Source organism: Juglans microcarpa x Juglans regia, chromosome 3D (genome assembly GCF_004785595.1).
Source record: "Juglans microcarpa x Juglans regia isolate MS1-56 chromosome 3D, Jm3101_v1.0, whole genome shotgun sequence".
Taxonomy (NCBI): Eukaryota; Viridiplantae; Streptophyta; class Magnoliopsida; order Fagales; family Juglandaceae; genus Juglans; species Juglans microcarpa x Juglans regia.
Window position 1 is genome coordinate 14,052,505 of NC_054598.1, and position 72,089 is coordinate 14,124,593.

The following is a 72,089-nucleotide window of genomic DNA, read 5'->3' on the forward strand; positions in this document are numbered from 1 at the left end:
TTATACGAAAAGAACTTTTTCAAAATAATAAACACAATGATGCAGCAATATCTCATCAATGCTCCAGGCCATCCATTTCTTCAGGGATATATACATTTGTTACACACTAATGTCACATGTCATCATAAATTAGACTACAAAATTACACTGACAACTATACACTCTCCCTCTTCAATATCCTTTGTAATTTGTGTTGTATATTGAATCAATTTTACTTCTTGATTGCGTTTGGATGTTAAACTGAATTGAGTTGAGATAATAAAATATTATTAGAATATTATTTTTTAATATTATTATTATTTTAAAATTTGAAAAAGTTGAATTATTTATTATATTTTGTTTTTAAATTTGAAAAAATTGTAATGATGAGTTGAGATGAGTTTAGAAACCAAACGAAGAATCTCGTGTTATGTCAAATTCTCAAATTATGAAAAAATTTGTCATTTTCGAGATAGATTTTTAATTCATTTTTACAAAACTTTTCATCTCATTTCATTTAATCATTACACCTTTCTCAAATTTTTACATAAAATAAAATAAATAATTCATTTTTTTAAAATTTTAAAACAAAAATATTATTAAAAAAATATATTATAAGAATATTTTATTCAATTTTTAACTTTTATTTTAACTCATTTTATCAGAAAACAAAAGAGTTCTCATTTTTAATATATAAATACTCTTAACTCATCTTATCTTATTTGATTATTATAAATTTTTCAAATTTTTTTAAAAAATATAATAAATAATCTAATTTTTTTTAATTTTAAAATAATAATAATATTTTATTTAACTTATCAAAAATTATTTTATCTTAATTTAATTCAACTCGAGCATTAGAATGCCTAAACCGTTGGCGTCCCAGAAAACTCGAGAAATAAAAACAGTAACATAAATATATACTCCCAAAAGAGTAATAACAGTGTCAACGTAAATGATGTCATGGTTGAGGTCAAGTTTCTGTTTGGCCCAACCACTGATTGCGATTTCAGTACTCTACCCTTTTTGGCATTGATTATGCCTAAAAATCACTCAAATCCCAAACCCCAACCATTTACTTGTTTATTTATTTTTATTTATTTGAACCAAAGAGCCTCTTCAATTCCGTCCGACACACTCTTCCGTACGCCTTTATGCGTACTACGCACCCCTCCCAACATGAGCTCTCAGCCTCTGATCCACCACGCTCACTCCGGACTGCCCACGTGGCAACCGCATCAGCAGTTCTCGTGCGTGTTACGCACCCCCTGCGTACTTTACCCGAAAGCAAATTTCGTTTTCAAAATTTTTTAAAAGTTTAATATAAAAATAATAAAACACCTACTGATTTGTAATTTCCCCTCCAATTTATCGTCTTGCTCTCTCTCTCTCTCTCTCTCTCTCTCTCTATCTTCCGAGCTTCCAGCTTGGAGTGGAGTGTCTCTCTCTCTCGTAGCCTGGGGTGTCCCAGCTTCGAAAGCCACGCATGATGATCTATGAGATAGTTCGTGGAGAATGAGAGACAATTCAGAAAAAGTTGGGCTTCCAAGTTCCTGAACTTTTGTGTTATTTTTTTCTTTTGGAGTGAGGAGGGGGGGTTCGGTAGTATTTCTAGGGTTTTAACGAAGAATAACCGAATACTTTGGAGAATGCCGACCAACAGATCGAAATCTGAGAAGCATGATGCTGCCAAGCTGCTTCGGCGGGACCCCTACGAGGTTCTCAGCGTCTCGCGGAACTCCACGGATCAAGAAATCAAAAGCGCCTACAGAAGGATGGCTCTTAAGTATGTTACAACTGTATATTTCAAATTATTTTCATCTACATATAGGCATTATTTCTAAGTTTTTGCTTTTTTTTTTTTTTGGGGGGGGGGGGGGGGGTAAGTTTGAATCATGTGTTATTATTGCTCGACTTTGTCTTCCTTGAAGTTGAATAAGTTAGTGTTGGAGATTTTGCGGTTCAGAGTTTTTGAGTCTTTTAATTCTTTAGAATTTTGGTGTGGACAAATGAAAGGTTTCTGATTGCCGTACATTTTAGATGGTATTTAATCGAAAACTGGAGTTTTTATTGCCTAATGTCGTATTTGAATGTCATACATATCTTAATTATATGTGTATAATGTAAGCATTTTGCTCGATTTAGCTCATCTTTACTGTAGATGGGAAGAAGCCGCAGAACATTGTGCTTTCAGAACACAGTGATTTCCGAATTTATTGCTAATCCTGGATATGGCAGTTTTGCTAATCCGAACGTTACATCCCGCATCCTTGGAGAGCATTCTAAGTTAGCTCCTGGTAAAAGTAGCATAAGGAGAAGCATGAAGATCCTGGCAAATGGAGATGGCAGGTGATCTGCGGCAGCAGAGCATGGTGGCCATGTGTACTGGATGCGATGTGTGTTATCCTTGCTCTGGCCAAAAGCTGGAGCTGGTTATTGGGGTGGTGGAGCCGGAAAAGATGGTACCTCCAATGGGGCATGTGGGTGGTGGATAAGTGTAAATATGAGTTTCTAAGTCTATGGAAAAAGAAGTCAAGAAAAAATCCTGTCTGACCAATAAATTAGAAAAACAAGGCTAGAGAACCAACTGGTGGTCAGCAACGAGAGAGTGATGTAAAAAAGGCTAAAAATGGGCCACTCACTCGTGTAGCGGCTACACACCTATGGGATGGAATGTTACAGTGCTTGGTGGGGGTTGAAGGTGATGTGGTGCTTCCATTGGTGGTTGATATGCAGTGAGAAGATGTACCAAGTGCCCTAGATCTAGCCTCTAATATCTCGAGAGATAAAAGAGAAAAGTGAACTAAAGAGTGGAGAAACAAGCAAAAGGAGGTGGGGGAAGAGGAAAGGGTTGGTCTAGTTTTATCAGAGGGAGGGGAGTTTCTCCCTTTCTCTGGTGATCTATGAAGAAGAAGGGAATTTCGATGGGGGTTTCATGTGTGAGAGAGAGATCGGGGAGAGAAAACAGTTCATCCTTTAAACTGAAGATGTCTCAGCAATTCACGATGGTGGCAATTGTTTAAACAGGACGTGGAAGATAAGAGTTAGCAAACCCCATTGTAAACATCTAATTGAATATTGTGTGGTGCAAAACCTAAAACAAAGCCTGTTGTTTCCCAAAAAAGAGGTGAATGCCTAGTTAAAGCAATGATCCTACTCCAAACTGTGTGAATCAATAGTTACTGATAGAAAAAAAAACTGTGTGAATCAATAGTCACTAAAAGTGATGCTACTCCAGATTGTGTGAATCAAAAGTCAATAGAAGTGCTGGCGTACATGTGAACCTATATGTTACGGGGATTTGGACTTATGTCATGTGATGGCAGGTGTTAGATCTATCAAACCTCCAAATGATCTCATTGTAGAGCATCTGTATTTCTGTATTTCCATCAACGCTAAATATGATAGCAAAAAGCAAATTAAGGAAAATATCCCAGTACATGACAACTGTGTTCCCCCTTAAAACCCTGATTTCTATCCAGCAGTGGTTTATCCGCGTATTTTATTTCTATATTTTGACAAGTTAGAGAAATCTGACCAGAAACACATTCCCATCTAGGAATATTTGCTTTATGTGCCAGATGTAGAGCACTTAAGAGATGTTGGAGTGTCACTGATTCATTGTAACATCAGATCGATAGCTCCCTGAGGTTTGCCTTTTGAAGTTAATGGGTTTTCAGTCAAAGTTTTATTGTCTGTGGATTATGGTAATTTTTAACTGGTTGTATTTAGTTATAGTTCATGTTTTCTACATTTTGTGTTGCCAATATTTCTGCAATATTCTTCCACTGCTCCAAACAAATGTGGTTCAGATTGTCAAATAGGCTAATTGTGCTATAATGCAAATGATCCTAAAGCATTGCACATGATATCTTCAGGTACCATCCTGATAAGAATGCAAATGATCCTGAAGCAGCTGATATGTTTAAGGAGGTCACCTTTTCCTATAATATCTTGTCTGATCCAGACAAACGACGCCAGTATGACACAGCTGGCTTTGAGGTGAGATATTGATGCCATTTTTTGACATTGCTAACTCTCCGTAAGTCAAGAAGTCAACTGTGTCCCTACTGGGTTACTTACAATTCATTAAGATTGCAATAATTTGTTTTATGATTAGCTCACTATTGAAAGCTGGTGTGGAACATGATATGTTGTTTTTTGCCTAGGCTGTTGATTCAGGAAGTCAAGACTTGGAGTTAGATCTTTCAAGTTTGGGAGCTGTGAACACCATGTTTGCTGCACTTTTTAGGTATCTGACTAACTATTTCCTTTTCTTGTTTTTAATGGTGAAAATCTTCTCTTTGAATTTCATGAGCTCTATGCACTAGTATTATTTTCACTATTTTCTACATAACAGTAAACTTGGTGTGCCGATCAAGACCACTGTATCAGCAACAGTCTTGGAGGAGGCACTTAATGGTGTGATCACCCTTCGCCCACTTCCATTGGGGCAACCTATATCTAAGAAGGTGAACTATTCTTACTCCAATTGTCTCTCTCTTTCAATACCTTGCCCGTACCAGTTGTAGTATTGCTGATTTGACTTTTTTGCTTTTTAATATTTTTTTAATAACAGGTTGAGAAGCAGTCTGCTCACTTCTATTCTGTTACAATAACAGAAGAGGAAGCTCGAGCTGGATTTGTATGTCGAGTGCAGTCGTCAGACAAAAGCAAGTTCAAGGTTAATAAACCCTCTAACTCACATGCAATAAAAACTGCATGCTCTTTCAATTTTATTATTTTTTTTATAAGTAAGAAGATGTTTTATTGATATAGAGATAGACATAGCCTAAGTACACAGGAAGTATACATGTAATTACACCTATTTAGGAACTAGAAGTGGTTACAAGGAAATCATAGAAGTTGAGACCATTCAAGTCTATAGCAATGGCCCACATAAGTAAAGTCTTCCAGAAAAAACTCTTAAACTCTTCCAAGGAGCGCTCATGATCCTTGCAATTTCTATCATTTCTTTCACTTCAGATGCACCAAAGTAGAAAAATGGGAGCCATCTTCCACACAAATGCGATCTATGGTATCTCCGTGATCCCTCTCCAACTATTTAGTAGATGACACATTGTTATTTTGTGAGACAAATCAAGGTCATATTCAATCTTTAAAGGCTATCTTGCTTTATTTTGAAGCGGTCTTCAGTTTAAAAATAAATCTCTCTAAAACGGAGCTGGTTGCTGTGGGTAACGTGTGCATTGTTAGGGGGTTGGCCAACATATTGGGCTGTATGGTCTCTTTGCTGCCTATGAAGTATCTTGGCCTTTTATTGTGAGCAACATTCAAAGCCAAGACTATTTGGGATGATGTGTTAAAGAAAATAGAGCGTAGGCTGGCTAGGTGGAAAAATGTTGTATTTGTCTAAAGGGGGTTGAATTACATTAATAAAGAGTACCCTCTCAAACATTTCCCACATATTTCTTGCCATTATTTCCTCTTCTAGCTAGTGTTGCCTTTTAGATTGAGAAGCTCCAACGACATTTTCTGTGGAGTGAACTTGGTGATTAGTTTAAGGTCCTGTTTGGATAGTGAAAACGTTTTATCTCATTTTATCATTACAATTTTTTCAAATTCCCATACAAAATATAATAAACAATTCAACGTTTTCAATTTCTAAAACAATAATAATATTAGAAAATAATATTTTAATAATATTTTATTCAATTTTCAATTTTCATTTTAACTCACTATTTAAACGGCATCGAATGTCTCGTTTGTTTTCAGAGATGAGATGAGATTTTTTGAGATGTGTGAATAGTATTGAGATATGTTGAGTATAGATAAGATGAGATAAAATAAAATTGTGTTTGTTTATAGAGATGAGATGAGATTAGTTTGACTTTTTTGTGAAGCATTTATGGTAGTGCGACCCACTTGGGTCTTGGTTTTTTTTTTTTTTTTTTTTGCTTTTTCTTAGGCTTTGTTGCGTTGCCTTTTTTTTTTTTTTTTTTTTGTTTTCCGTTTACCACTTGCGTTTTGTTTTTTTTTTTGTTTTTTGTTTTCTAACATTTTTTTTGTTTTCCATTTACCACTTGCCTTTTGCTTCTTTTTTTTTCCCCCCTAACATTTCGGCCTTTTTTGTTTACCACTTGCTTCTATTTTTTTTTCACACATTTCGGCGTTACTGCCATTGGGACCCACTATTTGCTGCCGAAAGAAAGAAAAGATAGGCCCACTGACAACTTTTTCTATGTATAGTACAGTTGATGAATAGTGATAAAATAATGAGAGATGAAATGAGATGAGATAAAAAGTGGGTGTTTGTTTTCAGAGAGTGTCTGACCGTACAAAACTTAGAGAAGTTTTCAAAATTTTGTGTTTCATCTCTCAAAACAAACGAGGCCTAAGTTTCACTTAGTTGGATGAGACAAGGTGTGCTCTCCAATGTGGGGTGGCGAGTTGGGGGTTTGTAATTTGATGGCCTTTAATAAGGCTCTTATTGGGAAATGGTTGTGGAGATATAATTATGAGAGGGAAGCATTATGGAAGGTGGTGATTGATACTAAGTATATGAGAGTAAGGAGGGGTTGGTGTTCTAATGAAGTTAGGGGGCATATGGAGTAAGTTTTTTGAAGCATATTCGGCAAGGGTTGTGGTCTTTCTCTAGCGACATTAGGCTATGTATGGGGATGGCAATAGAATCAATTTTGGCATGATGTTTGGGTTGGAGATATGGTTCTTAAGGATGCCTATCCCTCTATTTGCAGAATGGCATGGGAACAAGATGCTTTGGTGGCTGACTTGCAGGAAATTACTAATGGTTCGTAGCAATGGAATGTTAGCTTCATTAGAAAGGCACATGATTGGGAAGTAGGTGTCCTTGTTAGGGGTGTAAAGAGTTCGGTCCGGATTGGAAAAACCGACTGGACTGAAGTTGAGACCAGTCGGTCTCAGTCCCACAAATTGTGGACCGAAAAAATTCGGTCTAGTCCTAAGGTCTACAAATTTTGGACCAAACTGGACCGAACTCCTATATATATTTTAAAAATATTTTTAATAATTTAATATATTATTTTTATATAGTAATTATATAAGTTAATGATGTATTTTTCTTCAAATTTATTATCATTGACCATATAAAATATAAAATAATATATGCTATCAATTAATAATAAATCATAAATCATGTGATAATTTATATCATTATATGTAAATAGTTAATATATCATACATTCATACATACTCTACTATTTATACTTAATTAAAATAATCAGGTAATTTTTTTTTTAAATAACTAAGTTGCAAGCTAGTATGAATAATCTATTTACAATGAAATTATTTGATATTCATTAACCATCATAAATATAATTATAGTAAAATATTTTTTTAATGAATTATTTACATAATCCATATTAATAATTCACTTAATTTTAGTTTAGTAATTTAAATAATTTATTATTATTAATTTATTTGAAGAAAAAAAAAGATAAAAAAAATAACAAAATAATGGGGCCAGACCGAATGGACCGATAGCTACCGGTTTGATTCGAGGAAAATGATGGACCACCCCCTGGACCGGACCAGATCGATTTACACCCCTCGTCCTTGTTGAGTTTTTTAACTTGCTATACACTGGACCTGTTGATACAGTGGTGGATAAGTTGGTGTGGTGACCTAGCAAAGGAAATTTTTTTGTATGCTCTTTCTATGAGGTTCTCACTACTTAAACTAGTAATTATTTTCCTTGGAAGAGCATTTGACAGAGTGAAGCACCTCCTAAGGCTATTTTGTTTTTCTATAGACAACATCCTTAGTGAAGATTATGACCGCGAAATAATGGTAGAGCCATGGTTGGTATTCCCCACTAAATAACTTGAGAAAAACCACCCTCAACTGAAACCGACAACATTCTGCTCAAGGCTTCCATGACAATAACAAATAAGAGGGGTGATAATGGATCACCTTGTCGCAACCCCTGCAAACTGTTAAAGAAACCTACGGGATCACACCATTCACCAAGACCAAGAAGTGAACCGTTGACACATTGCCTCATCCACACCCTCCATCTCTCCCCAAAATCACATCTCCTCAACAAATAAAAAATTAAAGTGATCATAAGCCTTCTCCATGTTAGTTTGCAGAAAATACTTGGGACTTCTGACTTAATCCTGCTGTCCAAACATTTGTTAGCGATAAGGAATGAATCCAATATTTGTCTACCCCTAACAAATGCATTTTGAGACAGAGATGATTCTATCCATGACTGTGCTCTTCCTATTAGCAAGAAATTTTGAAATTATCTTGTACATATTGCCCACAAGACTAGGGGTGGGCAGTGGGGGCCCCGCCCCACATGGAAGGTGCCTAGCAGGGTTAGGGGTCGGGCTGATCCTAGCAGGGCCCGCACCCCGCTCCACACCCCTCCCCCTATTTAATATAAAAAAAAATTATATTTTTAATATTTATATAAATATATTGTATATAAATATATATAATTTGTTAAAACTTGAAGTATTTAAGTTAATGGATTGCCTTGGCCTTCTAGGCCAACTTTTATATAGGAGGCCAAGGCAATATAATGGTTATACTTAAGCAATGTGAGACTTACTGTTAATGGATTGCCTTGCCTTAATCGTATGGTACGGGTAGCACCCCTACACAAGACTAATAGAATAGAACTCTTGTACCTCTATTGCACCAACCTTTTTAGGGACAAGTGCAATAAATGTAGCATTTAAACTCTTCTGAAATTTCTCAAAAGTGAAATATTCATGAAATAACCGCATGTCATCCTCTTTCACCACATCCCAACAAGTCTGAAAAAAATGGCATAGTAAAACCATTAGGGCCCGAAGCTTTGCCTCGATTCATTTTCCTAACTACTTGTTGTACCTCTTTCTCTTCAAAGGGTCTCTCAAGCCAAATCATACTTGTCTGATCAATTGCCTCAAAAGATAGACCATCTAATCTAGGCCTCCAATCAAAAGGTTCTGAAAGCAGTTCTTCAAAATGTCTAGCAATATGATCCTTGATCATTGATTGGTCTGAAGAAACATAGCTATCTATGGTCATGGTCTCGATGTCATTATTCCTCTTATATGAGTTGGCAACCTGGTGAAATTTTTTTGTACATTTATCCCCCTCCCTAAGCCACAATGCCCTTGACTTTTGCCTCCAAGAAATCTCCTCCATTCGGATCACCCTTTTTAAATCTGAAATGACTTGATTTTCCAAAAGTAGGTTTGAATGACTTAATTGCAATTGCTTTGGTAAATGCCATAATAGATGTCGTGAGATTGGCTTTTGCGGGTGTTCTCTACTTCTACACCCTCTAATCTTTGTAACTCTTGTAGTAAGGTCTTCTTTTGTAGTTCTACATTGCCAAATACTTGTTCGTTCCACGATTTCAAATCCTTCTTCAAAGCTTTCAATTTACCGACCAATATGACGCTCGGAGGGCCCTATAACTGGTATGAGCTCCACTATCGTCTAATCAATTACACAAACCCATAAGTTTTTATCCACATGTTCTCGAATTTAAAGTGCCTTTGTCCCCCTTGGATGCCTCCACAATCCAACAGTATAGGAAAGTGATCTAAACATATCCGTGGTAGTCTTTTCTGTCATACATCTGGAAAATATAGGTCTCAAGATGAGGATATAAGAAATTTGTCCAATCTAGACCAGACATGATTATTAGACCATGTAGATGTACCCCCAGCAAGAGGGATGTCCATAAGATCCATCTTGAATATGAAGCATGGTTTTATCGTCCCTTCCCCGATATCTCACTCAGGAATCTTGTCACATTGAAATCCTTGCCAATATACCATGGGACATCCCACCAAGTACACAATCCTGCGAGCTCTTCCCATAATAACTGCCTCTTGCTATCCAAATTAGGACCAGGACCATAAACCCTAGCAAAGGCCCACAAAAAACCGTCTTTAGAATTTGTAAACAAACACCCTATCGAGTATTTCCCTACAAACTCGTCGAGATTCTCCTCCACCCTTTTACCCCACGTTACCTAGACTCCACTCGACGCCCCATTCAAAGCTAGATATGATCAGCATACTTACTAACAGCCCCATATACTTCGGATAATACTTCTTGTGATAAGTCTCAATTTAGTCTTCATCAAACAAATGATATCCACTTTCCATTGTCTTAACAATTTTTTTATTCGGAGGCATTTATCTATCTTATTCAACTCCCTAACATTCCAAATAAGAAGTTTGGGCTTCATTTATCAACAACTACAACCCTCCCTTTGTTCCTTCCTTGGCTTCACTCTCCTCTTTTCCTTCATAATTAATAGACCAAGATAGTCTCCTCAACTCTCTGTTTCGTTTTGACCCCATACCATGGTGGTAGTGTCCTGCCTCAATTGCTGTTAGTAGTGCCTTGAATTGATCTTCAAAACCCTCATAGGAGATCCCTACACAACTATGAATTTCTCAACTTTTTGCATGACACAATTTGAGGATAAACAAGAAGGAACAATACAAATAGGGATAGGATCATCCTTATCTTTCTTAATGCCATATTATCAAAATGGCGAGGAATCATCCCTGAGGCGAGTGTAGAAGCATGTTGGAATCTCCCTTCATCATTCTGTTGTAGCTCCTCGCCCATGTTGGACCCAAATAGAACCAATGGTCCTTTCCCTTCTACCTCCCCCCTCTCATTCACGTTATCACCCATTGATGCCTCACTTTCCGAAACGACATAACAGGTTGTAGTGATTACTATGTTTTTTTTTTCAACGCTAGAATAGACATCTGTACTATGTTGTGGTCGATAGACATCTGTACTATGTTGTGGTCGATTTCTTGCACAAAACTCTCTCCAAACCCTTTCTGTGATATCCCCCATTGTTTTTGACCTCCTAGTGACATTGCGACCCTCACATCCACCAAACACTGAGGCGTAATCTCTGTGTCCAGCGTCGAGGACGTCAATCTCACAGCCGTGGCGATGAGAGGCAGCCCAGAGTTCATCGGCGCATTGATCTGTGACATCCCATAGGGCATCGAGCCCCAAATATTCCGGATAATACTTGTGATAAGCTTCAATTTAGTCTTCATCAAACCAATGATGTCCACCTTTCGTTTTCTTAAAAAAGTTTTTATGCGGAGGCATTTATTTATCTCGTTCAACCCCTTAACATTCCAAATAAGAAGTTTGGGCTTCACATATCAACAACTACAACCCTCCCTTTGTTCCTTCCTCGGTTTGCACTCCCTTCATTTCCTTCATAATTAATAGACCAAGATAGCATCCTCGACTCCTTGTTTCGTTTTGACCCCATACCATGGTGATAATGTCTTGCCTCAATTGTTGTTAGGAGTGCCTTGAATTGTTCTTCAAAACCCTCGCAGGAGATCCCTACACAACTCTCTTTTTGCATGACCCAATCTGAGGATAAACAAGGAGGAATAGTACAAATAAGGATAGGATCATCCCCAGCTTCCTTACCTTCCATATTATCAAAATGGCAAGGAATCTTCCTTCAGGTGAGTGTGGAAGAATGCTGGAGTCTGTCCTCATTTTGTTGTAGCTCCTTGCCCATGTTTTTTTTTTTTTGATAGGTAAACAAGTATTATTAATTCAATAATGGGCAACAAAGTGCCAGTTACAAAGGTCATTATGCCCTATCTACGTAGGCTCATTAGAAACTAAGAAATCATGAAAGTTCATGCCATTGAAGTCTACAGCAATAGCCCAAGTACAAAGAGTCCTAAAAAAGAAAATTTTAAGCTCCGTTATAGATCTCTCTGTCTTCAAATGTCCGCTCATTGCGTTTCTTCCACAAGCACCACATGATACAAATCGGAATCATTTTCCAAACCGTTTTGATCTGTTGCACACATCGAATAGGGGTCCAGCTTGCCAACATTTCCATCACAGATTCTGGCATCACCCACGCTAGATCCATTCTATTGAGCACCTCATACCAGAGAGACCTAGCAACCTCATAATGTAAAAGTAGATGATTTACCGATTCACCCCCACTTTTACACATACAGCACCAGTCTGTAATGATTATCCTCCTCTTTCTCAGATTATCTGTAGTGAGAATCTTACCTAAGGATGCTGTCCACACAAAAAAGGAAGCTTTGGGTGGAGTCTTGTTCTTCCAAAGTCTTCTCCAAGGAAATTGTATCTCAGGTTCTTGTGTGAGAACCTTATAAAAGGATCTAACTGTGAATACCCCTCCCTGCAGGAGTCCACCACAAACCATCTTCCTGCTGGACATTCGGATGACAAGAATACAACAGACTATACAAATCTACAAAACTCTCTACCTCCCAGTCTTGTGCTGCCCGGATGAAATTGATATTCCATTGTGTACTCCCACCCGCACTTCCCATATCCTCCGCCACTGTAGCATCTTTTATCACTTGCAATCAGGAAAAGTAAAGGAAACAAATCTTGAAGGGCACTGTTACCACACCAAGCATCCTTCCAAAATCTGATCCTGGACCCTGTACCCAGCTGAAACCGAGTATGATGATGGAATGCCTCCCACCCTCTTCTTATATGTTTCCATAGCCTCACTCCATAGGTGCCTCTAACTTCTCCAATACACCAATCCTCCCCTAAACCACCATACTTCTTCTCAATCACTACTTTCCATAAGGCTTCCGGTTCTTTAGTATAACGCCACAACCATTTTTCAAGTAACGCCTGATTAAACAATCTCAAGTTTCTGATACCCAAACCGCCACTGGAGATAGGACGGCAAACCTTCTCCCACCTGGCTAAATGAAATTTAAAGTCCTCTCCTAAACCACCCCACAGAAAATCTCTTTGAAGCTTCTGAAGTCTACCGGCCACACTTGCCGGTATAGGGAATAAAGACAAGAAATAGGTGGGTAGGTTAGAAAGTGTACTCTTGATCAACGTCATCCGGCCCCTTTTCGACAAGTACATTCTCTTCCAACCTGCCAATCTCCTTTCTATTTTTTCAATCACCGTATCCCATATCGTGCAAGTCCTTGAATTTATACCCTACGGTAGTCCCAGGTACATCATCGGAAGAGACGCTATCTTACAACCCAATATCCCTGCCAACTCTCGGACATTCTGGACTCCTCCAATCGGCACCAACTCGGATTTATCATAGTTCACTTTTAAGTTAGACACAGCTTCAAAATAAAGAAGCAACGCCTTCACAGCACGCAACTGATCGGGATTGTCCTCACACATAATAAGCGTATCATCTGCAAACAACAAATGAGAAATAGTAGTAATACCCCTACTCGAGGATCCAACCTGAAAACCATTTACAAAACCATTAGCCACCAAAGCCGAGATCATCCTGCTTAGTGCCTCCATCACAATGACAAAAAGTAGGGGAGATAACGGATCCCCTTGTCTCAGGCCACGAGAACTCGCAAAAAAACCTTCTGGGCTGCCATTGATCAATATAAAGAATCTTGTCGTGGAAATATACTAGCTGATCCATGACCTCCATCTCTCCCCAAAACCACACTTATCCAGTAAAAACAGAAGAAAATCCCAATTAACATGATCATACGCCTTTTCCATATCTAACTTGCACAGAATCCCTGAACTCCCAGCCTTCAATCTACTGTCTAGACATTCATTAGCAATAAGAACCGCATCAAGAATCTGTCTACCATTTACAAAAGTATTTTGAGGCTTAGTAACAATCTTCCCCAACACCACACTCAACCGATTAGCTAGTACTTTAGAAATAATCTTGTAGACTCCATTCACCAGACTAATAGGCCAATAATCCGTAATCTCACACGCCCCCACCTTTTTAGGTATTAAAGCAAGGAGAGTGCTGTTAAGACTTTTCTCAAATTTCCCAACCGAGTACAACTCCTGAAACACCTTCATAAGATCATCTTTTATCACCTCCCAACAATCTTGGAAAAACCCCATAGAGAAACCATCAGGTCCGGGGGCATTATCTTTTACCATATTCCTTACTACATCATACACCTCGTTCTCCTCAAAAGCCCTCTCCATCCTAGCTACATCTCCCGTCTCAATGGTGTCAAAAACCAACCCATCAAGAGTAGGCCTCCACCCCACCTGCTCAGTAAGGAGCTTCTCAAAGAAATCAGTAACATGATCTTTAATAACTTCCTCTTCCCTACACTCCACCCCTTCAATTTTCAGTACCTTTATGTTATTGTTTCTTCTATGCGAGTTTGCAATGCAATGGAAAAACTTCGTACTCCGATCCCCTTCCTTTAACTATAATGCTCTTGACTTTTGACACCAAGACATATCTTCTTGTAAAATAATTCTCTCAAGATCTGAGACCAACACAGTTCTTTGTGATTGATCCTCCTCAGAAAGTGGCCTCCCATCTTGAAGTCTATCTAACTCCTGAATCTCCAACCACTTGATATTTTTGTTCTCTCTTATGTCTCCAAACGACTGTTTATTCCACTCCTTCAGGTATCTTTTTAAGGCATTCATCTTGTTCGCAAAAATGAAACTAGGTGTACCATTGAACTGATAAGAAATCCACCATTGTTTAACCCTCTCCACAAAACCTTCTGATTTCAACCACATATTCTCGAACTTAAAGTATCGTCTCCCACTATGAATGCCTCCGCAATCTAGCAAAATAGGCCAGTGATCCGAATTTAAGCGTACCAAACGCTTTTGCCATACCTCAGGAAAATGGCTTTCCCACTCAGGTGAAATTAAAAAGCGATCCAAGCGAGATCAAGTCTGGTTATTTGACCATGTGGCAGGGCCCCCTGCAAGAGGAAGGTCTATCAAATTCAAGTCAAACATACACTCAGAGAACTCCAAACTTGCAGGCTTCATTCTTCTTCTTCTGAAGCTTTCACTTAGAAATCTCACAACATTGAAATCACTCCCAATACACCATGGAAGATCCCACCAACTATGTACTCCTGCTAGGTCATCCCACAATAATCCTCTGTCAGCGTCTAGATTAGGACCATAGACACCTGCAAAAGCCCATAAGAAATTATCGAACACACTTTTAAAGGAGCACGCTATCATATATTTCCCTATAAATTCTTCCAATTTCTCCACCACCCTCCTATCTCACATCACCACAATTTCTCCCGATGCCCCTATAGAGGCCAAGTAAACCCAATCCACATGAACACCACTCCATAAACTTCACACAATCTTTCTATCTATCATTTTCAACTTCGTCTCCTGTAAACACACAATGTCCGCTTTCCACTCACAAAGCAAGTGTTGAACCCGGTGGCGCTTATCTACCTCGTTAAGCCTACGCACATTTCAACACACAATCTTAGGCTTCATTTGGGAACAGCCAATCCCTTCCCTTTTACCCTACTCCTATTGGAACTTCCCTCCGACTTCATCGACCACGCCAATTTTTTCAGCTCCCGATTCTTCTTCGAATCCCCTTTCCTTTTTTGTTGATGTCCAACTTCCATAGTAGTTAACAGTGCTATGAACTGCTCTTCATACCTTTCACAATTAATCCCCATGTAATGTTGGATCTCTTTCACCTTATTTATGACCCAATCTAAGGCTTGGGTTGGATAGTACTAGTTTAATGGAATAGGAACCCCCCTCCTATCAATCTGAAAATTCTGGAACACTTCGCCCGCCGAAATCCCTTACAAGCCCACCTGATCACGCACCTGAGGGAGAAAAAATTCATCCTCCACCGAATGCAAAAGCTGGTCACACGACTCAGGGAGAAACAACTCATCCTCCACCGAATGCATAAAGTCAACCGAACCATCCTCCTCCTCAGCCACCTCTAAATCCTCATACAACTTGATAGACAAGTTCGCCGTAGCAAGACCTGCGTCTCCTCCAACCATCGGCGACGTCTGAGCTTCCTTTGGGGGAGAGAAACGCGATCCGAACTCCACTAGTGCCTTTTGCGCACAGCACACCGGCGGCCCATCATCGGTGACCCCATCCCCTTCGTCGGCGCCGTCTGTGCAACCTTCACCTGATCCTTCGTCGACGGCACACTTTCCAGCACAAAGCCGAGACTTTGTAACTCGGCAGGACACGCAGGTTTGGGGCTCACGATGTCTCGTGGACCTTCCATGGACTGGGGTAGGCTCGCCCCGAACCCAGGCCCATCACAATGGGCCTTGGGCTTAGACGGCCCAGCCCCATCACAAGGGCCTGAGCTTGACGAAGACTTCAAACTGGCCTTAGACCGAAAATGCTCACCCGTCTGACGCCAAAAACCCCGACCCTTACCAACTTTAATTCTCAGCTGGGTCTCATTGTGGGCTTTTCTAAGCCCATCACCCATAACCTTTCGTTTGCCTTTTAAATTCCTCTTTTCATCTCTTACCTTAAACAGACTGCCAACCTCAAGTACTTCAGCCATGTCCTTCTGCAGCATCCGTAACTGCCCTTGTACCTCCAGCAGCGTCCTACGTACCTCCCATACGTCCTGACATGCCACAGAACTTCTGCCAAGTGAATGGCTCAACACACCATATTGCTTCGACGGAGCTTCACGACACCCAACTCCCCTGACAGTGCCCCTCCAGCCACCGTCACCCTTCCTCACCACGTTCGGCATCGTCGAAGAGAGTGCCTCCTTATACGACCGTGTTTGGTGCCTCATCTCCCCCTTGACAACATTCGACCCATCACAAGCAGCACCTCCCTCATCTTCCTCCACCCCCAACCATTCTCACCTTCTGGAATGCACAAGACATTTCTTCTCCCCCCCTGGTTATACTCAGCAACCTCAAGATATCTTCATCTACGATTTGAGCAACGTTGGGCGATAATACTACAATATCCATCTCTAGTTGCTGAATACACCTCCTTTCATCCTCCTTTCATACTCTCCTCTAGCACCTTCCCAAGCCACTGCACTGAAGATGGACCAAACAGAACCACATGTTCTGACTTCCTATTTCTTTCGATGACTCGCAGCATTCCACCCCCAGACTTTGACAAAATAAAACATTTGGATTCAATCACCACCTCTATAGGATAACCCATACTTAAGTCACCATAATAACTCAAAACCCAGTTATCATCTTAGATGTGAAATATTTTTGGAAGCTATTATGTACGGAGAGAAAAAAGGAGAGAGAGAAACCACAATAAACACCTCTCCTCCTTGCCCATGTTGGACCCAGAAAGAACCAATGTTCATTCCCCTTCTACCTCCCACCTCTCATTCACGTTATCACTCATTGATGCCTCACTTTTTGAAACAACGGAACAGGTTGTTGCCATTACTAGGTTTTTTTCCAACGCCAAAATAGACATCTATACTATGTTGTGGTCGATCTCCTTCACAGAACTCTTCGGCTACCCTTTCTGTGATATCCCCCTTGTTTCTGACCTCCCAACGACATTGCGACCCTCACATCCACCAAACACTGAGGTGTAATCTCTGTGTCCAGCGTCGGGGACGTCAATCTTGCAACTGCGGTGATGGGAGGCAGCCCAGATTTCACCGGCACATTGATCTGTGACATCCCATAGGGCATCAGCACTTCCAGTAAATCGCCTTGTGTGCTGTCTATCTTTCTTTCTCAATTAGTCTTGGCGCTAGGTTTCGGTCGGGAACTACCCCTGACTTGCTGGAATAGGAGTCAGAAACACCTCTGGCCGCTGTGCCGACGTCATCGTGGGCCTGGAAGTGGACAAAGATCCCATTTTGAACTGTGAAGTCCTTTGGGCGTAAGCCCAGTCCATTTTAGGTGCCATCCCATTTTGGGTGAGCGAGATGGGCTTGTCCGGCCCAGGCCCAAGCCCAAGCCAAGTTTGGCTTTACCTGTATCAACCCTAGGGGGATTCAGCCTTGACCTAGGCCCATCTTTCTTTTTAGCACCTTGGCCCAAGCCCAGGCTTAGGCCTAGGCCCAAGCCCAGATTAGAGTTCAAGCCTCTGTCCACTTTACTTATAAAATCTTCTACAACCTTCTTTAGTAGATGAATTTCCCCTTTCACACTTGGGATTTCCTCCTTTAGTCCAAACAGTACCCTCTGCTCCTCACTTTCCATTGTGCAAACATCGGACATGCCTCCACCACCTCTTTCAGGTATAGCACAACGACAATACCTCTCTACAGTTGTACACCTCCCCTCCTACCTATTTCTTTTTGTCCTTTTCTCCTTGTTGTAACGTTGACTCATACCACTTTGTACTATCGCCTTTCTTCCTTCACCACCGCCCATTGCAACCTTTGCGTACGTTCTGGTCTACTTGCTCGTCTTCTTCCACTTCCTATCTCCTTAAGTCACCACAGGGACCTTATTTGCCGGTAGTATGGACAAAGAATGCTTTATCTCCTTAGACATGCTTTTTCAACCCCTACCTTCCATCCCTTCCGGTATCACTATCATGCCTCGACGTCCTCTGTCACCATAATCAGTGGTTTCCATGTAACATCCAAAAGCATTGGCTTGCCGATGCGCAACCAGTGTTGTAGTCCCAATGCGATATGTCTTGAAAAAAATCTTTTCTTCCATGTAGTAGTGAGCACTCTTCCATTGTGTTTGCTAACCAACGAGCACTAGTATGGCTGAAAACCATCTCCTTGATGGCCTTCTTGCTTCTCTGGGTGGTATGAAAGTATCTTCCCCCCTCCAAGGATAATTTGAACACCTTTGTTTCTATTATTAAGTGTTTTGAATACCCCATCCTTATCAAGTAACCATTGAGAACTCAGAAAATGGCTAATAGAATATTAATTCTGACGTAGATCACTGGAATATTACACCCATCTTACATGTGTATGGAGAGAAAAACTTTAGGAGAGAGAAACATCTTCACCATCTTCTTCCATCGAAAGCCTAATATACTCTCTATGTGCAAAGCGATCCCACTCAATCAAAGTCTATAAGAATGTAGTTGACAGCCAAAAGGTGAAACCAGATCTTTGTCTCACTGCTTAATGGCCACCAACACACTGCTGCTATTAGACCAGAAATCATTCATAGAGATTTGGAATAATCTCTATTTCCAGTCTTATGAAGGTTGGCTTGTTTATTATTGGTTTGTGTGTTTTCAAGTCTTACGAAGGTTGGCTTGTTTTTAACATTTTTGGAATAACTTTTAAGCGATTGAGGTAACTTCTTCATGGTTAAAATTACAGAGGAAACAAAAGACAGTAATAGTTTTCCTTGTTTACTTTCAAAACATGAGGCTTCCATGGTTGAAGCACCTTGAATTCCAGTTATTATTATATTTAATAAATTCATGTCAAAGTTTTATTATCAATCAATTTAACTTGCATATTAAGTAATGTTCCTTGGTTTACCTGTTATGGTACTTCGGAGGCATAATCCTATAGGTGTTTTTCTCGGACCCGTTTGGTTTCATAGATGGTCTCAATCCATCTCAAAATCCAAACACTAGGGATGACAATTCTTGTTCGTGTTGTGTCAAATCATGGACATTCGACTATACGAATCAATCCGAACCCAATCTGTTTAACTAAACGAGTCAAACATTCAAATCTTAATCCAACCTATTTAAATAATGGGTTGTGTCGGTTTACCCGTTTTGACCCGTTTAATAATTAATAGATTGATAGGACACGACTCATTTCAACCCCTTTCATGTAAATGGGTTGAATTAACACGCATAACTCATTTGACCTGATTAATATAATTTCACATAAAAATTAAAATATATTTGTATTAGTAGCCACAATATTTAAAATAAAATAAGACTACTTACTAACAAAAAGTATTAATATTTTTCAAATTTTAACTTAGAATAAAACCAATATTACAAACTCTACAATAACAAAAATGTGCATTGGTCCAAAATTACCATCCCAATAATAAAAACATAAGCATATTGAAAAATATCAATATTACAATCCAACAATAATAAAATTGTAATTTTGAAATAAAATTTAAAAGGGTTATTGCGGTTTGATTTTGGGTTAAGCGGGTTGACCCGCTTATTAATCGTGTCTGAACGGGTTAATCTATTTTGACCTGAATCCATTAATACCGAATCTAAATCTACTAATTTTGTGTCTTGTTCGTGTTGGGTTCACGGGTTGTATCATATATTGTCACCCATACCAAACACCATTTAAACACAAACATTTTTCAATTTTCAATTTTCAATTTTTTCATCTAATTATACATAATCATTATAACTTTCCCAAACTTAAAAAAAAAAAAAAAAAAAAAAAAAAAAATTCAACTTTTTCAAAATCTCAAAACAAAAATAATATTTTAATTTTATAATATTTTTATTCAACTTTTTTTCTTTCATTTCTCAAAACTCTATAAAACATCTGAACTCAAACCATTTTACTACTATCCACAAACTATCTCACTACTATTTACAGATTTCTCATCTCATCTCATCTCATCTCATCTATATAATCAAACGAAGCCTTCCTCTTTGATTGCCATTTAGGTCCTCTCTCTCTCACACACACATTTTTGCTTTCCTAAAGAGTAGAGTGGTGAGCTACACCACAAATACAAACACTTTTCAATTTTAAATTTTTAACTTTTTGATCTAATCATTACTTAATCATTACAACTTTCCCAAACTTCTAAATAAAACACAAAAAATAACTCAACTTTTTCAAATCCCAAAATAAAAATTATATTATAACAATTTTTTAATTTTATAATATTTTAACTCAAACCATTTTACTACTATTCATAAACCATTTCACTATTATTCACAGATCATCGCATCTCATCTCACTATTCAAACGAGGCCTTAATCTTCATTCTTGCTTGCCGATAGACCACTTTTGGTCACAGCCTTGGAATTAGACCGTCGATTCCTATTTTCTTTGCTGAAGCTTGAACCCTTTCCTTTCCACTCCCTAGGCCTTTCAAAATGATCCGAAAGGATAATAATTCAGCCCAGGGACAATTTTGCAGTTCTGTGTCTTCTACGTTTTTTACTGGTCAGTTCCACAAATAAGCGTGCGGACAGTCTGGCTTGTCATTATTACTAAATATTATGTTTTAAAATATGTAGTCTTTGTTTTAACTTATAAAAAAAATATGGTGCTTGATTTCATTGTCTAACTGCAAAGTTCACCTGTTTCAACTTGAGACTGTAACAAGGGCATGCATTTTTCCATTTCTAATGCAATTGAGTCCGTGCTGCTGTGATACTTGTGTCATGGTTTTTGGAAAATGTACAATGATCTGGGAGCTTCTTCTTTACCATGCCAGCTGGGAAAAGGAAAAATAAAAAATAAATCAGAGACCCTTTCTTAATCACTTTCTATGGTGTTAGTGTATACTATTTCTACTCAGTTTCACATGGGTTCTGACATTTAAACTCTGAAGTTTAATCTATATCCTGTATTTGTGAACTTTGACTCTGTCATTGACTTTGAAGAATTATAGTTTATTTTGTTGGTCTAAAATCTATATTATGCTAGATGTACAATGTACTCGGCATTTGGGTGAACAATATATGCTGAGGAATTACCTAAATAATAGTATTTTTTGTTTGTGAATCATCATCATTATTGTCACTAATATATTAGCTTTTTACAGTTATTGTACTTCGATCAGGAAGAGAATGGTGGATTAAGCCTAGCGCTGCAGGTATCAAGCATTTCTTATTCTCTCATTTCATTTGGGTTAAGGATCATTGAGCAGTTTTGTCCAATGTTAACTGATAACTGCTGGTATTCCTGGTCACATTTACTTATGAAAAGAGCATCATTGAGCAGTTATAAATCTCTGTTTTAGTTTTTCCTAATGAGCTTTGAAGCATAGTAGAGTGATTGACAGATGACAATAATTGAAGTGTTAAGGTTTTCAAATGTGATTTCAATCTTTTGATTTTGCAAGATCATGTGCTTGTGTCCCTTTGTGTGTCTGGGCATAAGTTCTATCCAATTTATTGTTTACATCTCTTACATTCGCAGATCTTATTGCCTTCCTTGAATGATCTAACCCTATTGAAAAAACTAAATTTTGTAGTTGCTTTTCTCTTGAAATAGCTAGGTTTATCTAGCACAGAATGTCAGCACCTTAATAAAACGTTCTGTGTGCGCATGCATGCGTGTGTGTGTATCTGTGAGAGAGAGAGAGAGTGGGGGTGATGAAGAACAGGGTTACATTGCTTGTATTTAGCAGCTGCACTGCTGTATATACCCACACAAACATCATAGGGTAACAACTATGATCATTGATATCTTTTGCATCACAAATGAACCCTCGTAATGTATCATATATGTTTTAAGGACCTTTTTTTTATGACGGAGGAACCACCCCACGGTAGAGTCCTTAGGACTCACCCATGGAACCTAAACTGCCGGGGAGACAAGCACAGCAACCCATTACCATGGCCTCCCACTTAAATCATAGTTTAATCCCAGGGGGAATTGAACCTGTGACATGGGGCTCATTCACACAAGTTCGCCCTTACCACTTGGGCTACCCACGGGTGGGTTATATGTTTTAGGACCTTAAGGCACAAATTAGCCCTTTCTCATGCTGTTGCCATTTGCTGCTTTGCATGGTATATAACAGTCTGTTTCTTATGCTCAAGTTATATACAATTATTCCTGTAGGAGGAAAGTGTCAAGACGGGAAAGATCACATCTGCTGGAATGTATTTTCTTGGCTTTCCTGTTTATCGATTGGATCAGACGACAACTTCAGTGAGCTGATGAATATACTCTTCAACTTCTATCGTGTCCATAATTTTTTGTCTGATTTTTGGTTTCTCTTTGCACCAGATGGCTGCTGCAAAAGATCCTGATGCTGCCTTCTTCAAAAAGCTGGATGGATTTCAGCCATGCGAAATAACTGAACTGAAGGCTGGCACCCATTTCTTTGCTGTTTATGGTCAGTTAGTTGAGGTGTTTCCCGTTAAGCTTATTATATTTCTTGACTGCATGCATTGAACCTGACAACCACCTTACTCTTCTGGTCTATTTATTCCAGGTGACAACTTTTTTAAAAGTGCAAGTTACACAATAGAGGCTCTTTGTGCTGCACCTTACAGAGAAGAGAAGGAGTATCTTAGAGCTGTCGAAGCTCAAATTCTAACAAAAAGAGTGGAAATATCAAAGTTTGAAACTGAATACCGAGAGGTCTAGACTTGGAAATAATCATTGTGTATGCTTTGTACACACACACACACACACACAAATATTTCTTTTTGTTAATTTTCACTGTGTTAACAGGTTCTGGCACAATTTACTGAGATGACTAGTAGATATGCACAAGAAATGCAAGCAGTGAGTTTGTCATGCCTATACTCTTACCATAAAAAAAAAAAAAAAAAAAAAAAAAAAGAAAAGAAAAAAAAAAGAAGCCTAAGCTCCGTTTCAGAAGTGAGGTTTCAGTACGTTGATTTTGCTTGCTCTTGCTGTGTGCTTCTTTTACAGATTGATGAGCTTCTCAAGCAAAGGAATGAAATACATGCATCGTACACAACTGCTGCTCCAATGAAGCGGAGTACCAGTAAGAGCAAGAACAAAGGTTCCTTCAAGGAAGCCAAAGAAGATGAAGAGGTGAGAGAGAAGAGATCTACAACAAGGGATCGGCCTAAGAAAAAGAAATGGTATAATATTCACATGAAGGTTGACAAGAGAAAGCCTTGCTGAAGAGGGTGAGATTTGTAACATACCATTTCTTTGTGGACATGTTGCGTTCCCATTTTGATATTGGTTTACCATATTGATTAAATTATTAGGAATGCTCCAGTGAAACTAAATCAGGCAGCCTGCACTCATATATCCGTTGCAATGGTTTGGCATCTCCACACGCAAAGTACGAGGCTAATAAGCAATTGCAGCAACCTAGTATATTGATCTTGATGATTCCGCTGAAATGGCTCATTCTAGCATTTCAAGGGTGACAATATCGCTCGTTGTAATGTAGGGTTCTTTCCTTCCTTCTTCCTTTCCATTACCTTGGCCATTCTCTTGCTATTTTCTCTCAGTATCGCTATGGCTGGCCATAATACCTGTAAATTGCCTAATTTATTCATGTACTTTTCATTTCCGCAACTTGTTGAAAGGGATGTATTTTTTGGGTTAAAGAAAATGGGAAAATATGGCAAGAAATTCCTGCTTCCAGGTCATGGGTAGCTCGTAGCAAGCAGTTCGATTTCATTTGTTTTCCCTAAATGTGGTTAATTTACCTTAGGGAATCAGTAGGGATAGATCAGGAGCTGTTTTGTTTTCGGTTTATTCAGGTTCAGCAGCCCTTCATTGAAGGCGTGGTGCTACATACTTCCTAGCCTTGACCATTATCTTCTGCTTCAAGAATACTTAATGCGCACGGTTGGCCCTGTAATCTGAAAGCATTCCCTGCGTGATCTTGTTGATAATTAGAATCAATGTGGATGGCTTCGGATGGAAACGGAAATTATATATCATAGCTTCCTTATTCAGATGACTGGGAACTACAGATTTACTCCGGAGTTCGAAATCCTTGCAGAAATTGTTGCCTTTTTCCTTGGGTCCAACTCAAACCGTTCGTACTTCGTATTTCAAAGGTGCTGTTTGCTATTTTTTTATTTGTTTTTTAACAATTGAATTTTTAGATATATCATTAAACGATTGACAGATAAATGAAAAATAAATTTTTTTGATTGTAATTGTCTCGAGTAGAAGATAGTGTTGCACCCTTTTATTAGAAGGATTATCATATTACCATTTATCACTATCTAAAATATAGAAATTGCCATTTATTATCTAAAAAATAGAAATGATTTCTAGATTTTAAATTCTATAAATCCCACTTCCATCAAATATTTAAAGTGGTTGGTTTATAAAGTCACTTCAAATATACAAGAATATATAGACCCTTCACGCTGTGATCAAGTATATTCAAAATATTTTATATTGAGCTCCTCATTAAATGAATTCTATCATTTGGTTTACAGTTACTCTCGGCTAGAATTTGTAGTACCAATACGTATTTTCCCTCGAGGAATGTAGGAATGTAAATGCCGTAGATGGTTGCTTTTGCAATGTCCTCCCAAACTCGGCCACGATATTTGTGACTTCTAGGGCTTTTAGCAAGGGAAAATGTTTTGTCCACCGATAAAGCATACCGAAAGTGTACCGAAATGTTTTTTTTTTTTAACATTTGTGTGTGTTTTAGTTTTAGTATTTTAAAAAAATACACACATGCTTTAAAAAAACACACAATATACTATAATACTAAAACATAGTTTCTCATCATCACTGTACAATAGATATCAGATGACTATCTTCTGGTAGAGATATCGTTGTTGGAGCTCGTATCGTAAGGTTGAAGAATAAGAAGTACCAGCCCCTGTTGAAGTCCGGTTTGATTCCTTTTTATCCCTGACCTTGGGAGTGGTGAGGGATGACAGCTTCATTTCACTCCTCGTTGCCCATTGGTGTGCCTGACTTGCTTTCCCTAGCTACTTTCTCCATTTTCTCTTCTTTTTTGTTTCTTCCTTCTTTTTTCCCTGACAGTCTCTTTTCTCTTGTCCTCTCTTTGTCTCCTCTTCCTCTCTCTTTTTATTTGGACCTGGGATACCCTCCAATAATAGTAAATATGCATATTGTAATGTGATCACATTTTGTTGAGATATCCATGTATAATGTTAATATTGCGTGTTCTTGGAGACCGACTGTTTGTTTAGCCTTTTTCTTTTCTTTTATGTTGGTTTTTAGAAAACCAAGATCCTATCATTCACTTGCAAAGTGAAAAGCCTTACAAATAGACTCGCATTGGTAACAATTATTAAGTAGGAAAATATATATCACATTTTACAAAGTATTTATTAGGCGAATGGCCCGTTCACAGCTGAGAATCATGTGCAGCCTGTAGGTTTTTTCCCCCTTCATTTTTTTCCTTTTTTCCTTTACCCTTGAGGATTTGACTCGAATGGTACTGTTCCATCGACTTGGTACCACTGAAATTAAATTAAAAATAATCAATATGGTGTTCTATCTTGGTCAGTGAGGTTTGTGGGAGAGAAGAAGAGTAGTTTCGGAGAGACAAAGGAGAAACAAGCAGGAGAAAGGGGGGGGGGGGGGGGGGGGGGGGGGGGGGGGGGGGGGGGGGGGGGGTGTCTCATAAAAACGGTGTTTTTTTTTGCAAAAAAAAAAGTGAAACACATTGTTTCGTGCATCAGGTTTTGTTTCTCCCGCCAGTTCAGTCGAAGTTTGCTTGAATTCATCCCAAAATGAAAATGCGACATTTCATTTTCCACGGGGTCCACGATTGCGCGCCGACTCCCCCAGATGGTTGCAAGAAGCATTTTTTATTAAGATATTCTTGAAAGTGCAAATTGCTGAGGTTTTTTTATTTTTTCATTAGGAGTGCATGGCTTACTTATTAACAAAGGAAAGATGCGTGGCGAGCTAGCTAGTAGCCCGCCCATTCCTGATAATTCCTCAAAGTTCATGCGATGATGAATGAGAATTCTTTTATTAATAAGCACATGCATTACTAATAGACATCATCGACAACAAAAAAAGCATATGCTTTTCCAATTGTCGATCCCACGCACGAAATTTCATAGCAAAGGAAAGGTACGTTTATACGTAGTTAAACTTATAAGCTAATAAGTGAAATTCCCAAGTTGCCGTGCACGCAAATAACAACAAAAACACCAAACCACGAAGTGATCGATATCGAGCTGCCAAGACAACCATGCTTAGAGCCTCGCCCCGATCACTACAAGAAAAGTAACAATCAAGGCAAGGAATCCAGTCGACATTGTTGAATATGGGAGGACGGTCGTGGAAGCATTTGGGGTAGGGGCAGGAGCAGGAGACCAGAGGTACGAGTCATCACTATGTGCAGCAATCACCATAACCAGAACTGCAAAACATGCTGCAAAAAATGCTACTGCGGTATTGGGAGAAGCCATGTTATGTTTTGTATGTATCACCTTTGAAGATCGATGCGCGCTCTGATGCACGTTGGCTTCGAAATCTGTTGCTTCTAGCTTCAACCCATCAACAACATTTTATATATTGATGAGTTTTGCCTAGGCCAGTTGGCGACCATTTGTGTTTGTTACTTCCCTTTCGGCAAGACATGCAGAAGTTGCCAGCTTTATTACTTTGTGAGCCATTGGACGTTTGCGTTGGTATCGATGATAACTATTTTCTATGCAAAGGAAGTATTAGTTGGAGGGGCGCCCACGTGGGGCTGACCCCTCCATGCGTTACTTGTAACGTTACAAGTAACGTTACTTGTAACGTATCTTGTGTAACGCATGGCTTAAAGCCATGCGTTACACAAGACTATTGAAGGCTGGCCTTTAAGGCCAGCCGTGCATAGGAGGACTATATATAGTCCTCCTCAATTGTGTTTTGATGATACCTATCCAGAAAAAGAAAAATAGAAAAAAAAAAGACTCTCTCTCTTTTTGTTCTCTCTTGATAAAATACTTAGGCTGTGGATTTGTAAGTGTTACTCTAGTTCCATACTACGTAGTACACTTTCGCCACTAAGAGGAAACGCTTGGAGTTTATCAATCTGGAAAAACTCGTGGAGCAATTCTTGAAGCTGAGCTTGAGGTACTTTTTCCGCTGTGCATTCTAACATTGGTATCAGAGCTATTTTATGAATTGCTTCCAGTTTTTTTTTTTCGCATATGCTTGAGATTTGTATGGTGTTTTTTTTTATCCTCTCTTTTTTTTCCTGTTAAAAAAAAAAAAAAAAAAAAAAAAAAAAAAAAAAAAAAAAACGCAGCAGGTGGTGCTGCGAGCACCAACGCAGTGGTGCTGCGCGCACCACCGCCAGGCGCTGCTCGCACCACAGTGGTGCAGCGCGCACCATTGCGGTGCTGCGCGCACCAGCGCGGTGCTGCGAGCACCAGCGCGGTGCTGCGCGCACCTGCGCGGTGCTGCGAGCACCAGCGCGGTGCAGCGCGCACCAGCGCGGTGCTGCGAGCACCAGCGCGGTGCAGCGCGCACCTGCGCGGTGCTGCGAGCACCAGCGCGGTGCAGCGCGCACCAGCGCGGTGCTGCGAGCACCAGCGCGGTGCAGCGCGCACCAGCGCGGTGCAGCGCGCACCAGCGCGGTGCTGCGCGCACCCCCGCGGTGCTGCGCGCAACCCCGCGGTGCTGCGCGCACCCCCGCGGTGCTGCCCGCACCACGGAGGCGCAGCGCGCACCGGCGAGGTGGTCGGCAGCACCCTGCTGCTTGGACCGATCACTTCCGCCGCCTGCGGTGCTGCGTGGGAGGCTCCAGGGTGCTGCTTCGAACGGCTACTGTTCACGTGAACAGTAGCCGAAGGAGGGAAGAAGATGACCATTAGGTCATCTGATTTCCATGGGCTTGGGCCTCATGGCCCGGCCCACTCTCTTTTTTTTTTTTCTTTTTCCTTCTTTTTAAATATGGGCTGGGCTTGGCCCAATATTTTTACTGGGCATTTTTTTTAAAACCCACCTTTGTTCAAGCCCATTTATTTAAAAAAAAAAAAAAAAAAAAAAAAAAAAAAAAAAAAAAAAAACAGAAAATAAAATGAGGGGATGAAATTTGCTCTAAGATATATTGTTATATTAAATGTGATTTTTTATTTAATTGTTTTTAGATTAAATGTGATCACATGTGAATATATAGTTATATTCATGCTATTTTTTTTTCCATTATGTTATATTACATGTGATCTTTTATTTAATTTGTTATATTAAATGTGATAACATGTATATGTGAATTGAACATGTGGATATGTGATTATTTTTATCATCTATAAATGTTAGGCTTGAATGTTTATACATTAGTCTTTATTGATAAAAAATAGAAAAATTCCCACTAAGTAGTCTTAGTTAGAAATGTCAGTGTAGATGATAGACTGAAAAAAATTGCAGTGACCCCAGTAAGAACTGTAAATGCACTGTATAGCCAAAAGACCACAGTGACCCCAGTAAGAACTGTAAATGCACTGATGGAACAAGAAAAATGGACTGTAATGGTCTTATATGAACCATCTTTGTAGACTGGCCCAACAGGTTACTGTGGTTGAAGTAGCTGTCCTTGTAGACTGGCCCAAAAGGTTACTGCGATTTTAGTAGGTTATGTCTTTACATGTGACTAGGACTAGATGACTACTTAAGACAGTGGGAGTATGGTTGAGAATTATGATTAATTCTCCCATATTTTTTGAATTTGCGCGGGAATTAAGTTAAAAATTTAATAATTGGATATTGTGGCGCAAGAGATGATTCTGAAGCCTAGCGATTTTTCGATCTTGCGACATGTCTAAATTATTTTTTTTAACTTGGATGGACGCGGCAGATTTCTTAGGTGTGTGTGTAATATCCCTTCTTTGCGTATTGTAGTGAAATGGCATCCAAGAGTATAGTTGCCGATTTAAACAAAGGGGAGAAATTGGATGGGGAGAACTATGACATTTGGCATCGGAAGATCCAATATGTTTTAGATGAGCAAGAGGTCTTGGAGGCCTTATCTCACTCCCTTACTGAGCCCGGGGAAGGGACCTCGGAACAACACAAAATAGATCAACTAGCCTATACTCAATGGGCTAAGAAAAGTCGGTGCGCGCGCATAATAATGTTAAGCAGCATGCACAATGATCTAATGTGTGAGTTCGAGGTCTATGACACTGCCCAAAGCATGTGGGAGGCTTTGAAGTTGAAGTTTGGTGGAACTTCAGCCACTAGGTTGCGTGGGTTAACCATGAGGTTTGACTCCTATAAGATGCGCTCTGACCACACGATGAAGCAGCATCTTAGGGCTATGTCAACTATGATCCGCGAACTTAAGTCGGCAGGAAACAACCTGACTGATGAACAGCAAGTCCAGGCAGTGATAAGATCACTGCCGAATTCTTGGGAGAATATGAGCCAGAACTTGACGCATAACGAGAATATCAAAGACTTTGATGATGTCTCGCGTCACTTGGAATTGGAGGCTGAGCGCCTAGAGGCTGCCAAGCCCAATCACACGGCCTATGTGGCTGATTCTGGTTCGCGTAAGGCATCAAGGCCTAAGCGCAAGAAGTCTAAGAATGGAGTAGCTGCTGGACAAATTAAGAAGGTGTCAGGAACTTCTCAGCGCAGCAAGAGGGGCAAGCGCGGGAAGAACAAGTCGAAATTAGAGTGCTTCAACTGTGGAAAGAACGGCCACTTCGCTCGTGACTGCACTGAGCCGAAGAAGGTACACTCTGACTTTTCTCGCATTGTTTTTGTAACTAGCCATGTGATGGTTGCTCACTCCTATCCTGTGTGGACTGTTGATTCAGGAGCGACCGAACACATAGCGCGAGATAGAGTTGGATTTGTTGAGTATCGCCGGATTCCAGCTAGGAGTCGTGATATCAAGGTGGGGAATGGAGCTAGCGTTGAGGTACTGGGACTTGGTACCTACAAGCTAGACTTGCGGGGTGGCCGCACTCTTTTCCTTCACAATGTGCTATACGCTCCCGAGATCCGACGAAACTTACTTTCTGTAGTCACTCTATTAAGACTTGGTTTTCGTATTGTATTTGAAAACAATTATGTTTCCTTTTATTTGGGCCATGTGTTTTATGGCAATGCTTTTCTACAAGACGGTTTTATGATATTGAATTTAGATTATTCAAATATAAATGAGTCAATTGCTTTTCTTTCTACATCTGATAATTTGGATTCATATAAATGGCATGCTAGGCTTGGCCATATAGGGCAAGATAGAATGACTAGGTTAGCTAGAGAAGGCCTTATAGGCAATCTCGCTAAGGTCATCTTACCCACATGTGAACATTGTCTAATGGGAAAAGCTAAAAGAAAACCGTTTGGAAAAGCCACAAGGGCATCTTTTCCACTGCAATTAGTCCACTCAGACATCTGTGGTCCAATGAGTGTGAGGGCAAGACACGGAGGTGTCTACTTCATCACATTTATAGATGATTTTTCACGTTACGGTCATGTCTACTTAATCTCCCATAAGTCTGAAGCATTAGAATGCTTTAGGCGATATCTAAGAATGGTTGAGAATCAGTTAGACAAGAGTTTAAAAGTTCTAAGAACTGACCGAGGACGAGAATATCTTTCTGAGCAATTCAAAAGGCTCTGTGATGAAAAAGGAATCAAAAGACAGTTGACGATGCCGAATACGCCCCAGCAAAATGGCGTGGCGGAAAGGAGAAATCGAACACTGCTTGAGATGGTTAGGTCAATGATGGCGCAAGCAAACCTACCAATTTCTTTTTGGGGGGATGCACTTTTGACTGCTGCCTACATTCTTAACCGAGTGCCCTCCAAATCAGTAACTTCCACCCCATATGAACTATGGACCGGCGAGAAACCCAATTTGAGTAACTTGCGGCCATGGGGTTCAACGGGTTTTGTTCACAATCTTTCTCATAAGTATGGGAAGTTAGGCCCTAGAGGGAAGAAGTGTATCTTTATAAGGTACTCAGAACACTCTAAAGGGTATGTATTAATAGGTGAACAATCTGATGGAAGTGTGACTGAGATTGAGTCACGAGATGTGGATTTCATTGAAGATGAGTTTCCAAGTAGAGGAGAGGTTGATAGGAGTTTAGAACTTCATGAGATTGTAGAACAAGAAGAAAGTGCTCCAAGGAATTTAGTTGAGAATGAGGAAGAAATTCTTCAAGCTCCTACAAATTATTTGAATCCGAGTGGGAGCACATCACTTGTCAATCAATCACAACAACCTCAGCCGCGTAGAAGCACACGCGAAAGTATTCCCCGTCGTCGTTTTGAGATTGAAGGGGAAGCTTTTATGGTAGCTCCGCATGATGATGACGAGCCTAGGACAATTTATGAGGCTCTCTCATCTTCTACAAAAGATGAGTGGATGAAAGCTCTTAATGATGAGATTGAGTCTATGAAGATTAACCAGGTCTGGGATCTGGTTGATCTACCAATAGGACGTAAGACTATTGGGAACAAATGGGTTCTTAAGGTCAAACGCAAGTCGGATGGATCAATAGATAAGTACAAAGCTCGCTTAGTGGCGAAAGGATATACCCAACAGGAAGGTATAGACTATGAGGAGACTTTTTCACCTGTGGTGAGGTTTGCCTCAATTCGCCTGATTCTAGCTATAGTAGCAAACATGGATTTGGAACTCTACCAGATGGACGTTAAGACAGCATTTCTCAATGGAGAACTAGATGATGAGATCTATATGGATCAACCAACTGGTTTTGTGGTCAAAGGTCAAGAGCGCAAAGTGTGCAAGCTCAAACGATCTATATATGGCCTAAAGCAATCATCTAGACAATGGTACCTCAGATTCCATCCAGCCATTCTCTCGAATGGGTTTACGATGATCACAGAGGATCATTGTGTTTATGTCAAAAGGTCTAAGAAGAGTTTCATTATGTTGTCATTATATGTTGACGACATACTACTAGCTGGAAATAATAAAGGGTTGATAGTCGCCACAAAAGAGTGGTTATCCTTCAATTTTGAGATGAAGGATATGGGTGAAGCAGAATACATTTTGGGAGTTAAGATCTACAGAGATCGCTCAAAGAGACTTTTGTGTTTGTCTCAACAGACTTACATAAAGAAAGTCCTCGAGCGCTTCCTAATGAATGGATGTAAACCCATTGACACCCCTGTTGCAAGGAGCGATAACTTGTCTAAAGTGATGTGTCCTAAGACTCAAAAAGAAAAGGAAAAGATGGCTCGTGTCCCTTATGCTAATGCTGTGGGTAGTCTGATGTACGCAATGATGTGTACTCGACCTGACATATGCTATGCAGTTGGCTTAGTGAGTCGATTCCAATCAAACCCCGGACTAGCTCACTGGAAAGCGGTCAAAAGGATTATGCGATATCTCAAGGGAACTGCGGACTATGTGCTATGCTATCAGGGTTCAGATTTGCAGCTAAGAGGTTACAGTGATGCCGATTGGGGCAGCGACCTTGATGAGCGCAAATCAACCACTGGGTATGTCTTTCTGCTCAACCAAGGCGCCATTACGTGGAGCAGCAAGAAACAACCCTGTATAGCTTTATCCACCATGGAGGCAGAATACATAGCTTGTTCTGCAGCAGTTCAAGAAGCTGTTTGGTTACGGAGGTTCCTCAAGCATTTAGACATTGGCACGGATACTTCAGATCCGGTGACAATATTCTGCGACAGCATGGCAGCTCTCGCATATGCTAAGGACTCAAAGTATCATGGAAGAACCAAACACATAGATATCAGATATCACTACATCAGAGACATGATAGCGCAAAAGGAAGTGGTTCTGAAACATCTTTCTACGAGTCGCATGATTGCTGATCCCTTAACGAAGCCTATAGCAAGAGATGTCTTCGAGGCTCATGTTAGGAATCTAGGACTGCGTAGACTATAAATGTAATTTGTGTTCCAAATGACATAAAGATGTAACATTTCCTTTGGGATATTAATACAATATGATTCAGTTCTTGTCTTTATTGTATTGTTTTTAATACGCATACACAAGATATGTCAACAGGCTTAGATCGGCTCACTCACACGAGCGATCGCCTCTAGCGCTTAAGTAGCGAGTAGAGATGAGACATTGTGTCCCTAGGTACTTGTCCAAAGGGATAAGTTGGTTGACACAAAGTTATGTCGCCTTAGTGGGAGCTAAGATGAGGTCCATTGATAGGACTATGCATGGGTTACCCCACCATCCATGTAACCTGTAGTAAGCCAGATGCGAGTTCCTCTTTGACGCCTTGGAGACGTGCAAATTGAGGAATTCGGGTTAGACGCTTAAGGAGCGGCTAGACTAAGATCTGTACGGTGTTGATATAGACATATGCTCTTTGAGAAAGAGAAATCCACCGTAGCATGTGTTTCATACTATATGTGCTTATACGACCATATGAGTAAGTGAGTAAAATATTTCCCTCTTTCTCACTGTGTGAGTCTCATTTCTTAAAAAATGTCCTTTACTTTTGACTATGTCACGAGATGGAGGTTGTGATGTTTGCTACTTTGACATGCTGTCTATGGCCATGATTGATACGGTCTAAAGAGGCATTGTTGGGAAAGCAGTTCGATCAAAATTGAGTGATATGAGTGTAAAGGGAAGACTATTCGATATCGTATCTTCGATAGTGTTTGCTGACGTCATACAAATGACGCTACATCTTGGTAGCGGCTAAAGGTTGTGAACACATTGAAATAGTTGGAGGTAGTCAAGCATTGTTCTGAGTTTTTTTTAAACTCAAGAGGGTTCGAAAATGCTTGATCTTGATGCGATCGAATAAGTCTAGGACATGACCAGACACATAAGGGATGTTACTATGCTGGTCTTCTCTGGGAGAGATTTGGTGTATGTACTCCCTCCTTTCTACAAATGTGCTTGGTGGTCGCACGGCCTATTTATTTGTATGAACAAGATTGAGAACATTAGAGAGATGCTGACCTGGGGTCATGCCCACTGTGTGCGAGTGGGAGATATTAGTTGGAGGGGCGCCCACGTGGGGCTGACCCCTCCATGCGTTACTTGTAACGTTACAAGTAACGTTACTTGTAACGTATCTTGTGTAACGCATGGCTTAAAGCCATGCGTTACACAAGACTATTGAAGGCTGGCCTTTAAGGCCAGCCGTGCATAGGAGGACTATATATAGTCCTCCTCAATTGTGTTTTGATGATACCTATCCAGAAAAAGAAAAATAGAAAAAAAAAAGACTCTCTCTCTTTTTGTTCTCTCTTGATAAAATACTTAGGCTGTGGATTTGTAAGTGTTACTCTAGTTCCATACTACGTAGTACACTTTCGCCACTAAGAGGAAACGCTTGGAGTTTATCAATCTGGAAAAACTCGTGGAGCAATTCTTGAAGCTGAGCTTGAGGTACTTTTTCCGCTGTGCATTCTAACAGGAAGGTACCCAGATTCTGGACAAAACCTATGTATTTTGCTATTGCCCATCGAGGAGACCTAAGTAAGGATATATCCCTCTCGTTTGCCGACACCAGCTCACCGTCAGTTTCCGAAACGCGATTCATTGCCCTCTTGCATTGAGCCGAAACAATCTTTTCTTTGTGCACCGATTCGGTTTGGGTTTTACATCCATTTTGTTGGGCCTGTTGCATTGGATCAAACAATATTTTCTTTGTGTACTTATTCAGTTTTCGGCTTGAGATCCATTATGGGCCAAAATTTAGGGATCCAGTAATATGACAACATTAAATAGATAATGGGACTTGCTAGGATTGACAATTCATGTTGTTCATTTATGTTCTTGTTAGGTCAATTAAGTTTCGGATCATCAATGACTATGATGAGTCGAGTTTTAATTAGGCTTCGTTTGATAACTAAATTCCTCTAAATTCTTTTCAACTCATCATTATAATTTTTTCAAATCCCAATACAAAATATAATAAATAATTCAAATTTTTCAAATTCTAAAATAATAATAATATTAAAAAGTAATATTCTAACAATATTTTATCATCTCAACTCAACTCAGTTCAACATCCAAACGCAGCCTAAATCTCTATAATTCGTGAAAGATCATTTGCATTCATGTCGAGCTAAATTAATTAGTTTTATTACTCAAAGTTATAGACACATTTTATAATAAATTTACTTCAATTACATGATTGCTATCTTTTTCTTTTTAGCGAAACATTTTTTCATTTTCTCTGTCATTCACCTACATAAATTAATATATTAATATCATCTATAAAAGTTAAAGAAGATATTATAAATCCAAAAGGTTTATAAATTGTTAGGAATTCAAAAATAGTTTGGATATTTAAAATAAGCCACGTTTCTTATAATTGGAAAACCCAATAAATTTATACAAAAACTCAAAAAAGAAAGATGATGTATTTCACTCCGAGTCCTTCTACATACAGTCCCTTATATGTAGTTCCTGGGTACTCTTCCGATGTGCCCCTTGTCCACGTAATTTTATCTTCATTATAAAAGCCCCTCCTAGGGTATTTTTGGACAAAATTCCGATCTTGCTATTCAAGTTCTGCCAAAGCCTTCTTGTGATGTACATGCATGTACACCCGTTACACTCCATTCGTCCATCAGTGTTGACTTGGTTACCGATCATCTCCCCCACCACCGTTAGCCAGTAAGCAACCATTTTGAGTTCTATTTTTTTGTGCCCTCATAACAACTCTCATCCTCCTCCCTAGAGCAAAGCTCTACAGCCGCACCACCCACCACGACACCATTGTCAACCGAGAACGCTGCCACTGACCAGGTAATGAGCTGTATCTCTCACTCTCTATTTCTCTCGCTTGCAATATAGGGGTTTCTAGAGTTTATTGGGAGGTATTTCTTGATTCTGGTTCACTTTACTGGCTCACTATATCTTATTTATGCTGAGATGTGGGTTATTCATGCCCAAAAGAAACAACCATGAATTCTGGCTCACTTTATTGTACCCTTGATCCGGCTAGTATTTTGGTTAGATTTGAGAGTTTTTAATTGAGTCGTGTTCATTATTATATGTCTCGTGTATGCCAACCCACTTAATTAGACATGTTAATGTGTCGGTAATTGTGTTTGATGAAAAGATATATTTCACTTTATTGTACCCACTTAATTAGAGAATTTGAGAGGTGTTATCAACCTGCATAAATATATTGGAGCATGATTCCAACTACTATCAATCAAAGAAAATGAAGAATGCGATACATGCATTGCAAACCGGTAACACGAACACCCTTAAGAGCATTGGCAATGCAAGTCCAAATTAGGTCTAGTTTCCATTCAAAATTCACTTCAACTCATCTCAACTCATCTTATCTCATCATTATAATTTTTTTAAAATTTCACATAAAATATGATAAACAATTCAACTTTTTCAAATCCCAAAACAGCTTTTCCAAATCCCCACACATAATATAATAAATAATTCAACTTTTATTCTACTATTCACAAATCATCTCAACCCATCTCAATTCATATCTGAATCTAAACAACTCCTAAGTCCAAATTAAAAGCAAATGTGAGAAAAAACATCTGCATTGGCCTAACTAAACTTCCCAAGTTTGACATTTATGTTATAGTATATCTTAGCTCCTCTCCATGTCTGGCAAGGTACTATACACAGACCAAAATATTATTTTATCATTTCTCTACTTGCTGCTCACTCTTTCCCTCGATTTTTCTCTGTCTTCATCCCCAAAACCCTCCATTTCATCTTTCTTTTCTTTCTTTCTCCCAAAAATCCCTTCTTTTCTTTGCCCTTTTCTTCTTCAACCCGCAAGCCATATTCTTCTTTAGCCCCATTCTTGCTGAGAGACATTGTTCTTCCCCAGATTGCAAGCGTCTCCTTCTTTCTAGAGGCCGCCTTCTCCAGCGGTTGCCGCCGTCTTCGTTCTCTCCAACGTAAGTCTCTCTTCCTCGCTCTTCTCTCCCTCTTCTCTGATTCTCACTTTATCTTCATCGAGTGATTAAATCACTTCCTCTTTTGCGTTGCAAGGACAAATAATTGTTGAATCGGCTTGGCTCCACAAATCGTCCAGAAATTTTTTCAATTTCCTCCATGAATCAGCCTGGCTCTACCCTATACAACATCTGCCACTACCATTGTACGATTTGGGAAAATGTTTTGCTATTTTTTTTAGGATGAAATGGTATGGCATATTTATGGTGCATTAAATTTGCCACAGACTTGCTTGGTATTTTATTGGGCAACTATTGATATTGTGTTTGATTCTCTGTTTTTGCATATTGTTATTGGGTATGGTGTATGGTATATTGCGTTTGATTCTCTGAAATGGTATGGTATATATCATTTGATATTGGGTATTGATTCTCTACCATCTCTGTTTTGGTATATTGTTTGAGGGAAAAAAAGTTGAAAAATAATAATTTAATTTTTAATAAAGTTATTAATTAATATATGAAGTGTATTTGTAAAATATTAAAAAAATTATCAAATATTATTAAAATATATAATATTTTAATATTATTTAGACTTTAAGATAGTTTGTCCAATGTGGACTAATCTAACCAGAAGTTCATGTTATGGCCAAAAGATAACATTCTAGCTAAATGCTCTAATGCAAACACTTAGCATTCTAGCCAAAAGAAGTCCATGTTGGCCTAGCCATTGCCAATGCTCTAAAGCAAATAGCCAAATGCAAACACCTCACTGTTGTTAGCTCTCCTAACCAAGTTCAGACAATATTTCTCAACTTATATGTGCAACAATAAAACAAGCATAACATCATAATTGAAAAAGTAGTGAACATAATGAACAGGGAAATCCACGAATTTATACTAAAAGGATGCGGTAATCATGCACATGGTCTAGTCCTAACGTTAGAATGCAATTAAATATACACAAGCTCGATTAAAAAGCTCCAACCATTCGATGCTCATCCAACCCAACAAATTCACTCAATCTTCTAGCCATTCAAACTCTTCCATCACAAGCACACTCGTAGAAATCTTATAGCGCAAAGTTTAAATGCAAAAAAAGTGCTAAACAGATCCATCAAAACCAAGAGGATATGCAAGTGGAAAATCAACATTATATGATCAAAAATCAACATTATGGCACAAAATCAACAATCTTACAGCACAAAGTAACTGCAAAGAAAATTTATGCCCAACAACTCTTACAAAATCGAGAAGATACACTGCTAAAGCTCTCAATTATCTCTCTCGAAGATTGAGTAGAAAAAGGTGAATTTGGAAAGTGCACAAAGGTGGAAATGGAAATGGAATTTCGACTGTAATTCATAAACTTTTGATGGTTCAAGGCAACCCAATCCTCAAGTAGTAGAATAAGCTTCTTACAAGAGTTCTGAAATGCCTTTTCCCTCCCATTTCCTTGCACTTAGTACTCGTATTCTTTTTCTAACAAACTTTAAGTAAAAGACTAAATTGACCTTATATATAGCTATGATAAATTGCCTAAACGGAGCGTTTGGACATAAATTGAAACTATAACATTTTAACATAAAATTGCAACTGCACCGTTTAAGGCTTAGAACAAGACGCCATTCCATGTTTTATTAAACTATGCAGTTTTAATTCTTGGATAAGGCTTCCCCTTCACGAATCCCTTTTCTTCGTTCCTTCATTCTTCTTCTCTCATACCCTTTCTCTTCCTCAAACTAAAGATCCCACCTTTACTTCTCTCTTCCGCCGTCCTCCCCTTTGAGGGTCTTGACAATCTCCCCCGCTTAAAAGACCTTGTCCTCAAGGTGTGGGTATAGGTTTTGAAGTTTCCACAAGCCTTCCCAGCTATTATCTTTCGATGGAGCCCCTACCCATTTGATGAGAACTTCAGTCACGGGTCTGTGGCCTTGTTGTTTGATGCGAAGGTCCATAACTGCTTCTGGTTCCAGTCAGATCTCCCTTACATCATTGGTGGGAGGTAAGGCAAGGAGTGGTTGGATATGCTCTCCAAGCTTTTGTTTCAAGCACAACACATGAAAAATTGGGTGGATCTTGGAGGTGGGAGGGTAGATCGAGGCGGCAGGCTACAGATCGAAACCTCTGGGTCACTTGGAAAGGCCCGTAGAAGCACGACTAACTTCAAGTTATGGTGCACGACCACGGTATTCTGGCGGTATGGCTGGAGGCGAAGGTAGCCCAGTCTACTATCTTGAACTCTCTCCCAGTTCTGTTTCTATCTGCATAGTTTTTCATTCTATTTTGTGCTGCATTGAAATTTGCCTTCAAAAGACTTAAAATTTGGGTTATGTTCTTCAATAAGCTGTTCATAGTGTCGTTGTTTGAGGTTCCTGGAACATATGTTAGTAGTTTTAGGGGTGGGTACTTGTATAACACCTTGAAAGGCGTCAACTTTGTGAAGCTGTAATAGGTACTATTGCACCACCCCTCCACCAGTTGTAGCCATTGGCTCCAAGTGTGATACCCAATATAATAAGGATAAGGATATATAGTATATTGCTTAGGAAGGAAAATTTTTTGCTCTTTATAAGGTTCCAATGAGGTTCCAATTGTATCATTGACTAATCATTTTGAAGTATAGGCCATGTGGTCTGGGCTTTCCATTGAGGTGTTACAATTGGTATTAGAGTCAGGTTTGAGATTCTACAGAATATAATATATGAGGTTGTGAATTTCTGCTGATCTTAGGAAATAATTTTTAGATATGAAGTTTAGAATTCCACATACTTTAAGGAATAATGTTGTTGATATTTAAGGTTTTAGAATCTGTGGACTTTAGGGAATGTGTCCTATGCAATCTGAAGTTTTAGATTTTACAGATTAGGAGAATTGATTTCATGGCAATTAAGGACTTAGATAAGATTTAAGGTTTAAATTTTGGAGATGTACAGAAGCTTGAACGAATGCTAAGTTTTAGATTTTGTAGACTTTAAGATATGGACTGATCAAATTTGAGGTTTGGATCCTAGAGATGTGTGTAATTTTGACTTGATGTCAAGTCTAGGACTACAAATTGTAAGAGAGGATTGGGGTATGTTTCGAGGTTTCAGATTCTGTGGCTTTTAGTACTTAGGTTTGACCAGACGTTAAGGCTTATATTTTGTAAACTTTAGGGCATGATTTTAGTGAAATGTAAGGTTTTGGATTTTATGGTTACAATTACATATATATTTTCATACGAATACTTTATTTATTTTTTTGATTGGTAGCGGGTGTTTGGAACAGCATCTCGACTAATCTAGGGAGTGCATAGGCCCTAGGTAAGGAGTTTTCCTTAAGCGTACCTCGGGTAATTCAATGGGAAAATTTCCCAATCTGATGGCCCCTAAAAATTGTTTGCACCTAAGGATATTTGAACCTTAGACCTAGGGGGAGCATAGCATTTGAATACTTTATTTCGAAGCTTTTATTTAAATTGAAAATTTCAAGATGCCACCTCGTTGTCGTGTATGAAACCTTTCGAAGTTGAACGCGACTGATGATGAAGGAGAAGCTAATCCAAGTGCTTTTGAATTACTCAGAGCAGCGGCACAACAATTATTAGAGCTCATTTCGAATCCCCCGGGTCACAACTGCAATAGTAATGAAGGGGGGTTGTATCGTCGAACAGTTTAGTCGGATGCACTCTCATTCATTTAATGGGAGATGCGAGCCAACCCTGTCAAAGGGTTGGATTCAGGATATAGATGAGATACTTTGGGTTTTGAATTGCACAGATGAGCAGAAAGTATTGTACTCCATCTTCAAGCTAACGGGTGAAGCAAAACGATGGTGGATTTTGGAGAGAACCATTAGGAAAGCTTATGGGAAAGGAGTTGTCACATGGCCCTATTCAAACAGATCTTCTTTAATCGCTTCTTCCCCAGATTAGTTAGAGATGCGAGAGGCAAGGAGTTTGCTAACGTGGTTCAAGGAGCTATGACACTCCACCACTACGTAGCAAAAATCGTAGAGCAGTCGTGTTTCACTTCCTACTTATTTTCAATAAAGAGAAGAGGGTCTGAAAGTTTGAGGAAGGTCTAAACAACAGAATATATGAACAAATAGTGACTTTCCAGATTCAGAACTTCATAGAGCTAGTGGATAAGGCAACAATACTTGAGCAAAGCCTCAATAGAATTGCCAAACTTTAGGAGCAGAGGAAGAGGTCTATGCCACAAGGGTTCCTCCCTAGCGAGGGTCAAGGACCATGAAAGTGGAGGGGAATGAAGCGGACAATTCGGGCTAGAGACATGTGTAGCAGAATAATTACTGCAAGTCTTGCAATCTAGTACATTTTGGGGAATGCACAAGAGAAATTGGATAGTGTTTTCATTGTGGTAAACATGGTCACTTCATTAAATATTGTCTAGGATAGTTAGATAGCAATAAGAACCCCAGCTCGCTCCAAAGGACCAAACCAACAACACGAGCCGCTACTCAATGCAATACAATGCTGACCCGAGTTTATGCACTAACCCCTGGAGAGGCCAAGGACAATAACAACGTGGTTACAGGTACCTTTCCTCTTTCCTCCAAGAAAGTATAGTGTTATTTTAACTCTGGAACTACTCTTCCCTTTTAATTACTTAAAATTTAGTGATATGGGAACTAAAGTGTTGGGTCACAGTCTGACATAATTGACCCTAACAGAGAACACAATGTGTGTAGTAAGATTTTTTTTGTGGGTTTTCAATTTAAGGTTGATGTTAGATATTAAGAAATATTTTATTAGAGTGCGAAACAAAAACATGATACTCATTAATATGATAGTTTGGAGTGGATCTTGGGAATGAATTTATGGTCGTTAAGGGATAACATCTAAAGAGACGGGCAAGGGACCAAAGTACAGAATGGATTGCATACGTGGATGTGGGAGTTAACGCATCAACCACGGACAACTCATTTGAAAACCTGAAAGTAATAATCATAAAAAACTCATGGTGTCGTAGGATATTTCTTGTGGAATTGGAGAATTTGGATTATATAATCGATATCTTATGATTGCATATGCAAGTGCTACTGGAGGAGTTAATCTTGATCACTTTGGACGAACCTAGGGAAGTAGATATGGAGATCCTTATAACTGTAAGCAAATTCTGGGGATGAAATTTTTATAAGGGGGAGAATTACGTGACCCAAGCCCCAAAAAAAAAAATTTTTTTTAAGCCTAACCCAACCCAACCCAATTTATTTATTTTTCTTTCCCTTATGTTCTTCCCCAACCCCTGCTCCCCGATGCCCTACCCCATTTTATTTTCCCCTATGCAACCCCCCTTCACATGCCCAACTCCTCCTTCCTCTTCACTTGCCAAGTCGTTGCTGCCATCTCCTTTTCTCGATTTTTCAACCTGGGTAAGAACTCTCTCTCTCTCTCTCTCTCTCTCTCTCTCTCTCTGTGTCATCGTAGCAAGACGTGGACGACAAGACGTCCTCTCGCTCTCTCTCCACCGTGGGTGCTAAGTTGAGATGTCCTCTCACTCTCTTTCTCCACCGCGGTTGCTGCCGGACTCCGCATCGCAACACCACCAACAAACAACCCTGCCTCACCCTGTCGCGACACCTTGAATCACCACATTTCATGCTTTCAAATAGTGGTATAAATTCGATTTCTCTATTGTGAGGATAAGTGTGCCGATATAGTTGGAATTTTGAAATTTTGGTTTGGGGCTATGTGGTTGTGATTGAAATTATTATGTAAATTGTTGGAATTGATTTGTAGCACTGGTTGTGAATTTTTCTAGTGGTTGAGTGCCCTATGAAGTGTTGAAATGAAATGTGGTTTAATGTGTGTAGTGAATGGATAAGAGAGTTCAATGAGGTTGGCTAAATCTATTGGTGTAGTGCATGGATGTCGTACTTGGGCCATTATAAACCCATGGCACCAATATGGACTATTTTGTTATGGGTCGGTTACGGGCTCACTTTGATATTTAGTTTCGAGTTTTACAATTTTGTTAGTTAGTTGGTTTTGTACATGTACAATTTATTAATATGTTAATGACACCTTTTTGGATGAGGTCGCAAGAGTTAGGTAAAATGTATTCCTATGCTAGACTTTGCCAAAAACTGACTGTGGTTGATTTTACAAAAAATTTGCATATTCTGTTATGAAACCAACCTCAGTCATTTTTCTACATTAGTCTTTATTCTGAACTTTGCAAATCTGACATTTTATCATGTTTGGTGTAAACATGAGCAATTTTTGCATTACATTTCTCTGCTGCATAAAATTGTGAATATGAAGTCTGATATTTTTATCAACTTTGTTATGATATGATATTGCATCTGATAAAATCCTGAGGCATAAGATTATGTTTGGCTTTGGTTACGGCCCAACCATTGGTGATAGTAATAGCCTTCGGCCTTACCATGAGTAATAATAGTGGCCTTCGGCTTAGCCACATGTGATAGTAGTGGCCTCCGACCTGACCACATGTGATAGTAGTGGCCTCCGACCTTGCTATGAGTTATAGTAGTGACCTCTGTTTGAGTGCATACCATTTTGGTGACATAGTGATTTATATTTTACTTGGCTATCCGTATATTGCACAACCCTATCACGGGAGTAACATGGTCACTGTTTCTATTTTTGATGTTGTTAAGTTCTGCTTGTGCCTAAGGTCTTTTTGGTAAATGTTGTATTATGGATAAAGAATGGTTATGAAATTATCGTTGCTATTATGTGGATTATCTATTTTTGTATTCTGAACTGGCTCGTGTTTACACACTAGTATAGGCTCGCTGTTTACTGAAGCGTAGAGGAATAAGTACCAAATGGTACAAGTGAATAGTGAAGAGACTTATTTAGAAAATTTGTTCTTTCCTTTGAGTAATAATCTTTATTTATTTTTTATTTTTGAAATGTTGATAATGTTATTGAGACTTGAGGATGGTTCTAGTTAACTATATTGGAGATTTTTTTTTGAATAAAATGGATTTTACTTGTCTTTGAGATTTTAGAGCTTATATTTATATTGTGAGATGTGATTATGAAGTGAAAAGAAGTAACTCTCCGACTCCATCCAAGTGCGAGGCATTATAATTGGTGGTGTATGAGATCTCATATTGCTTGAGAAGGAAAAATTCTTGTTCTTTATAAGATTACATGGCTCCAATTGTATTATTGACTAGTCATTTTGGAGTATAAGCCATGTGGTTTGGGCCTTCCATTGGGACGTTACAAATGGTATCAGAGCCTATCCCAACAAAAAATATATGTAGGACTTGAGTCGTGCCACCTACGATGAACGGGTTTAACGAGGATGTCGGAGATTTAAGGGGAGATTGTAATACCCGATACAATAAGGATAAGGGTAAAGGGTGCATGAGATCTCACATTACTTGAGAAGGAGAAGTTCTTGCTCTTTATAAGGTTCCAATGGGGTTCCAATTGTATCATTGACTATTATTTTTAGAGTATAGGCCATGTGGTTTGAGCCTTTCATTGGGACGCTACACCAAGCCTTGGGTTTCTGACTTGGTAGAACCTAAGATACCCCTCAAAAATCTTGTTGAGGGCCTTTGTCTGCCCATCACTCTGTGGGTGGTAGGAAGGGCTAAAGTTTAATGTAGTGCCCTGAATAGTAAATAAGCTCTTCTAAAAGGAGCTCAGGAACACGGAATCTCTATCTAATAAAATAGATTTAGGTGTGATAACCCATACTTAGCCAAGTCCTTCCTTGTTAGTTTTCCATTTTCTGTCTTAGTCCAATTAGAACTTAGCCCAGTATATTGTGAAGATTGGATCCTTGTAAGTAAAATGGACCCTACCTTTTGCTAGCAAGATAGGCACCCAAAACTACAAGAGAGTCCAAAGGTCTAGTGATTTTCGGCCATTAGGATTTAGGGTTTTGGAGGAGAACCCAATTAGGATTTAGGTATATGAAAGAGGCACCCAATGAAGAATAGACCCTTGAGTTTTCTTAAGCTTTAATGATTAATGGATTTCAGTTTTGACAAGAAAACTTGCCACTTGGCAAGCATGCAACAAAGTTTCTAGAAGAAGCTTAAATGGGGAAAGAGAAATACCATTTTTAGCCAAAGGAAAGAAGGTGCCACTTGGCACACATGCAATGTGAGACATTTGAGTTTTCAAGAAGGGAAAAAGTCATATGGATTTTGGTTTTGAAGAGCCACACGCCACATGGAAAGATTCATTGTATTTAAACCTAAAAGTGGAAGAATGAAGGAAGAGAAAGGGATTTTCGAGCACGGCAAAGGTCACACACGCCACTTGTCACTTGCCATTCATGTATTAACTCTTTATAGTTTCTAGAAGGTTTCAATCATGATGAAGAATCTTTAGGGTTTCGGCCAAGGCACACAACCCTTTGTCTTTTGCATGGGTACGTTGAACCTATACTACAAAAGAAATGATGAGAGGCTTTAAAGGTTTCGGCAAGGGCAAGGAAACGACACGTCTCTTATGCAAGAAGTGACCCTTAGCATCCCCAAGAGAAGCAATGATGAGGGAAAAAGAAAATGTAGTTTTTGGCCAAGGCAAGAAGAAGGACGCCACATGGCACCCATGCAGAAGAAAATTTTTGGTTTCCACATTAAAAATAATGATAGGAGAGAGAATGAGTGGGATTGAAGAAGGATATAAAAAAGGAGGCACTTAATGGTCAACGCACTTACCCCTACCAAAGGCACACCAAGAGTCATTTTCACTCATTTCAGATTTTTCTCTCATCTTCTCTCCTTTCTTTCTCGCCTACCTTAGAAGAAGAAAAGTAAGCAGTACTCTTCCACCCACACGCCACATTCACACAAGCATAGAGAGGAACTAAGAACCCCACGGGAAGAAGGGTTTTTGGCACGGTAAGAATCTTTGATTGCTATCTCTTTTCCTCCACATGAACACACACACATACACAAGAGTTGGAGAAGTGATTCGGCCTAAGAAAGTTGAAGGAAAAGTGACATGGCCTTGTTGTATGTCCCATGGGACAAAGGGAGTGTTGGTTTGACCAAAAAAAGGCAACTCCATTTGGTATGGTTGTTTAGGTTTCGTCTTTTAAGGAACTCGAACTTGATGGTGAAATACGAAAAAGAGAATGAACCTTGGAAGGGCAAGACATGCTCAGCTCTTACTAGATTTTGTGTGAGGTTCCACTTGATCTTTGTTTCAAGAAACCTAACCTAAGGGTTTCCATGCATTTCGGCCATTAGGAGTATACCGAGTATGCCACACACGCCTTACACACACACTTGCATCCTTCACATCAAAATATAATGAGAAAGAGCTAGTGCCTGAGTAGGGTTAAGAGCACAAAACCCTAACCCACATCACACATGTTTGGTTTAGTGTTGAATCTGAATCTAATGGTTTTAAAACATACACTTCCAACTTGCTTGGTCGTTGATATTTTTACGTCGAGAAATTTGTAAGTTAGCCTCTAACTTACTATTGGAGAATGTATTTATGTTTATGTAAACTTTGTTGTTGATTGTTCAAATTGGATTATGGAATTGCTATTGCTACATGCCATGACTCGTATCTTTTGTTTGCATGTTTTACTCCATGTTGCTATGATTGGATTGGTTCAAATGATGTGTTTGGAACTTGGAGAAAAAATGTATATGCCATGCTGATCTTTTGCATGATATGTATATGTTTAGTATGTTCTAATTCTTTCAAGCTATACACGTGATGAACTCTTTGCATATGGCATAAATACATGACATTGTTGCATTAAAAGTTACATAGTCACATGTCTCATGATTTCGGATTGTACATTAAAAATGGTTTATGTCACGACCCGAATGTTAGGATGGGAAAATATCTTAGTGGAACTCTTTTGTCCACTCTGGAGTATTTAAATTGGAGTGGTAACCCTTAGGTTGACGAAGTACAATAAAAAAATTCGAATGGGTTCTCTTTAAAGAATCAAAGAGCGGAGTAGCTGCACCTAACACTAGTGGGTGCAACACATGGAAGGTACAGTGAAGGCGGTACGATCTGCCATACCATATTGTAAATGTGATGAAAGTAAATTGCGAATTGCTATATTATATGGACTATAATGTACTCACACTCGATCAAGAGGGCCGTCAATGTGATGCAGTAACTAGCAAGAGCCCACGGTTCCTGCAGGTAGCCGTGAAGTGTCCACCCACATTGTTATATGGCTTAATGATTACAAGTGGTTTATATGAAACAAGAAATGATATTTTGTTACATGGTCATTTTGTTATTCTGTTACATGATTACAAGATCAATGGTTTTGAAAAGAACATGTTCAAGAAAGGAGTGAGTTTTTAGTCAAAATTCATGTCATGCATTCATACTCATGGTTTGCCTATATTATATCATTGTATGTTATTGGTTTAACTTGCTAAGATTTCTTGAAATCCCACTGTGATATTTTTCACTACCATTCTTCTTGAAATGTAGAAGTTGTGATAGGGGCACAAGAGATGGCATAGGATGAATGAGATACCTGACCTGATTGAGGATGAATTTACCATAGAGGCTCGATATCGTATAGCTATTTTATAAGTCACATCACATTTTCTCAATGAGATCCCAGACATTTTGAAAGATGACTACACCTTGAGATGGGCTCCCGAGCTCGAGGAGGCCCTTACCCTAGAAAATCGTTTGGAATTTGTTAACAACTTCATAACTAAGACATGAGAGTTTGTACTAGAAGCCCAAAGGGTCACGCGGAGCCTCGAGTTACCACCTTATGAACCCCATGTCTAAGAAAAGAGCATTTCACTTTGATGGATTTTGTATGTAACAAGGGTTGTGATTTTAAACCCTCATTTTGTATTTTGAGAGTCTTTGAACGAGTACTTTTGGGATTAATAGAAACTTTGTTTGGTACCACATTTAATTGCTCATATCTTCTTTTAGAAGCGAACTTTTTCCACTGCGATTATTACATATTGTTAGATACATGTTAGGTGCATTTCATATTAACTGTCATGAACGAGGGGAATGTAACCTTGAGTTGCATATCTCGATGCTTTAGTCTCTGCCCAATCCCAAGTGAGATTTGGGGGCGTCACATTAGGAAACCCGTGTAGTTTGAACATTGACTGCATAAATTCTTGGGCTACATCGTTAGCTGTATAGGGATGAGCTAGGGTCATGATAGGGACATACTTGGTAAATCTATCCACAACCACAAATATGACTGTGAGCTCTTTAGATCTTGGTAATCCCTCTATGAAAGTCTATAGAAATATCAACTCAAGCTTGCCGAGGTATAGGGAGTGGTTGCAACAGTCCTGTCAGGGGCAAGGTCTCATATTTAGTGGCTTGACACATGTAACACTCTCTCACCCAACATGTAAAATCTCTATTTACTCTTTGGTAAGTCTTTAGATAACCTGTGTGCCCAACCATAGGATCTGTGTGTATATACTGGAGAACCTTCCCTTTAAAGGGAGAATCATGCACCACCAATAGTCTTCCCTTATTCAAGATGAGCCATTGTTGTAAAGTGACCCCTATTGGAACCTCTTGTTTATCCTTGAACTTACCGAGCAGATATGTAAACTCAGGAGAAAACTGGTAGCTCAGCTTAAGTTCCCCAACCTAATCAACAGTAGGAAAGGTGATTTGGGCAAGCATTCCCCTTATGTCTTCCCCTCGTCTTCCTTTCTCGAGAGGGCAACTGCAACCCTATTTTCCTTGCCTTTCTTGTATTCAATTTTAAACTAATACCCCCATTAACTTTGTGAGCCACTTTTGTTGTGCTTCAGTTCCCACTCTTTGTTCTAGCAAAAACTTCAAGGTTTGCTGGTCTGTTTTAATCACAGATGACTGCCCCAAAAGGTAGGGGCGCCACTTCTGTGCAGCTATCACCAGAGCTAGTAATTCCCTCTCATAAGTGGAGAGAAGTAGAGGCTTACCCTTCAACATCTTACTCAGAAAAGCTATAAGTTGCCTTGACTACATTAGGACAGCTCTAATTCCCTTTCCATTGGCATCACACTCAATAATAAATAAACATGAAAAATATGGAAGCTTAAGTATTGGGGGCTGAGTAACAACCTCTTTTAACTTGGCAAAGGCTTGACTAGCCATTGTGTTCCATAAAAGTCATTTTTCTGAGGAGATTGGTTATAGGAGTTGCTAACATTCCATAATTTTTTGTAAGTTTTTTGTAATAGTTGCTTAATCTTAAGAACCCTCTCAAGGCCTTAGGATTCTTGGAAATTGGCCATTCCCGCATAGATTTTATCTTGGCTAGGTCTGCCTTCACTCCTTGGGCAGAAATGATGTGTCCAAGGTAATCCACTTCACACACTCAAAATTTAGATTTTGATAGCTTCGGATAAAGTTTATGATGTTGTAGTAACTTCAACACCTGTTCAAGGTGATCTAGATGCTCATCCCAACTTCTGCTATAGACTAGGATATCTTAAATAAAAAAAAAAAAAAAGAAAAAGAAGAAGAAAGAAAAAAAAGAACACAAATCTCCTCAAGAGTGGCTAAGCACCTCATTCATGAACCCCAAAAAAGTGGCTACATCTTTAGGCACCACTCGAATCTGATGGTATCCGAATCTTAGATCCAATTTGGAGAACACTACTGCCTCACACAACTCATTTAGTAACTCATCTATCACGGGAATTGGGAACTTGTCTTTCACTGTTGCTTGATTAAGTGCCCGATAATCGAAACATAATCGCTAACTCCCATCTGCCTTGCGCACTAACAACATTGATGATGAAAAAGGGCTAGAACTAAGTCTACTCATCCCAAATTTCAGCAATTCAGCTACTATTTTCTCAATCTCAAATTTTTGGTAGTAAGGGTATCGGTAGGGTCTAGTAGAGATGTGTTGGGTTTTCTTTTTTAGTATAATTCTATGGTCATGATTTCTGGTTAGGGGTAACTCTTGGGGTTCCTTAAGAATCCTCTTGAAGTTTTTTAACAACTCCACAATTTTAGCATTATTAATTCCACCCTGCCTATCCATTCCCTCAGAGTTTATCTGTAAGAATAGCCCTTTACCCTTGGCTATAGAAGCTAATATAGTCTTTCTATTGTCTTAAAATATCAATTGTTTAAGTTTAAGGCCCTTTAGCTCGTTTTATTGTTTCCCTTTTCCAAATTTTATAGACAATTTAGAAAAATCCCAAGTGATGGGACCTAAGGTTTCCAACCAATTCACCCCTAATACTACATCACATCCCCTTAATTTGAGAATGTAGAGTGGAGGGAGAAACTGTTTACCTTGTATTTTGATGTTGACAAGCCTTCACTTTGTGTCATTGCACCATTTGCCACTCTCACAGCCAGCTTAGCTGAATTATCCACCCTCAACTTAGCCTTTTGTGCCACATATGGGTTTAAGAAGCTGTGAGTGCTACCTAAATCCACCAAAATAACCACATGCTCTCCCCTTATCTATCCCACCAATCTCATCATGTTAGGACTAGGGGTGGGTCCTAGCTATGGCATTTAAATAAATTTTAGGTTCTCCTTCCTTAGTCTCCACTTCGACTCCTTCATTTTGTTGGATTTCCCATTCATCTTTATTTTCTTCTCCTCACTTGACTCATCCAACCTTGTAGTAAGTAGATCTTGTGTTTTTTGCATATGTGTGCTGGGTTTCACTTTTCATCACAGTGGTAGCATAGGCATTTTTTTCTTTTCTCATTTGTTTGTGTTGAAATGACCTTCCTTGCAGCCTACAAAGGGCTTATGCCATTTATTTCCCCCATCATTGGAAGAGAACCCATATGACAAACCACTAGCCATAGGTAAGACTACTTTATCACCTCTTGCCCTCAAATTCTTCTTTTAGATATTCCTCTTGTATTTTGGCCAATCCAACGGCCGCAATCAAACTCACTGGATTTAACATTCTCAGTGGCAAGCGAATCTTATCTTCTAACCCGCTAAGAAAACAATTGAGTTTGTGCACATTTAATAGTCCCTTAAGCCTATTTGAGAGAGCTTCAAACTAGGCCTTGTAAGCTGCTACTGTAGATGTGTGTTTCAACTTGGTTAAAGCTTCCATGGGGTCATCGTATGTCGTGGGACCAAGTTTGATAAGGAGAGCACGGTGAACATCTCCCAGTTGGTAAAATGGCCACTGTCCCAAGCGTCCTGATACCAAATAAGTGCTTCTTCTTGCATATGGTAGTAAGCAATTAATAATCGATGTGTTAGTTGAGATTGATGAAACTCAAAATATTGATTAGCTTTAAACTGACCCAACCTGCTGGGTTATCTCCTTCAAAATGTGGGAAATCTAATTTAACTCTTCTTGTGAATGCTCTTCTAGGATCCTAGACCTCATGATCTCGTTCTGGATGGGTTTCTTGGTGACCCATTTGACTTTGGCTCTCAAATAACGTGCGCATCATGTTTGTCATTTGCTCTATGCGATCTCTGAGATAACATTAAATTGCAACTGTGCCGTTTAAGGGTTACAACACGACGCCATTCTATGTTCTATTAAACTATGGCATTTTAATTCTCGGATAAGGCTTCCCCTTCACGAATCCCCTTTCTTCATTCCTTCATTCTTCTTCTCAAGTACCCTTTCTCTTCCTTAAATTAAGGATCCCATCTTTATTTCTCTCTTCTCCTATCCTCCTCCCCTTAAGGGTCTTTACATACACAAGTATAAAATCAACATTATGCAAATAAAGATACGAGAGTCGCCCCATACAAAATTGAGATTCGTCATTTGTTGTATTGAGGTTCGATGCACCACCTGCTATTGCAAGACCCTTGTTAAGGCACCAGCTACGTCCCACGTTGGTGAACAGAATGAAGCAAACTTTAAAGGGAGCAAGGGAGAGGGGTGCTGGCTAGTAGAGAAGGGCGCTCAGGTTAGGGCAATGGAAAGGGACGCTGGATGGGGTTAAGGACTACTCAATACACATCAAATCTTTTCATTATATTATCTATCTCATAGCGCCCAAAGCCCATTGCCCTCGCTCGCTCGTGTGTAGCGTGACGTGAGTGGCTTATGTAATTCTCTCTTCTCTTTCACTTTAAGAAAATACAATAGGAGGATGATTCAATTTAAACAATTTGTCTACACTTTATTTGATTAATGTGGGACTTGCATTTCCTTCTTCATATACAAAAAGAGTTGATATTCTCCTTCAATACACAAGAGACTATATATATATATAAAGAAATAAGTATATTTATTTAGAATATCCAAAATATATTTTATTTAAGTAATAAAATCTAACAAGATCGATACCTATAAAAATTTGTTTTTGTTAGATTGACCCATATTTAATTAAGATCAACTTGTATTATATGATATAACGTTAACATGGGATTTGGATATAAATGGAGAGAAAACGCCAGAGGAAAGCGAGTTGCTGTTGATCCCAGTTTGGTAGTCCAACCTTGATTACAGCTCAGGACTATTAGAAGACGCGCCGCTCTCTCTCCTAACCCTTCTGTGTGTATGCCTGCAAAGTGCAAATTCCTCTCTCAAGTTCTCAACGTTCAGTAGGCGCAGGATAAGGAACCTTTCACCCCATATGCGCATCTAATCCCTCACCCTTTTCCATCACCAATGGGCTCCACTTCCACCCTCTCTCTCTACTCTCGCCCACAGGTTCTTCTCCAAGCTCGCTCTCTCCCGCTCCTTTTCCGCTCAAATCCCTAACTGTACTTTTTTTTATTTGGTTCTCAGGTTTCATTCCTGGCACAGCCGTTCAGGCAGCGGCTTCAACCCCGTTTTGTGACCGGTTTCGCCTCTGGCTATCACGAACTGCTGTTTCCGGATGCAACTGTTTCTATTTCGCCTGCAAGCAGAAGAAAATACTTTAGGTTCAGACGCTTGGTTGTCAGGGCCGCTTCTAGGTCTGATGGAGCTTCGCGGCGCAAGACGACTGGTCGGAGAGTTTACAGTGAAGCTCAGGGCGAGTTAATACCTGCTCCGTTGAAGCAGGTTGCGTCGTTTGTTGCGCCGGTCGGTCTGTTTTTTGCGGTTACTTTCGGTATGGATTGGGATTTAACTGCTTATTGAATTTGCGTTCAATAACTCTGTCTCACTGTGGTTCGGTTTAGGGAAAATGTAATGAATTTTATAGTTATGGTTCAGTGTGATGTGTAAGTTGATTGTAACGTGAAATGGAATTGAATTTGGATACTTTGTATCATCAGCTTCATTTAGTTTGTTTTCTTTCGAAAGAATAGTTGGTAAGTTTCTATTTGCTAGGATTATGAAAAGCTATTGGTGAAAAGGGAAGTAGGGGAATTACTGAAATGTGAAAAATAGCATACCCGAATTCAGATAAGGTTTTGGAAGTACTTATAAATTTAGGCATAAAGTTGAAGGAAATGTTTCGGTTGATACATACTAGACTGTGGTTGGGAAACACTCGCTCTGTTAGTGTTTTATAAATTGATGTGCCTTCACAAGATTTTTTTTTTTTTTTTAAATGATGAGGAACTTTGGAGAGGGTGCAAACCCAACACGATTTTGCAAGATTTTTTTTTTTTGATGACGGGGAACCATCCCATGGTAGAGCCCTTAGGACTCACCCATGGAATATTAAGGCTGCATTTGGATGTTGAGCTAAACTCAGTTCTTTATGAATGGTAATGAATTGAGTAGTTGATGGAGTTATGTGGGGCCCATCTAAACTGAGTTTAAAGTGTGTTTGGATGTTAAGATGAGTTTAGTATTTTTTTTGGAAGTTAAAAAAGATTGTGGGTCCTACGTATAAAGATGCGTTAAGTTGAAAAATGTTGTGGGTTCTACGTGTAAGGAGGTTTTGAGTTGAGATGAGTTTAGTAATTTGAGAGTTGGATGTTTGGATATTAAACTCAATTTAAAATTAGACTGAGCTCAGCTGAGTCTTGCAATCAAACACAGTCTAACCCTTAGAGAGACTAGCACAACAACCTACCGCCATGGCCTCCCACTTAAATCGCAGTTTGATCCGAGGGAGAATCGAACCTGTGGCATGGGGCTCATGCACACAAGTTCGCCCTTACCACTTGGGCTACCCATGGGTGGGTTTTTGCAAGATTTAATTATGTATGTAATAGGAAACTCTGTAAAAATTGCATTCCATTAATTTTTTCTTTCATGAAGTACTTGTACCGAATTTCAGCATCTCGCCTAGGTCCATGCTTTGTGGCTCACCGCATATTCAGGGCCTTCCTATGTCAGAATTAGATTTTAGCCAAATTGTACTAGTAGTTATTTCCTCTCTTTGGTTGCACTAATTTATTTCTTCAGCTGACAGTTTTATGGAAATTGGTGGAGAAACTACTGATTCCAAACCCAGCGAAGCCAGCAAAGGCTTCATCTGTAGAAGAAAAATCTCCCCCACAAGGATTGAATTGGTCATTTGCAGCCGGTACAAATCTTTTACCAGGTCTTAAGGCTAAGATTGATAGAGAGTCCAAGCAGAAGCTCGATGAGTTTGCTAAAGAACTCAGGACGTTCAGAAGTGTTGACATGTCAGGTATGCCGGCTAAATAAATAAGATTATGTAGAGTAATCATTATTTGTGATGCTTTACTACGTATACACCTCTCCCATGTATGGTCATTGATTATGAGCTGAAATAAGTATTCTACAATTCTCGAATTGACTGCCTAAGATGCATTTACTTGCAATGCCATCTTTTAGAAATATTGCAGTAATCTTGATTCTGGAAACCTTGATATTTGAAATGCTGTTAACAAATCGGACCATACTTGTTTTTATTTTTTACATTGTGGCAGTTACAATTAACTTTTCACAATTTTGGCAGGCCGCAACTTCGGAGATGAAGGGCTATTTTTTCTTTCCGAGAGTTTAGGATACAATCAGGTTCAAGCCTTATTCATATATTTTTGTTGTAATGTTATTACTTTCACTGTTCTTTTATGCTACAAGGAGAAATATGGATGCAATTGTGGTTCTTTTTAACTTACAAATATATATTAGTTGTGTTTCAGACTGTTGAGGAAGTAAGTTTTGCTTCAAATGGAATAACTGCAGCTGGAATCAAAGCTTTTGATGGTGTTCTTCAATCAAACATTGTATTAAAGACTCTCGATCTTTCTGGGAACCCTATTGGAGATGAAGGAATTAAGGTCAGCCCAATCTATCTATACTGTTATATCCTTGGATAATCTAATATTAATCCTCTTGCTAGATTGAGTGCTGGAAACAAACATCGTATAATAGCATGTGATAAAAGAAGTCCCTAGTAATGTGTATGTTCTTTTACAAACAGTATATTGAGTTGCATAGCATAATGTTTAGTGATACTTCACCTTCATTTAGCCTATTAACTTCCTCTCACATATTTTGGAAGCTACATCACGATTCCTTTTTGTGTCTTTTATTTGTTGTCCTTATTTTGGTTGGAGTTTCTTTTAAACATAGAACATCCTTTTTTTGTTTTGATAGGTAAAAAAAAAAAAAACATAGAACATCCTTCAGAAGATCAGCATTCTTTTCTTTTATCATCTGTCAAGTATTTTCTTAATCAGTTCAAAACCATATGGCACATATATTGAGAAGCATGTAGGAGGAAGTCCTCTGTTTATCAATAACTTTAAACAGTGCCTGTGTATGACGTGGTCTGCACAAAAAGGCAAAATGAATGTCTCATGTCCTACTTCCTAAGTAACAAATTCAGAGTTCGTGTTGATAATGAGGGTGCAATTGCTTAACTTTGTAAGAATTGAAGGAAGCTTTGAGCATTTTAACCTTATTGGATAAAGCAATGCAGCATTGTCCTTCCTTTTTAAATTTTGATCGTAGTCTCTCAAAGATTCAATTTGAGATAACACATGTGACGACAATGCTACTGCCTATGTAAGCAATTGGATTCTAAAATTGTGACCTCAAGAAAAAAGATTCCCCTACCATATTGAACAATTTGGTCCACCTCTTCTCTTTGTTGTTTTTCTCATGATTTTTTCTTTTTGCAAGCATCTTTCATGTCATATCCACTTACAAATGTTTATTTCGATGCTCATGCTGATGTTTCTTAAGTATTCATTTTTTTCAGACCTATTTGTGATTTGCTCGTGATCTTTTTTTTTTTTTTTTTTTTTTTTTTTTTTTTTTTTTTTTTTTGGAAGTAATCATGTTTATACTCTGAAGTTCAGATTTTGTGTCATGTATCTGTGTTCACAGTCCCTCTGTGAAATGCTGGTGGACAATGCTAGCATTCAAAAACTTCTGCTGAACAGTACTGACTTGGGTGATGAGGTTTGCTTCTCACCAGCATTAAGAACTGTACCCTGACAATAAGTACATGCATATGCCTTAGTAGTTCATATGAACTAAGCCTCTTCTGCAATCCTATACTAAGAGTTACTTTTTTTGGGTGTAGGGTGCAAAGGCTATTGCAGAGTTATTGAAGAAAAACTCGAGCTTACGTGTTCTTGAACTTAACAACAATATTATCGACTATTCTGTATGCAATTACCCCTGCATATTCTATGATTGTGTTTTAAAGAAATAACAAAAGTCAAAAAGTGATTCTGTTTGTGATTTGTTTTTGAAACTGGAGGTAGGGATTCACTAGTCTTGCCGGAGCACTTCTTGAGAACAACACGATACGAAATCTACATCTCAAGTGAGACAAACTTGCATTTTTTGCCTTTTTACCCCCTCCTTAGTGAAATTCAATTCTTGTTTCTACATGCCATACATGCTTTACCTGAAGTGACAGGTTATACCTTTCTTTCTTTTATGGTTTTAGAAGTAATTTTTCAAGTACCGCACTTACCTTTTTCTTCTTTGGAAATTGTTGACACTTTCTTATTCTTTAGCGGCAATTATGGTGGTGCTCTAGGGGCTAATGCTTTTGCAAAGGGATTGGAGGGGAACAAGTCTCTAAGGGTACCACTTCATTTACTCCCACTTATTATCTCTGTTACTCTGTTACACATTGTTAAGATTGTTTTTGACCTCCAAAGGTTTTTGTCTTAGTTGACCTGGAGAATACAATACGTGGGATAAGTAAGTTATCTATGCAAAATTAAACCGGCAAACTGACGTGCCAAGTTGACCGATTAAAAATTTTCAGATATGCACCTGTCCTATCCAGTGTGTTAGAGGACTGGGTTCTGCATGAATTCTTTGTTAAATTTGTAACAAACTCATTTAACAGCTTAGGAATAAAAAAATGTTGAAAATTCTCTCAATTACAATAATAATAACAAAAAAGATATGATAATTGAAATGAAACTTATCTATTGGTACTTGTTACTGAGAGGCTTCTAATCTTTTTTGTTCTTAAAGTGGAAAAAATAAGCCTTGCTCTCCTGTATTTTCTCTTCCAACCCGCTCACCCTAACCCTAACCCCAACCCCCTCCCCCCCCACCCCCCCAAAAAAAAAAAAAAAAAAAAAAAAGAGAGAGAAAAGAAAGGAATCTTCGACTACTTTTAATTTCAGTGGTATCACATATGCCTGGTTTCAGTCTTTAGATAAACCACAAAAGATGGGAACCAATATTCAAATAATCCAACATTATATAAATTATTATCCTGATCAAAGGAAGAGCAACTAGATGTTCTTGCTTCCTGTTATTTCATTTTGTTTTCTGTGACCAACCTCAAAATTTGATTGGTGGGTTTGGAAAGGGCACCTGACAGATATCCGTATTCTCGATGCCGTTAAGATCCCTGGTTGGCTCGAATTACTTAACAATAGGTCTTCCTGACGGAGGTCAAGGGGGTAGAGTGGTTCATTCCTCTTGGATGCTCGTCTCAATTGGTGTGATCCTTCTTGTTTAATACGTTGCATGTGTCTATTTGTGTGGGTTTCATAGACTGCCTTGCTGCTCAAGCTGAGAACATACCTTAGGCCTTATGTTTTTTCATTTGCCTCCCAAGTAGCCAAGTTCTTTCTTGGAAACAGTGGATGTTGCACACTTTAACAACATATTCTACTCACTTGGCACTTGGCAATTTTAAAAGTGAGACAATACATTTTCTTTATTTAAAAATGAGATTAGCATAGATGGCTCGCAATTTCATAGCTTATTATGTGTTTAGGATTATCATTGATCTAAAATATGATGGATTGTGAGGGGGATGGTGTTCGAATGGGGTGAGCGGATCACATGGGGTGGGGCTTTGGATACACATAAGAAGAGGCTGGACAAACTTCCATCGATACAAATGCTATGCAGTCGGGGATGGTTCCATAATTAAATTCTGGAATGACCTATGGTGTGGAGATTGAATCCTTAAGGAAGACTATCCAACAATATACGACATTGCATGAAGACAAGAGGCTTCAGTAGCAGAGCTCATGGATCTATCTAGTGGCTCTCCTGAATGGAGTATCATTTTCCTAAGAGCTACCAAGACCAGGAAATTGACACATTTACAGATTTCTTCAATCTTGTATATAATTGTAGAGTGAATGGAGGAGCTACTAAGAAGGGGAGATTTACTGTACAGTTGTACTATAAGTCCCTTATGATGCACTCTACAAGTACATTCCGATGGAACATATAGAAGACTAATGCCCCCCTAATTTTTTTTTGTATGGACAACTTTATTAGGGAAGATTCTCATCTTAGATAATCTAAGGAAACGCCTAATCATTGTGTTGGATTGGTGTTATATGTGTAAGAAAAGTAGGGAGTATGCGGATCATCTATTATTGCATTGTGATGTAGCCATGAGCTTTTAGAATGATATCTTTGCTAGAGTGGGGTTCCATTGGGTGATGCCACGAAGGGTCGTTGACTTATTGGCCATTTGGCAAGGCATCCGAGGTAACTCTCAAATTGCAGCTATGTGGAAGATGTTACTGATCTGTTTATGGTCATGCATATGGTTGGAGAGGAATGGTCGGAGTTTTGAGGATCGTGAATGGACAATGGACATGATTAGAACTATTTTGCTTAATACCTTATTCAATTGGTTGAGTGTAATAGACTTTAATGACATGAGCGTACATGATTTCCTTTTATCTTTAGACACTCATGCATAGGTGTTGCTCTTGTATATGTCCCATGTACTTGGCTTTGCTTATTTTAATAAAATTCTTATTTACTGATAAAAAAAAATGTCTTTAGGAACTTCACTTACATGGAAATTTTATTGGAGATGAAGGAGTACTTGCTTTGACGTCAGGTTTATCTTTGCATAAAGGTTTGCATGGAAATTTTATCATCATATGTTTATGCTTCTTTTTCTGCAGTTCTATTGTAATGCATTTAATCATGTCAAGGTTTATCTTTGCATAAAGGTTTGCATGGAAATTTCATCATCATATGTTTATGCTTCTTTTTCTGCAGTTCTATTGTAATGCATTTAATCATGACATTCATATTTGCTCTTTAGGGAAGCTTACACTTCTAGACATTGGTAACAACTCAATTAGTGAGAGAGGTGCCTTTTATGTTGCCGAATATATAAAGAAGAGCAAGAGCCTGTTATGGTTGAACCTTTACATGAACGACATAGGGGATGAGGTACTGATACTTCTCAGTAGTTAACAATTTCTATTATAAAGTGTGATGAAATTTTACACTACAATTTGGTAAGGTCACCTTTGTAGACTTTTTCTAAGCTAAAGCAACATATTGGTTCCACCATTAAACTGTACCTTTTATTATTCTCTAGCTATCATTGTTAGTTTCCATTTTGCATATCTTTCTCAAATCTAAAGGGAAGAGATCACGGAAAGGAACCATGAAATTATTAGAATGTAGAAACTATTCATGGACTCAGTATCAAGCATAGCACAAAGTGGTATTATGTGGAATTCTTTGTGTTGTTTTGGTTCCAAGAAAAGGAAATAGCTGGATATAAATTATGTTTACTTTTGAATGATTATCTCTCTTCAAATATGACGAACAGAGCAGCAATCATGATGGATTTTCATACTGGAAAATGGAAGAAAACTCTTATCTGAGTTTCTTGCTTAGAATTCAATTCGAAGTTTAAAAAAGCCAAATTTAATTATATATGATAAGGTGGCCCAGATACTTTTTTTTTTTTTAATTTGAACTTTGAATATTTATCAGGGAGCGGAAAGAATTGCAGATGCTTTGAAGCAGAACCGAACGATAACAACCGTAGACCTGGTAAGCTGGGAGTACACCTTCTTACTATCTTTCATGCAGTTACTTATCAAAAACTTTCATGCAGTTGTTTCAATTTTTTTTTTTTTTTTTTTAAATAGAGATCTTGAGCAAATCTTTTCTGAGTTTTAATCCTACAGGGGGGGAATAACATCCATGCCAAGGGCGTCAGTGAGATAGCTCAAGTGTTGAAAGATAATTCTGTTATTACAACTGTAAGCGGACCTTTTTGCTCACTTTTCATTTTTTTTTTCCTTGTCGATTGTCAATTAAGTAATGTTGGTTTACACCGATAAAAGAAAAATTTAAGTAATGTTGGTTTAAATTCTGCTAGATCAGTAATTTTGGAAATATTCTTCTTCATCTCTCTCTCTCTCTCTCTCTCTCGTTACAGTTGGAACTTAGTTATAATCCTATTGGACCAGATGGAGCAAAGGCTTTATCTGAAGTTCTCAAGTTTCATGGAAATGTAAAGACTCTCAAGCTTGGTTGGTGCCAGGTAATCATAGAGCTGGACTTATGTTTTAAAGAACCTTTAATTAAATAATGTATTTACATGAAAAATGTCTTGCAGATAGGAGCAAAGGGTGTTGAATTTGTTGCAGATACTTTGAAATATAATACTACCATATCCGTTCTTGACTTGCGGGCAAATGGGCTTAAAGATGAGGTTCCTTTTTTGTAGATAGTATTCACCTATTGCAACTTGAACCATTTTGGCAAGTTAAATCTTTTGTTACTTCGTCTTTTCACTCTGTGCAGGGTGCAGTTTGCCTAGCTCGCAGCTTGAAAGTGGTTAATGAAGCTTTAACTTCCCTAGATTTAGGATTCAATGAAATAAGGGTAAAGACTGTTATGTTTTATTGAGTATTCGTGTCAAGTATGTAGCACCCCTCTGAGATTGATTTTGAATACAGGATGATGGTGCATTTGCCATTGCTCAAGCACTGAAGACTAATGAAGATGTGACAGTCACATCTTTGAACCTTGCCAATAACTTCCTGACAAAGTTTGGGCAGGTATATCTTTTCCTTTTCCTTTTTTTTTTTTTTTGTTTTGTTTCTTTCAATTGTTTTTCCACCTTGTATGTTGATGTTTTATTACTTCTGCTTAATACTTAGTGAAGTATTTAATCATGCAGAGTGCTCTGACGGATGCTAGAGATCATGTATACGAGATGAGTGAGAAGGAAGTCGACATTTTTTTCTAGATAGAAGGGCAATACTATGCGAATAATATTTTGTCGGAACAAGACAATTTTGTGTTTTTTCTTTCCTGGCGGGTACTGGTTCGGACTCCAAGCTTTTAGTTCAAAATTCTCGAGGTCTGATTAAAATGGCATTCAGTGAGAAAAATTTGAAAATTTTGACGGTGATTGAGTTGCAGGTCTCATCAGCGATATTGCTTTATAGTTTATATAATTGTTATTCAGGTTCTCAGTTTTGTTAGAGGAAATTCTACTACAGTTTACAAGTTTAAACGTCTATGTCAATTTGCTGCTGATATATAATTTGTTCAGAAAATGCTGCTATGGTTTTGTGTTGTTTTGTTTTCGCGTGTGGGAGTTTCCGTGTTATTATATTATGATTGTGTATTGTCTTAAGAGTGTGAAGGTCCGTGTATTTCTTAGGAAAAAAGTAGACATATTTGAGACATACAAAAAAAAAATAATAATAATAAAAATTAGGCCTCATTTGGTTAAACAAATGAGATGAGATAAAATTTAAAAGTTGAATAAAATATTATGAGAATATTATTTTTATTTTAGAATTTAAAAAAGGTGAATTGTTTATTGTATTTTTTGTATGAGAGTTTGAGAATATTAGTAGTCATTAAATTAGATGAGATGAGATGATTTATGTAACTAAATGAGGCCCTAGTTTTAATAGTGGATTCTATTTTTTCAAGAGTTAGCAAGGGGTTGCACACTTTAGGTCAGTATATATTATTATCATTATTATTATTATTATTATTATTATTATCACATCTATTTTTGTGGTGATTTCCAGATTTTATGCTCATGTTAAAACGTGATCGAAGTACTATTTTTTCAATGGAAATGGAAATGCTTAGAACATTGACAATGATTAGTCTAAAATTTGGCTAAAAGTTAAGATTTTGGTTAAAATCAAAGTTATTGAAGATATTAATACAAAATGGACTATCCATCTCAAAGTTAAAATAATAATATAATATTAAGTATTTTTAATAATAATTTTTTAATAATATTTTTCATTTATTTTGCAAATACATTTCATATATTAATTAATAATTTAATTTCTACTTAAAATTATTATTTTTTAACTATTTTTTATATCAACCTAATTATCCAACATAATACAGTTTTGTTTATAAAAAAATATTTTCTAGAAAATCTGGATATAGTATAATCTTGTTTACTAATAAAAGTTTTAAAAAGAATTTAATAAAGTCTTGTTGATTATTTGTGAATAAAATATAGGTTTTATAGGTGAATAGTGACTCTTCAACTTTGAAAATTCCTTTAGAGTTATTGTAGCTCAAAGTCTAAGTTAAAAGATTTTAGCTAGTCCAATACAGGTTATTTATACAAAATCTATATTTTGAATTTTACTGGCATTTGACTAGTCCAATACTAATGCTCTTAGTCAATGAAGAAATATTTAAATTGGAAACTGTGTTGGATGTTGATTAGATGCAATATTTAACTGAGGGAAGTAATGGCGGGGCGGTCCGGCGGTGGAGGCGAGTTAGGGTATGCCATTAGTATCGTAGTGACAATAATCATGATAATAATGTTTTCTTTCTCGTTAATAACAGCTGTTAATTTGTCACCCTAACCCGCTCTTCAAGCGTCATCCGGGCGGGCAGGTGGTTCAGAGTTGAGAGGCCACACCATGATTAAAATTTTTACATGCTTTTGTGGTCCAAAGTTTGTGCTGTTTTTCATTTACTTCATCCGTGTACGGCTTTGATTTTGATACAAGTGCGTGGGGGTTCTCTTGTGTGATATGAAGGCGATTTCGAAATTAGATGAAAGTAGAAAGACCAGAGATTCCACTCACGTGAAAATCTGTCATGTTTGTAAATATATTGGATAAGTATTTTAGAAATGGAAGGTCAAAGGTAATGCTTACATATTTTTTTATCAATGTTTTACTATTCAGTTTTTTTTTTCTTTTCCTATTTAGATTTAAAATTTTAGAATATGATCACTTTACATAATGTAAAAAAAAAAAAAAAAAATCAGACATGTTTTGAAAATTTTAATTTAAAAAATAATATATATAACTAGATCCGTACATGTAATATTTTTGTGTTGTGTCGAGGGTAACATGTATAGTCGTAACAGTTCTTCTACGTACAGTCGAGAGTTGCAATGACGGGGGAGTCGCTTGCCACATCAGCCTGCCACTTAAAAAAAAGAAGAAAGAAAATGGAAAACAAATGAAAATAGAAGAAAAAAGCTAAGCATTTGAAAGAAAAAAAAGTTACAGACGACAAGTGCACGAACTCTTCGACTTCAAAGGGAGGGGTTGCTCTTCGACAAGTGGGTAGATGAACTTCAAGAGAGCATTTTGGTGATCTTCGTGGGTTTTGTCTTCGTCAACAGTAGAACACCACTACTGCCTGCTCATTTCTCTCTCTTTCTCTTTGGTCTTTAGTTCCATGTCTGTTCGGCGACTGCAACATAACTAGTGGAAGAGACTCACTCCCTTTGTCGTTAAAAAGAAAATATAGTCTGCTTTCAAGCATCCGAGAATAATCTAGAAAAGCTTTACTCCTTTTTTTCCTGTTTTCTTTTCTCTTCATCAGTTTGGCTAAGGAATTTCTTTTGGTTCATTCTTGGATGCTTGAAACCAGACTGAGGATGGATGTCACTAGAAAGGGTTCTTGCGGCAATGTTTGCTTCTATGCTCTTAGAAGTCATATTTAGAGCTAAAACATCGGTTCTGATCATAGGAGAGCAAAATGTTCTACTTTTTCAAGTAAGTTGCAGACTTTTGCTCTAGCTATTTCCCCGTACTTGTATTTATAGATCAAGAAGCAAACACTAGCACCCAAATCCTTCACGATCCGGTGGGCTAGATCTCTTGAACTACTTCAACTCCTTTCTTTTCCACCAACAATTAATTCCCAAACCCAACAACAACAACAACAACAACAACAATAAACTCCCACATCCATAGATTTGATTGGCTTGATCTTGAAAATGAGTGAAATTAGAGAGAACACAAAGCACTTCAGACCCAACGAAGGGAAAAATATAAACACCCACAGTACCCACACAGAGAACTATCACGACACTGAGGGAGGGAGGGCAGCTTCGAGGGGAGGGACGTGCCGTCCTCAACAGAGATGTTTCGAGGGGATGGAATCGTCGTCTTCAACAGAAGGGTAATCGTGGAAGGATTGAGAGAGGGAGTTCTAAACTGAGGAGAGGAAACATAGAGGGAGGGAATGAGGAAGGAAAATTTTTTTAGAGAAGGCTGTGGAATCGAAACGAAACGATGCGTTACGATGAGGAAAAAAATTTTGAGGGAAATTTCTGGAATCAAAACGGTGCATTTCGAATTAAATGAATCCACATCAACAGCTGCTCACACGGCGTTTATCCCAGGGGACTGAATGTATAATTTCTATAGTTGTAATTGGCATCAAAATTTACAAGTGGGGCTCCATGCAACTCTTGGGTTTTGGGGGTGGGGCACTGCTTTTAATTAGGGCTGTGCAAAATTTTGAGATTTTTGACTTTGCCTAACGTCCGATCTGATTCCGATTCCGTCGGAATCCGATCCGACTCCGACTCCGATTTAAAAAAAAAAAAAAAAATCAAACGACGTTGTTCCAAAATGCAGGACCCCCTTCCCTTCTCCCTTCTTCCTTCTTCCTTCTTCCTTCTTCCTCCTCTCTCAAGTCTCACATCTGAAGTTTAAACAGCTGAACCAGTGAACCTCCACCTCGCCGCCTCGTTCCCTTTTTGTTGGCGCCGTGAGTCTTTGCTCCTCCGTAGTGCGTGCCTTCAATCCGAGCTTCAATCTACGGTGAGAACCCGATTCCAAGCCCTAAAATTAAATTGCTTGATTTAATTTTATGTATTTTGTTACACATAAATTGCTTAATCCGATTCCGAACTCGATTCCAATTTTGGGTATTTTGTTGTGATTGAAATGAATTTGTTTTGTAAATTTGTAGTAAAGAAATGTGTTTGATAAAATGTGTAAGAGATGTTTCTATGAAAGTAGACAGTTTCTCCTTAACACTTGTTTAATTTATAGGCCTTTTTATGTTAAAAACATAGATTCATTTAATTGAGGTGCTGTTATTAATTTATAAAAACATATTAGTAATATATTGTTGCTAATTAATCAAGCATTGGCTGATTAATCATGCATCGTGGAGATGGCTTTTTTCTTTCAAACCAAACCCAAAGAGGAAGCTTCTTGAATTGTTTGGGGTCTCTGAGACACAAAATTATTATTTGATCTCATCCCATCTTATTCCCAAACATAATTCAAATACAAAATTTTCAAACTAATCATTACAACTTTTGATATATATGTTAGTACTGGCGCCCCAAAGGCATTTTAATTTGTCTCCACAACGTCCTGTATACACAAAACAAACGCCCTAAGCCGACGTACAACTCAATCTGTAAGAAATGTAGAGAAACAAACGGTCTGACTCTAGTGGAGTCGGAGTCGGAGTCGGAGGAACAATATGGCTCCAACTCCTGTCGGAGTCTGAGGTCGGAAACGACAATTCCAACTCCGTTAGAGTCGAAGCTCAGCCCTACTTTTAATGACGCCAAGTTGTATCGGGAAGAGGAGTCGAGGTTGGTCCTTGGGAACATCATTCATGTTGTGACGAAATGAATCATGCATAGGCTTTGTGCCTATGGCACCGTCTCCTGCATGATGACTTACGATTCCTTTCGAGTTCCTTTGCAAATAGATGCTGGGTTAGTAATTATTATTGACAAATAATTTCTTTAAAGTAATATAGTTTCAAAACATAAGATAATTTGGGTTGTAAGGCCCTTGTAAGCCTTTAATACCACCATAAAGACTCATCGGGTGTCACCTAGGTCTGGGCCCTTGCGGCCCAAGTAAGACCCTTAAGGCCTAAATGCCTCCGAGCCCAACAAGGTTCAGGTTGAGTCATCAAAGAGAATATCTGCCCGTTTATCCCGAATTCGTTAAGATATTTAGTCATTTAAAACATACGGATAGCTTAAAGGAACCGAGATTCGAATTTCAAATATTGGATGAGGTTGTTAATTGGGATGACCCCAAGACGATAGATCCTCTACTTAAAGGGTTTAGGTACGTTAATAAAAGCCTGGAATATTTTGGTTCTCAGATATACGTATCATTACTAACTTAGGCATCAGATAATCCTCTTTCAATCCCCCAAACCTTCTTACTCTTTAAGACTCGTTTGTTTTCAAAAGTGAGATGAGATAAGCTTTTTTGAGATATGTGTGAATAGTATTGAGATATGTTGAGTATAGATAAGATAAGATAAAATTGTGTTTGTTTATAGAGATGAGATGAGATGAGATTAGTTTGACTTTTTTTTTAAGTATTTATAGTGGTGGGACCCACAACTAACAATATTATTTTATTATATAACCTGCTTGCTGAAACGACGTGAAGCCCGTGCATGAATAGTGATTTGTGGTTTGAGATTGCTTTTCGGCATTTTCCTGGGCAGTTATGCAAAGTTTTGGTCTAATTTTTTTTTTTCCTTTTTTTGTTTCATGCTTCCTTTATTAAAAAATTATGTGTAACTATTTTTTCTTTTCATCAAATATTTTGTTGAGTCATTAAAAATATTTGTAAGAAAAAAAACACAACCTTATTTAAAAAATATTATGCTAAAATATTTTCTATCAATAATCCTTTTATCAAATATTTTACAGTCATTCCTAATATTTTGTAATGATTTTTGCTACTCATTATTACTACACCATACACTCGTTAAGAAAATAAATTAAAATAAATGTGTAATATAGGGATGATGAATAATTTTTTTTAATATTTAAAATTGTTCTTGTGAGATTTGCTATACATAAATTAATGTGTTAATATACCCATTATTGTCAAACCTATTTTAATTTTAAAAAAATAAAAATACCAATCATTAGGTTGAAGTGGGATTTTTTCTCTCTCTCTACTCCCTTTATTTATAAAAGACAAGTTATTATATCCTACCTTTTATCAAAAAACTTGCAACCTATTAGAAATTCTTGTCAAAAATATTAAACACAACCTGATTTAAGAAATACATTCCTAAAACCCAACAAGTAAAAATAAATAAATAACCAAATCTAACAACGTAATTCATCTACAATTTCTCATTAAATAAATCATCTGTCCAGCATGATAAAAATTTGAGCAATCCACATCGACAATCGTAACATATTTAAATTCATGGCTCGCATAAAATACATTAGTTGTCCAAAATAAAGGTAATTTTAATGCTTACATTAAAATATCAGTATTAAATACGCGCGTAATTCTTAAATAACACTATCAATGGTAGGGGTGGGCAGCAGGGCCCATCCCCCGCTACCCCGCCCCCGTCCGCCACGCCCTGCATGAAGGACCCATAGCGGGGGCGGGGGGCAGGCTGACCCCAGCGGGGCCCCGCCTCGCACCCCGCTCTGCACCCTCCCAAATATAATACAAAAATTATTTTTTTATATTTATATAAATAATTTTATATAAATATATTGTATATAAATATATACAATTTGTTAAAAACTTGAATTCAAGTTAATGGATTGTCTTGGCCTCTTAGACCAACCTTAATATAAGAGGTCAATGCAATACAATAATCATTCTTAAGCAATGTGGGGCAATGTGAGACTTGAAGTAAATCCCACATTGTTTAAGAATAATTATTGTATTGCCTTGGTTTCCTATATAAAGGTTGGTCTACGAGACCAAGACAATAAAAAATACAACTCTAATGAGTTTATATTTTTTTAAATAAAATTTATTATTATATTATATTATAATTTGGGTTTAAAAAAAATTTAGACAAAAAAAAAATTATAGATCCAGTAAATCACTAGGTTGAGTGGGGGGCGGGGTGGAGTTTCAATCCCACCCACCGCTACTGGGCGGGTTGAAACCACACCCCCCCACCCCCCCGCGCATGGTGCGGAGCGGGGGGCGGGGAGGGGGTGCCCTCACCCCACACCATGCGGGTAGCACCCCTAATCAATGGCCACCCCTTGCTTCCCACATAGAAATGAGAATCTCATCTCTAATCGTAGCCATACTATTTTGGGCTTCAGTCGACAAGTCTACATTACCAGATGAGGATGCCCCGTTACCAACTGTAGGCTCAATAACTAGTAGATGCATCATACTCCACGTTTGAAATATTCAGTCATCGGGGTGACCGTTCTAATAAAGTTGTGCAGTGCACAATATGCTGTAATAATGAGTCCTTGCCGCCCAACCACATATGAAGGCATGTTGGAGAGGATTCTGAATTGTTTCTTTTATAACACCAAATGTTCGTTCTATAATATTACGAACTGTTGAGTGACGGTAATTGAAATAATCTTTTTACCTATAAAATTGCCTCTGGCTGTGACAATCACTCATGTGATAACGTTCTCTTGGATAGGGAGCAGCAATCCTGTAGTGCATGGATAAGTTGAATCCACAAGATAATATTGACCTGAGAGTCTATTTATTTTCAAAGCACAAAGTTCAATTAATATAACGACAAAAACAATGAAAGTTCCAACTTAAAAATATTTGATAAAGTTAATAAAAAAAAATGTTTACTATCAGGTAGCAATGGAAATAGGCTTGTAAATCACTGGCAGCATGGTGGAAGACACGTACATTATGCACGGATCCCTCCCATTCAGTGTAAACAAATATAAACTTCATATCGAAGTCAACTATTGCCAGCACATTTTGGGCAACTTGCCCCAATCTATTTCGATATGCCTTACGCAACTCAGTTGGGACGACAACTGGTATCATTGTACCGTCCATCTCACCAAAACATCCCTAGCAAGTCATAAATAAATCCATCAATAAAGACAACCAATTTTGCAATGATGTGATTGTTACATTGTACTTTGTAAAAAAAGTTAGAATTTTATTTGTTACCTTAAATCAAGGATAATTACGATGGTTGCTTAAAATATAAGGGTGCACGCTGTCCCTGGGAGTTGGCACAATCAAATGTCTCACAATCTCACATAATGCAGTAATCACCTTTATGACCTTTTTATTAATTATTTGTATCAAATGTTGAAACCTGTCTCCAACAATTCGTTGGCCTTCTGCGTGGCCCATAAGAAGGCAAAACATACCCACAGCTTCCTCCACCGTTACTTCTCTTCTTGAATCACGTACCAAGTGATTGTTACGTAACAATGTGCATAAATAGCATAATGTAGGTACCTCTAAACAAAACATAATCTTGCAGTTATCTAGATGGCCATTTAAAATTTCTAAAATATATTGATGCCCTCAGAGGCCTATATTATGTTGTGACCTTGGGAGATTCCTTCTCCGTCGGTGGGACAGTATCCTAATAATGTTCATGATATCCATGAATTCCATCGGATCTCAATATCACTCCCTCAGTCCAAGAATTGTTATCATCCATTCTCTAATATAAGATGTGGAACTGTGCTAAAAACTCAAAACAAGTTCAAAAGACAACAACCGAGGACTCCTAAAATATAGGAGAATAACTGTGATAAGACCAATTTCTTCGAGAACTGCACTAAAATATTCTGGGTGGACCTATAGTAATTTATGCTACACTAGACAGTTGGGAAATAGAGCAACAGGAGGGACCTATAGTATACGATTTCCGATTAGTCAACCACCAAAACCCGGTGGTATAACACTTCTTTACAATTTTCATACAACCACCACCAACAGGAGGGACCTATAGTAAATTCATAATAAATGACAACATTTTCCTACACTAGTTTTGCTTGTAGCCCATTCAAAAGGGTAATGATACAAGTATAACACTTTTTTACAATTTTCATACAACAATATGTTAAAATAAGTGTTTTTGTGTAAAGTGATTTTATAAAAATATTTCTCATTTAAAACATAATTGTATACAAGCAGCACAGCCATGGGAAATTCGAAATTCCAAAAGCAGCTTTTTATAAAAAATAAAAAATAAAAAAGAAGAAAAAAACAGCTTTTGGACATGCAGCACAAACATGGGAATTTCCCATTTCCCATGTCTGCGTAAAGTGATTTTATAAAAATATTTCTCATTTATAGAAAAAAGTTCACTGCTTATGCTGGGTCTCATAATGCATCCAACACAGAGCAGAGAGAGCCGAGAGGAGATCAACAAGGCTCCCCTGGCCTGGCCTCCTGATCAGACCCTTAATGCAGTAAATGCAGTACTCATAATACTGATGGACACAAAATCTACTCCACAGAATCCTGTATTCTTCATGATTAGAATACTCTAGAAGTCCAATGTAACCTTACAAAGGCAGGTTCAAAATCATTTTGTATTTAAATCATAGTCCAATTTTTATTTACTCGTGGATTCTGATCTTCTTTATTGTTGGTTGCAGCTCTTAACTCTACAGGGTTCACGTTAAAGTTTTTACACTATTTTTTAGCTGGGCAAACGAGAAACAACTGTCCAAGCAGAAAACAAAGTTCACTACTTATGCTGGTAAGAAAACTACCAACTGCCAACTAAGAAAACTAATCAAAATGCTAAGTAAGAAAACTAGCCAGTAAATTACCAGGAATATTCCTTACTATTAAAAAAATAAAACTACAAGACAACAATGGTAGTGTATGCCATGTTCAAAGCCACGAAAAAACCTTCAATCTCTCCAAAGAGTTGGTCTTTAAATACAGTGAGTGAATGTAGATCCAAGACAAAATACCCAGAAGGGCCAGAACCATTTATGAATAAAGGTAAAGATAGAGATTAAAATATGAGAAGAATAAAACATCACACAATAGGATTAAAGGAAGAATAATGAAATATTTGTCAATACCCGAGCCGTACATTTTTTTTCTTGCGGTGTTGTGATGTTTCAATGAAGGGAGGCAAGTGGAGAGGTAAGAAGTATGAGAGAAACCAACAGGAAATACAAAAGTCAATTCTGAAGAAAACAAACAGAATAAAGTCAAAAAACCCTGCCCAATAAACTTCAAATTGTAGTTTGTGTCAAATGTAGTGAACCGTGGGAGTTCATTTCAGCAACAGCAACAGGAAGTTTATACAAGCAGTAGCATCAGCAACAATAAATAATCAGCAGCTCCAACAGACAGTTTGAAAACATACTAAACTAGAACAGAAGGTAATATTAAATTATGTGGTAGGTCCTACCACATAATGATAAAGCATTATTTTAAATTAAACACAATACTGATGTTAAAAAAAATCAGAACTGTTTGCTTTTTCCTTCCATCCATTCTTTCAAGTAAATATCAAAGATTTGATACAATAAACAACAAAAATAGAGCATTTTAGAGAAGAAGATTAACCTTATTGCTGCAACCACTACTTTTGATAAAATTTGATGCCTTTGAAAAATTTTGATCACGTTCAAAACCTATAGCTGGCCGTTGGGCAGAGCACCAGAAAAGCAAGACACCAAAATGTAGATATGACACAAGACAAGTTGTCACTATCTATTTCAGAAATCAATTCAAGAGGCATGAAAAAGGTGATATAAACAAACTCTAATAACATTAACAATTACATGAACAATTTTGTTCATCTACCCATAACATAACACAATACTATTAATAGAAAAAGATGTAAAAGCAACATCAAAATAAATAATAACATTCAATTATCTTCCAAAGATGTCCATGAACCCAACAAATGTTAACAACAAGAAAACACACATAAAAAATGAAATTACATAACACCAATGAAAAATTACAACTCAACAAAGC

General features: G+C 38.2%; 2 protein-coding genes across 4 annotated transcripts; both read left to right on the forward strand.

The window, feature by feature from the left end:
* The first annotated feature begins 1,337 nt into the window (after window positions 1-1,337).
* On the forward strand, window positions 1,338-24,486 carry LOC121254806 (chaperone protein dnaJ 16-like). Of its 3 annotated transcripts, XR_005938719.1 has the most exons (13): window positions 1,338-1,765; window positions 3,858-3,981; window positions 4,149-4,231; window positions 4,340-4,451; window positions 4,559-4,663; window positions 21,423-21,473; window positions 22,448-22,537; window positions 22,616-22,724; window positions 22,824-22,972; window positions 23,066-23,119; window positions 23,270-23,493; window positions 23,578-23,761; window positions 24,082-24,486. XR_005938719.1 is itself a non-coding variant. In XM_041154965.1 (12 exons), the coding sequence occupies exons 1-11, from the start codon at window positions 1,629-1,631 to the stop codon at window positions 23,486-23,488; spliced, it is 1,233 nt and encodes a 410-aa protein (XP_041010899.1). In that variant the 5' UTR covers window positions 1,338-1,628; the 3' UTR covers window positions 23,489-23,493; window positions 23,578-23,960. The 3 variants fall into 3 exon arrangements, 2 of the variants coding, with proteins under 2 accessions (XP_041010899.1, XP_041010900.1); XM_041154965.1 differs by lacking the exon at window positions 24,082-24,486 and having other exon boundaries at window positions 23,578-23,960; XM_041154966.1 differs by lacking the exon at window positions 24,082-24,486 and having other exon boundaries at window positions 23,589-23,960.
* A 27,959-nt stretch (window positions 24,487-52,445) lies between these two features.
* LOC121255873 (protein NLRC3) lies at window positions 52,446-61,691 on the forward strand. Its single transcript, XM_041156415.1, has 18 exons — window positions 52,446-52,719; window positions 52,798-53,104; window positions 54,362-54,583; window positions 54,875-54,933; window positions 55,062-55,199; window positions 56,254-56,328; window positions 56,453-56,536; window positions 56,637-56,698; window positions 56,895-56,964; window positions 59,158-59,233; window positions 59,426-59,556; window positions 60,112-60,171; window positions 60,309-60,383; window positions 60,563-60,667; window positions 60,743-60,838; window positions 60,931-61,011; window positions 61,086-61,187; window positions 61,310-61,691. The coding sequence occupies exons 1-18, from the start codon at window positions 52,678-52,680 to the stop codon at window positions 61,376-61,378; spliced, it is 1,854 nt and encodes a 617-aa protein (XP_041012349.1). The 5' UTR covers window positions 52,446-52,677; the 3' UTR covers window positions 61,379-61,691.
* The last annotated feature ends 10,398 nt before the right edge of the window (window positions 61,692-72,089 follow it).

Coding starts and splice junctions, on each gene's coding strand:
- LOC121254806 (XM_041154965.1), top strand. CDS start 1,629: ATGCCGACCAACAGATCGAAATCTGAGAAGCATGATGCTGCCAAGCTG. Junction 4,664..21,422: donor CAGACAAAAGCAAGTTCAAG/GTTAATAAACCC, acceptor AGCTTTTTACAG/TTATTGTACTTCGATCAGGA. Junction 21,474..22,447: donor GATTAAGCCTAGCGCTGCAG/GTATCAAGCATT, acceptor TTATTCCTGTAG/GAGGAAAGTGTCAAGACGGG.
- LOC121255873 (XM_041156415.1), top strand. CDS start 52,678: ATGGGCTCCACTTCCACCCTCTCTCTCTACTCTCGCCCACAG. Junction 52,720..52,797: donor CTCTCTACTCTCGCCCACAG/GTTCTTCTCCAA, acceptor TTTGGTTCTCAG/GTTTCATTCCTGGCACAGCC. Junction 60,172..60,308: donor CGATAACAACCGTAGACCTG/GTAAGCTGGGAG, acceptor TTAATCCTACAG/GGGGGGAATAACATCCATGC.